This window comes from Dipteris shenzhenensis, chromosome 26 (assembly GCF_047967505.1).
Source record: "Dipteris shenzhenensis isolate YYH24624 ecotype China chromosome 26, Dip_SZ_1.0, whole genome shotgun sequence".
In the NCBI taxonomy this organism is placed as follows: domain Eukaryota; kingdom Viridiplantae; phylum Streptophyta; class Polypodiopsida; order Gleicheniales; family Dipteridaceae; genus Dipteris; species Dipteris shenzhenensis.
Window position 1 is genome coordinate 37,639,686 of NC_141621.1, and position 72,089 is coordinate 37,711,774.

General features: G+C 41.9%; 2 protein-coding genes across 3 annotated transcripts in view; both read right to left on the minus strand.

The window, feature by feature from the left end:
- The window catches only part of LOC147885031 (uncharacterized), a 3,844-nt gene extending 3,254 nt beyond the window's left edge, over positions 1–590 (minus strand). The window contains exons 1-2 of one of the 2 annotated variants that reach the window (XM_087398035.1): positions 395–590; positions 1–253 (exon numbers count right to left, since the gene is read on the minus strand). The exon at positions 1–253 is cut by the window's left edge and continues 149 nt beyond it. In XM_087398035.1, the coding sequence (XP_087254161.1) occupies positions 1–228 (228 nt within the window). In that variant the 5' untranslated portion in view covers positions 229–253; positions 395–590. The other variant, XM_087398036.1, reaches the window with a different exon arrangement.
- A 16,775-nt stretch (positions 591–17,365) lies between these two features.
- On the minus strand, positions 17,366–21,288 carry LOC147885032 (pentatricopeptide repeat-containing protein At2g39620-like). Its single transcript, XM_087397831.1, has one exon. The coding sequence runs from the start codon at positions 21,009–21,011 to the stop codon at positions 17,730–17,732; it is 3,282 nt and encodes a 1,093-aa protein (XP_087253957.1). The 5' UTR covers positions 21,012–21,288; the 3' UTR covers positions 17,366–17,729.
- Between the last annotated feature and the right edge of the window lie 50,801 nt (positions 21,289–72,089).

Genomic DNA, 72,089 nt, shown 5'->3' on the forward strand with positions numbered 1-72,089 from the left:
TCCCAACAGATGCGAAGCCCAAGCCCATGTGCCAAAGAAATTGCGGTGCGTGCAGGAATTCCCAGCTTGCAAGATCAAAGCAGAATCAGTCCTATTCTTGTTGAGCTTCGGGAGATTGTTCGATGCTACGGGCAAAGCTTCCGTTCTGCTATCATGTATGTGCAAGCGAGTCGGGGCTGCTGAGAAAGAAGGCGATCCCCAAAGGGCTTTAGCTATGGCGACAGCCATGATCTACACCTCGATTCTGAGACAGCTGAAAATCAAATTCTGCAAAATGGGTCATCACTGGAAGCCCAAAATCTGTACGTTTCACGTTTGCTGCTTCATTGCTTTAGAACAAACGATGGTTTACCACACCACCTTTGACCACGAGGTCAAAGTCCAGCCATTTTACCTCGGGTCAACAGGTTGACCTCAGCAGGTTTCTCGCCGCACCCCCGTGTCAGCTAGTGGTGCTTGGGGAGCCCAGATCCTTTTGCAGCCCCACGCTTGTAAAATGCTGAGTGATGCCACTTTCCTAGCTGGTTGCCTAGATTTTCCAGATTCCAGCCCAGCATCCCACTGTGGACTGGTTGAATTGTTAAAATGAAGTATCATTCTGTGAAACTGCCAAGAACGGCCTTCATTCCCTGCATAACAAGTTTCAAGAGGTGTGGCCGGTTCACTCCTATCTGGAGCTCATCAACGCACACGGGGAGACGTTCTTCCCTTGAAACGAGCATATCCTGAATGGGCAGCCTCCCCAGCCTCAGCGAGACGCGGGGAGGCCCTCTTAGAGCAGCTCCCCTCGTGCACTAGCAAGGCTATCCCACCCACACTCGCAGCTTGCTTTCACGTCCCCATGAGGCTAGACTTCATTTGCCGGCCATGCCAGCAACATTGCCAAAATCCCCATCTTGAATTGCTCGACTAGAAAAATCAATGTGAAGGCACCGCCTTCAATGCAGTTTTAGCTTTAGAAGAAAACTCGATATACCAATTTCTTGCACAGTTCAGAGTGTGCAGCTAGTGGAGGTCCGAATACCAGGGGGGATGCTGCTGAGTGGGCAAAACTCCCTAGCGCCAGGGGCTAGAAGGCCCTCTTAGGAGATTGTCTTAAAAGAGCCTCTTCACGTGGAAGGGCCGATTGGAAATTTGGAACTCAAGAAAAAAACCAAATTGCAATTTTTGTTTCTTTCACACTCGCGCATTTTTGAAGCAATTTTTTACAATGTGCAAGCAGATGTCCAAACTCTGTGCAATCCGAACAGATGACGTGTTTGCACATTAAGATTCTAGCACAACCATTATTGCTCCGATCTTCTCCCGAGCCCATCTCATCGAGATACTAGTTTCAAACCAAGATATCATCATTACAAACAAAAATCTATGTGCGTGAAGGTTTTGATTTGCAACCAACTCGTCTACAATTGCACACCTCCCTCTCTGCTCTAACCAATTGACACCTTGAGCTGGATAGGGTGGATAGCATCCTCACAAAAAGGCATTTCCACATGCCCATTCCACAAAGAACATGTTCGGTGGAAGGCTCCTGCCTCTAGTAAACCCTCCCCAAGCACCGCTCAAAAATTGGCTAACCAGTTAAAAATTTTGGCACGCTAGAATAGCCAATAACCTTCCAAGTAAAGCTATGAGCAATAAATGATGGGGCGGATGTCCGCCATATGTGAACATCATACAACTGTGACGGTCCTCCCAAAAGGTGGGTTTAGCTACTGTCCTTGCCCCTCAAATGATGTGTTTGATGGAGACGACATTTACCATGGCATTTTCTGTCAACCTGAGCCTTTGATGTGGAGAAGGGAATGACGACGACAATGCTCTTGCAATGGAATGTAGGGGGTAGGGAACCAAGTTTTGTGGGTTTGCTCACATTGAATCCTAGCCCTCCCATCATTCAAGATTTGTGCTCAAAATCTAGACGCACTATCATTTTTCCCATGCAATGTATGATTACACAATGTATGATTACACACTGGTGGGATGTAACCTAAGGTGGTAAGACACTAATCATGCCTCCCCAAGTGTTTGTCCCACTTTACCTCTAAAGAGGACTCACACATTTGCTCACATGAAAATGGTCTTGCACCCATTTCCCCAATCCGTCGAGGTCTCTAGGTGGGTTATAATGAATTCTTGATGCTTTGAATCCACGTCACTCACCCCTTTTCCTCATAGCAAGTGGTGTTGTATTCATTGTCCTGGAAAATGTTTTCTCTCACAAGCTCAAAGTGGGTCAATTACATTGGAATGCTGACATGGCGAATAAAAAAACATGCCCTCCCTAGGATCCTTGGCATTATGAAGGGCCCTAAGTCAGGCTTTCAAGCGCAAAAAATGGCAAAATGGTCCCCATGCAAGTTTAGTCGTGACATGGTTGAAGGTGGTGGTTGAAATGCATCAATAGAGGTTTTGCACAAGCGAAAGTCTCTCATTGCCAAGCAGTATACCACATGAGAAAGTCTCAATGACATTTCGCTTGGGTGAAGAGTGAGTGTGTGGTGTGTGACAACGAATAGTACAAGCAATTGTTTGAGTGTCGACAATCATTTGGAACACAAATGGTACATTTTGCTTGTGCCTCAATGCATGAACATCTTTGATGAATGATGTCTAATAAATAGTATTAAGTTGCAACAACGATTACTTTTTGCTTGTGTGTTGTCAATATGATGCAATATTGCAGCACACTAGTTACCCTTGAATCAAGCTTAACTAGTGTGCAACTCATGGCAAGCCGCGGGGTACTTTGTCACACTATAACATTAATGATAAGATCATGTATTGTCGAAACCTTACAACGTCAAATGAAGCGGCCATGTTCACATTTCTCACAATGATCCTTGATGTTTTGAGTCAACTCTCTAACTCCATAAGATATTTTTTACGCCTTTTACATTGCATGTTTCACTTTCAATACCCAGGTCTACAAAATCGCCAGAGATCAAAGGCAGAATCTACTTGTCCAAGTCTTAGGATTGATTTTCTCAAAATTGGAATATGCATTTTTATGCGACACTCGTGCAAGACGAAATTGTGCTACCTTACCAATCGTTTGTCTGGCCAACCGGGGTAGTCAACTTCTAGCAAGATATACCATTCGATTTTCAAAACAATTTGGAAAGTGAACGATGCACCAATTGTTGTCGAAATGCAATATCTTTGTAGGAGTATTTCCCTATTTCAAAGACCAACATGTGTTTAGGGTTAGATGTATATTTGGGCAAGTACATTTCCCTCAGTACCTTCTTCATGAGACTGAGTTCCCTAGCTTCATCATTGTTTATGTCAAGATAAGGAGGATTTGCATGGAGTACGCAAGTTATTTGAGCAACCTTCTTGTTGTTGATCTTTGAATGAAGTAAGCCGGTTTTCTCAGCTTCTTATTTGAGATTGCTAATGTCAATGGTATTCTCTCACCAAAGCATCCTATAACCTAGACAAAGCCCGCAACCCAAAGATTATCAAGACTAAACATGGCTTACAACACAGATAGTATAGCAGTTGAGGTTGAATTGTGTCAGTAGAACTCATCCAGATACACTTGGCAAGGCGTAAACAAGTTGTTTCCCAAAGGACAGATTCCAACATGGGTACTTTGTTTGACAGGTTTCTGAAATTCATTAGAAACAATAGTCACTTGTTGGTAGCTTTCTTATTAGAAATTAAGACCAGGTTTGGATGCATCTTACGATGAATCCTGCATTGCAATTTGACATAGTGCCCTTTCGAAGAACCTTAGAGCTGCTGATGATGTGTTTGACATAACTTGGTCTCTGCTAGTATTTCATCAAGCCTTATTGATAGCAATTGCAAGATCAAATTTCTACCCATGTATTCACATACTCTCTTGAAGACTATCTTCACGAGCTCTACTGACCACATGCATGATCCTATTGACTATGGTATCATAGGCAGGATCTGGTAGATATAGGCTCACTTCCCTAGAACCTAACTTTCCTGTAACTCAACCAATGGTAAGCAAAACCTATGAAATTCATTTCTTGGTTGGTTGTTGAAATTTCATAGTTATGCTCGAGTCTCTTTTGCTCTCTCTCTCTCTCTCTCTCTCTCTCTCTCTCTCTCTCTCTCTCTCACACACACACACACACACACACACACACGCATGCATGCACACACACACACATGCACATGCAAGCATGCACACACCCATGCACACACACACACACACACAAACCCCCTTCCCTTCCCCTTGGAAAAAAAACGGGGGTGATAAAGCATGGGACTCGACTCCTAGGTAATAGACAGGGAGATCTAACCTTATAATTGGATAACATTTGATTTGATGTATATTGGGACAAGGATAGCCCTGGCTAAGCCAATACATGGCATTAAAAAGTATAGAATAACCTATGGGACCAAATGAAGGTACTACAATGACTGCATGAGCTAGAAATAGCCAAGTAACCTATAATGACCAAGGAGTAGACCTACTATTGGACATGGGTTAGAATATGGACTGGTATATGAGGAGTCCAAGCGGAAAGAGGTTATAAAACATGAGACTTAGATACTATATAATGGACATGGATATATAACTTTATACTTAGGAAATGTTTGACATAATAGGTATCGAGACAAAAAGGGCTTTGATTAGATCGGTGTCGGATGGTTAGAGAGAGAGGGGTAGCCCATTTGATCGAAAAAAGATACAAAACATACCTTAGAGTACGAGTTCTTTAGTAATGATCTAGAATGATTTTTTTAGAAAAGATGGTGTATACTATGGCACTATAACCTAAGAGAAACAATTGGGTTGCCTAAGCAAGGAGTAGCCAGTTATCGCGTAGTGTCCATAAAACTGACCTCCTACTTTGGCCATTGAAATGGCTAGGGGGCATGTGGGCTAACAAAGGTTCAAAAGGAGGGAATACTCCTATTAAGGTGAAGTCTCAAGATTAAGACAACCGATTGCTCTAACTATGTGTACCATAGGGATACATGAAATTTGCCTTAGGGTAGGATGGAGATGACATGTTTTTAGGGAACAAAAAACCACTAACAATGGCTAAAGTAACATTACAATTTGTGTTATAGATGTCGATGGACAAACAAAGTAACATTACAATTGGGATGGCCATACTAAGGGTTATGGGACTAAAGGCCAATGTGGCCAGCATCTGAGTGTGTAAGAATTATACTGGTTTATAGGAGGGTTATCACCCTTGGGGAAATGGTTGTTAGAGAAATAATTTTGAGGGTGCATAAGACGTTTGACAAAAAGGGATTTATTGGTTAACCATACCTTGGGCACTATGAGATGACCCCGTTGTACTAGAGGTCGAGGTTAGAATCCATGAACCAAAGTAGTCATCGAGAGTTGTTGTGACAAATGGATTGGCGCACAATAGCATAGCTAGCAAACCGCCCTTAGAAGTGGTATTCACGTTGGAGTAATGGGAGGAAAAAATCTGCATATCTGGTTGTACAGCTAGTACTAACTGGAGTGCACCCAATATAAGGAGAACGTTATGGAAATTTGGGCAGGAGATCTGAGTTGTGAGAAATACTCCACCACATTTTCCGAGGTGCTTTGGATTCGGATGGCTCTTCATGAGCATTGGGAAAGCCAGAGCCCTTGGCGAAGAAATTGATGAAGCCCTGCAGAGATTGACAAGGGAGCCTTGAAGAACGTGACGCGATTGGACAACAATGGAGCATAGGGTATTAGTTATGGAGGAGGAACACGTCAGCAGTCTGAAGAACTCCTACCATATAGAAACCCCGCTACTAGGGACAACAAGTCTTTTACCTCTATGGCTGCCTGCTTGGGAGATCCCCTTACTTCTACTCATACTCGAGTGTCCTGTAGAGACAGAGATTTTCCAGAGCCAGCTTCGTATGTGAATGAACTATGTTGCATGGCATAGCGTTGGTTGGTCACAATGACCTGGTTATGATACTGCTCAAACAATGCTCGCCAAATGTGTGTGTGTCACATGACCTCACGAGAGATATTAAGAGCTATTGAAGGGCTTTTTATGCTTGCTTGTTTGTCAATGGACAAATATTTTTGTGTAATTCTTGTTTGGCTGGCTTGATCGAAGTTTTTGTGCTCGATTCATCAGCCTTGCATGACGGGGGAGGTTCTAAACTGGTAGCCCATCTATATGGGAGACTTGGTTTGCCTATCTGCCAGCCCATTCGACAACATAGCATTTATGTAATGGAAGCTTGCAATATTCCCTATGCGCCCTTAGGTTTGTGCTCATAATGAGAGATTTTATAGCCATTTCCGAACGTGCACCTCTATGGGCTTTACGTTGGGAGATAGGGCTTCGTGATATTCTTGCATCACAGTGTGGATTGGTAGTCTCTTGCGAGCAACCTGCATAGGTTGGTGGCTAGTGCCTTGACCACCTTCTTTGTTGAGTGCATGCATCGCACACGGACGCTACCCAACCCCGAGAATACTTATGTTAGTAAGGTTCTGGTGGAGGGTTGAAACTCCCCCAATGGAGTACAACGTCAATATGATGCATGTTGTGAGAAGCACTGCTGGCCAAACAGAGTTCTCTTCGTGGTTTTCTTTACATGGACTAGTTTGGAAGCCATTATGGAGAAGCCAAAGATGTAGACACTGGACACGCAATCATGTATTGTGATAAGTGCTAACTTAGTTACTTGTGCTGTAAAGAGTTTGGAAAAGTCGTGGGGAGATCTTCATATAGAGATCCAGTTAACTCCTTGGCCCATGCTTAGAATGTGCTCCTATACAATTTATGTATGCAAACCCTTCGCAACGACTGACATTATATGACTATGAGCAAGAAAATTTATGGTGTATGGACTTAGTAGTTTGTGTTTGGTCCTCAAGCAGTCCTATTTCGGGTAGATTCTATGCTCAGTGGTAGTGGGATATCGGCCAAGGACCTGAGTAGATATACAGGGGACCAAGGACCTAAGTAGTCATAAGGATACATATATTACTTGATATGAAGGCAACTTGCAGTCGAGTTTGAAACATAATGCTGCTTGAGCTGGTGGATTAAGACTGCCCGATCATGGAGTTGAAGAAATGCTTCACTCTAATACATATGAGCATAGAGAGGCTTCTTTACCCACTTTCTTATTGTAGATGATTATTTGTTTCTTGTTCACTTGTTATGGATTGGATCTCGTCATGCAGAGTCAGGCTTACACACGCATTTCCACATAGTGTTTATATCCCCTTACATATCAATGCTTAGTAAATATTTTGTGAAACATTTGCTATACTTTGGCCTATATAATATATTTTTACTTCAAAGTTCTACAAACATTGGGGAATGAGGGATCTGCTGGGAATTGTTAACATGAGTAGCTATGGATAGGAGCTAAATATTGGATAGTCCCCTTATGAGATTAATTCAAAAGGGTGGTTGAGGATGGATTATTATTGAACCAAGGTGGGTTAGCAAGGTTCAGCAGAAAAGTAACACTTGATTTTGAAATAGGATCTTGAAACATGATTTATGTGCAAGAAATGGAGAGCTACTAGGAGGGTTGTAAGAATCATGTAGATTGACATGGAAATAAAAGAAGGGGGATGTGAGGGTACTGTGTGTAACTAGTAATAAGCATTGATATACCCTCTGTCAGATTGTAAAAATTCCTTAATAAAAAGGAAGTTTGTTTACATAGGCCTAAAACTGAAAAATGGTGGACTTACTTGAAGATATACAGGCAGTAGAACTCAAAAGCAGTTCTATACAAGATAAGTGCCGGTATGGTCTAAGGGATCAGTTATAAGAGGTTAATGCTAACAAATTATTGCTATGCTTTTGAGAAAATTGGCTGTTTATCCTGTTAGTTGGCTTACTAATTGTATAAATTGGCAAATCACTTCTATGTTTACAATATGGAATGGGATAAGGGGAGGAAATCTCATTATTGCTATGTATATATGGCTTATTGTCTGAGACAAGGTATTGGTGACATTACTTATAAGGTTCTATGAATTACCAGGATAGAAAGTAAGTATTTAAGAGCTCCTAGGACATGGATGATTTTTTGTGGAGTGAGAGCTCTTAAGTGTTCATGAATTTGATTATGAGATGCTCGTTTACCCTTTTAATGGTGGCACTTTATCTTCCTTAATTATGTAGTATTTTTTTTATAATTGGTGTCCACCCCCCCCCCCAACAACACCCCTTTCCCCCGCTTCTTATGAATTATTTAAAAAAATCCCTCCTTATATTAATGGAAATTATCCCCCCTTATGGGTAATAATTAATAATAATGTGGGTCTCCACTTCATTGGTTGCCTCCTTAGTTCACGTCATATGGAATTTCTTCACACCTAGGCTACGATACAACCTTAGCATTATCTCCCTGTGAACATATTTTGTGCCTCCTCTTGTCTTCGGGTCTCCTTCCTAACCCCTCACCTTTGTTTTGCTAGTTGAGAAGACATGACCTTTGATTTCTTACTTATCCCATCATCCGAGACCCCTGCTTCACCTCTTCCTAGTATACTTTGGACCACTATTCTTTTGTGATTTTTGTGCTATTATTTTGCTTAGAAGCTATTTCCACAAATGCCCTCAAAGGTATTTTGTTCACTTGGTTGAATTTTTATGTTTCTTTCTCATAGGATTATAGGACCTACGCAATATATTATTAAGGCTTTACTTAGAAAATAATCACCTAAGCTTAACCTAAGCTACTAAACCCCAAAACCACTTTTAACCTAATTTACTATATCCCCAAAACCACTGTTTTCTTCATTGCCCATGACCATGCCTCTTGGTTGCTTCTCCTTTCAATTTTTACATATAGCTCCTTGGTTGCCTCCGTTTCCTTCCAAGGTTATTGTATGCTTTGGGTTGTGCTCATCACCTTGATAACCTTCTTCATCTAAGATTTTTCCTTTTGATTTTGATCAATTTGTACCCAGCGGCTTATGCATGGCTTCTCAGTACCTGCTTCACATAATTTACTCCTTTGCATAGCTGTTAGTCTCTACACTCTATGTCTTGCCAATCCTTACCACTGACTGGCTAGCTACCTACTTCTCTGGAAATTTACATTGGTGTTGCATTTTTTAAGAGAAATAATTTTTAAAGGTCTTTTGTCTTCATATTGGCTTAGTTCTAGGTTCCCAAAAGTTTTTTTGTTATTGATCCATTACTTCCCATAAATTTAATGCATTTTTATTTTTATGCTTATTCAAGGGTGTGGAATACCCCCCCTGTTTTTGGGATGTGGAGTACCCTCCTTGGTTTTGGTTCTTACTCATGGGTTGTTAATTACCCTCCCTATTTTCTAGTTTGGTTCCTTGTCCTCCTTTTTTGATTAAGTTATCTCTTCTCTTTTTACATTGAAGTTATTTTTTCATTATTTTTAACATTTTTAATTCAATAAATATATACATATTAAGTAAATCATTTTTTTATTCCCTTGAATCCCACACACACTCTTATATTATTCCCACACACAACCACACACAATGTTGGTAGACCACCCCCCTGATTTTTGTGATAATTGAATTGGATAGGATACTTTGGTGATGAGCACTTGCAAGTTTCATAGGTTTGCCAGAATGTCGGTAATCATAGACCCGGCCAAACTGGCCATCATTTGTCGAAAGATGGAGGAAGCACGGATGGAATTTTAAACAAATGGACCAAAAACTAGAACTAGACCATTTCTTCCTCGAAAAACAAAAAGCAATAAATACTTATGGCATGTGGTTCTTTTTCAATGTATATTTTTAGAATCCATCTATAGCCTCATTTGTTCTCTTTTTCTCTTAATGCTCCTTTAAATTATTTTTTCTTAAAGCTTAATTTTCCTTTACATGCTCCCAAGGGGGTATATTAACCCCCTTTAAAGTTTTATTTAAAATATTTCCTTAAGGATTTCTTCAAAGTTTTCTTCAAAGCATTTTAATAAAATGGGTTTGTTTAAGGATGTGGATTACCAATTCATTTCATTTCTTCCTAATTTATTTCTTGGGTGCGGACTACCCCCCTTGGTAAATAATTAAATTCATTAACTTATGGTATGTTTACTCGGGTGTGGATTACCCCCCTTGTGTTATTGATTCATCTTTTATTTTCACTTGGGTGTGGACTACCCCCTTATTTTTTCATAAAATTTAGAATTTGGAGGTTCCTAGGTAAAGCTATAACAAGCCAAGGAGCACAGGCATTACCTGTCTTCCCAAATTAAGCTATATTTTGCTAACATATGGTTCATTTGGATGGTGGCAGCAGGTAAGTGGACCCTGACCTTGGAACCTAAATTACCTGATGGATTCAACACATTGTTCCACCCTTGTGTTCCTTTAACAAACTCAATTTTAATATAATTTCTCAACTCTCAATCTGTCGCAACTTTCAACTTAGGAATTTCAAATATCACCACTCAATTGATTTATCAGTAGCGGCTATTCTTGCAGATGGATGGGGAGCTATTGGTACAACCATCGTCTTGAGCTAAAGAGATAGTAGAATTTGGCAACCCAGCTCGAGGTGCGTACAAGCTGAATGCTTGCAAAAATGTTCAAGTTCGTGATATTTATCAATGGGTTTTTTGTTTGTTTGCAAGCAAAGACCTATACGATTACTCCCAGCTCTCGTGGGATGATCATGGTAGCAGAGCAACAATCAGTGCCTTGGGCACGAGTTTTGGAGAGAAGCCACACAGAGGCAAAGAGGGTGGCAATGGTAGTAGAGAAGAAACAAGCTATGAATTCAAAGATTGGGTAGATTTTGGAGATTCTGTTTCCCTTATAGCTTGACTCTACTAGTCCTCAAAGGAATACGGCACTAGTTTTGACCCTTGAGCCAGAAGGACCTCTGCAGGATGTGGCTGAAGGCTTGTTTGGTCGAGAGTCTAAGAAGCAGAGGTGTCAAGTTCCTCAAATCACGCAGGAAGTGCTTCCTCCTATTGCTCCCCCTACTCCCTCCCATGTAGTCACGGCATCAACAGGGGTGCCTGAGAGTTTGTTTCACAGTGGGTTGTCATCAACGCAGCTCAGTGTGATGCCCCCACCTCCCCCATCGGTAATTTTTGAGCGGGAAACCATTTCGGGGTATTTCATCAAGAAGTCCGGTGGTTGGCAGTTCTATTACTCAACGATGGTGGCTGGAGTAGCTCCAGCACACAACAGTAACCACAGTGGCAACATCCACTGTGGTGGTAGTAGTGACGGAGGCAGTGTAGATTATAGCAGCAGAGGAGGTCATTGTGGTCTTCGAGCCTGGGGTGGTGTTTCTGACACCCTCAGCTGGATTGTCACTACGAATGCAACCGATGCATATACAACTTCAATTGTGTGCACAATTGCTAGCTTGGCTTGCGATGCACTGTTTTGCAGGGACCGATCCCTCCAAAGTTACTGCCGTAGAGACTGAAGTTTTTCAATTGCGCAGTGAGAATGAGGCCCTGCAAAGTCAGAATGCAAGGATGCTGCAACTAGAAGAGTGGGTTGAGGTCCTAGAAGCACAAGGCAATTCCTAACAAAATACATGAGTGCATTGTGCATATTTACAAAATTAAGGAGGAGGGTGCAAAATGTGACTCTGGCATTCTGAAGTTAAGGTTGAATTTTTTTTCTTTTGAGAGGTTGCGAGATGACCTCCTCTAGCGATGGTACAGGAGATAGGGTTGCTACCACCTCCAAAGCTGCTTAGCCTGAAGCCGCCAAAGAAGGTGACTCCACTAACAGAGATCTAGGGACAAGACCCAATCATGAGATAGCCAATACTAGAGACCTAGATGTGGACATGCAAGAAATGACAAGAGAAAAGATGGCGGATCTAACCAGTCTACCGATCTTCACCCTACACTTGGAGGATAAAGATATGCAAGAACTAAAGAAAGGGTCAGTCACCGCTGACAAAGGACACAAGAGGCTACTGGTAGACTTCACGTCCGCAACAAACAACTTCTCACATTTCCAAAATGACACGAAAGATTACAAAATGTGAAAGATTTCTTTTGCTACTCAATATCAGAAGCATCCTTCTAGGATGCGGTTGAAGCCTGTTTAAAGCCCCCGCAACCCCAAAGCAGTTGGTGGTGTGGGAGTAGCTCTCACCAAAAGCAAGGAGGATCTTCTGCGATCCCTCTACCACCACCTTCGCAGAAGTAGATATTGAAAAAACTCGACTAGATCCTAGCTCTATCAAAGGTAAGCTTCCTATGGTGAAAGTCCACAATCGAATGCTGAATGAAACTATGAAATGGCTCTGTTCATGCATGGTGGTAGGATATCTCCATGGTCCCCAACCCCTTGCTTTGTTCCTCGAAGGATGGGTGAGGAATTTTTGGTCTTGAAAAGGTTTGAATGTCACTAGCGTTCGCTTTCTAAGGAGTGGATACATTGTTTTCCTTTTTTAAAAGCCCAAAATGGCATTCGAAGTAGTGCAGAAGGGCTCGTGGACCATTAGGAGTCAACCACTATCTATCCAGATGTGGGAACCTACCTTCAACCCCAACTCACCTCCATCCTCCAAAGTGCCAATTTGGGTAGAATTCCCTGACCTCCTGCTTTCCCTCTTCCCACAAGTTGAGACGTTGTGCACTCCCCTAGGTCATTTCTTAGCCCTCGAAATGGAAAGGTTCATCAGTTTGAGAGGATACCCCCAAGCTTGCGTCTTGATGGACCTAGCTACAGACCCGCCGAATGCCATCCAAGTTCTAGATGGGAATGGAGCAGAACTGATCCAAAAATTCTTCTATAAAAACGTCCCCAACTCATGTTTCCTCTGTGGCTTAGGAGGAAACTTCATTAAGGACTGCCCGGCTAGAAAAAACCATAGGAAAGAAACCCCAAAGACACCCACGCCTCGCCCGCAGGATGAGCAGGGAGAAAAAGAAGCCCCCACAGTTGACTCCAAAACTAAGAACAATGGGTAAGATAAGGGTCAGTGGAGGGAAGTTAGGAAAGAACAACAAGTAGAGCAAGTAGATTCAAGAGAGACAAATGATGAAAAACATACAGAAAGCTTAGAGGATGAAGTCGAAGCCCAACTTGAACGAGCAGAAAATGAAGCTCTGGATAGAGATGACTTCCCCTTTACTCTAGTGAAAGGTAGGAAAACTCTTCAGGCTAAAAGGCGAAGTCTTCATTTAGCCCCTCTAAATGAGAAGCCCAAGGAGCCAAGAGCCACAGAGAGAGAGAGAGAGAGAGAGAGAGAGAGAGAGAGAAGAGAAGGCTATCAAGAGGCTTCAACCTTGTGCTGCAGGTAAATTTTAAGAAGAAAAGAAACAAAAGCAATACCCAATTATGAAAAAACAAGATCTTTTCACTTTCCTTGCTATCAATGTCCAAGGATTATCAAATGATCTTAGACAAGCATTTCTCAAAAGATGGATTAGAATCAGAGGTCTCATCCCTGAATTTATAGCACTTTAGGAAGTAAAGGTCAGGGGATCAAAGCTAAGATGGCAACTCAAACAAATTCATGACAAAAGAGAGTAGTATTACACTGATCATGAAGAATGCAGAGGGGGGGTAGAGCTGGGAGTTGCCAAGCACCTTTCCCTAGCAGTAGAAGATGTCCTAACTACCTTCAGCCAAAACGAAATAGGGGTTGACTTCACACATCCCAATCTAGAGTGTTAACTATTCTTGATTTACACACCCAACTCTGCTAGAGAGAGGGTACTTATATGGGAAGGTAAATCCTTGAAGGATAATACTATCAGGCTAATGGGGGACTTCAATATGGTAAAAAGCAAAAGAGATGGGAATTCTCTCAAAGATCAAGCCCTCTTGATCGATTCTTCATAGGACACAACCTTCACCTGGACCAATAATCAGATAGGATAGAATCTTAGCATTAGGGGAGAAATGGGGTCTCAAAAGAGCCTTCAATTAGTGTTTCCTAATTTCAAGGGATTAGAGAGAGATTTGAGGTGTACCAATGATAGTGCTCCTTTGTGTGGGGAAATGGTATGTTGAGGTGTACAAAAGGCCATGTTGAGCATTTATGGGTGGTTTAGATCCAAGGTCCTCACTCCTAGCCATTGATTTGATCTCTAATCCAATGGTCACATTCAAATTTGTGGTACACACAATATTAGCCATTGATTTGTAGGAGATCCAAGGGAGGACATGAAAGCAAAAGGTGCATCAATCCGAGCCATTGATTTGAAAGAGATCCAAGGGAGGACCAAAAAGGCGCTTTAATCCGGGCATCCAGCCATCCAATTGCATAAATGCATCTCCACCCTCCAAAATGTGCATCCATCTCCACCCATCAATTGTATAACCCATATCCACAATGGATCTACCCAAGATCCAATGGTCCACTACTAAAGGCGCTTTCTCCCTCTTCAATAACCCTCCTATTTGTCAAAGTTTGCTAGTTTGGAGCCCACCAAAGGCGCCTCCCTTAAGTCTACCACCATTTTGAGCATCCTAGGCCTTTGATCCCCGTCCACCATCCACCTCCATCCAAAGGCCAAGGTTTCCCAAATTCAAAATAAAGGTAACCATGTCAGTTGAGTCAATGCTATGGGGCCCTTAGACCGTGGGTGACCATAGTGGGTTCAATTCCAATTAACTTAATCCATTCCTTATGATGCCCTCTTGAGACCCCCAATCTCCCCTAATGAAAAGCTCGACTAGACAGAGCCTACGTTTCTAGAAGACTTCTAGATGATGCTCTTTGTCACAAGGCTAGTGCTTTCCTATCCCTTCCTTTCTTTAACCATAAGCCGGTACTTTATCATTAGAAAAGGGAGAAGGGAGGAGGTTCCGCTCCTGGTTCAAAGCCAACCCTTTTTTCTTTCAGCTACCATACATTCAGACCAAGATTGCAAGAATTTGGCAAATGGCATTTGGAGGAACAGCTAGCACTACAGACAAATGGGTGAGAGCCACTGAATGTAGAGGGCGCTTCTTTAAAGCGATCAAACAAAGATCAAACAAAGCCAGGCGCGTGAGGCGACAAGTTCTAGAAGACAGGATCAAGAGACTGGAGGATGACTGCTCACCCCAAGGGCAAGATTAACTAAGAAGGGCAAGAAACAAGCTAAAGACTGAGGCAAAAATCGAAGCAAGAAAAGTGAGGATATACACAAGAGATTGGCGGGCAGGAAAAAGTGAGGCCAATGAAGCAATGTACAAAAGTCTTCGAAAGAAACACGCTAAGGAATCCTTAGATGCACTATAGAAATATGGGAGACTAGTGCAGGATCCTAGGGAGATTATGGAACTTGTCAACTCCCACTTCCAAGCTATTTTGGGAGAGATTGAGATCCTTTCAACCGAAAAACTTAGAGTCAGAGAGCGCTGTAGACAAATGAGAAGCAAGCATATCTCCCCTTTTGACCACCAATACTTAAATAGAGACATTACCCTTGAGGAGCTAAAAGAAGCAACTGAATTCATGGCTAAAGGAAAGACTCCTAGAGAGGATGGACTCCCGGTGGAGTTTTACCAAGTCTTCTGGGACATAGTGGGTCCACGCATTCTACAGCTTTGGCAAGATTCAAAGAAAAAGGCTCATTGAATCCGAGAATCAATAGAGGTATGATTAAACTAATACCTTAAGGAGGCTCCAAAGAAGAGATAAAAAACTGAAGGCCACTAATCATGTTAAACACCAGCTACAAGATTTTTGCCAAAGCTCTAGCTAACATGCTAAAAATCAAGATGTGGTGATGGATAAGGAAAGAATAGAAGGGATTCATCCAAGGACGCCACATCCTAGACTCGGGGGTGCACTACTAAGAAACCCTATGTATCACGTGCGTTCAAAGGGTATTAAAAAGACCCCTCAACTTAAATTTCTTCCACAATAAAAACACTCCTCTTTACTTATGAACTAAGTGAATCTAAAAGAAAATTGAATTAAAAAACCCCTCTTGTTATTGTAATTATTTTAAAAATTTTCAAAAATTTGGATTAAAATACCCCTCCTTTTGAATGCACGTGGTATACTAAATTTTTTAAGGTAAAGGTCTCCTTCCTTCGTGTTAAGGAGGTCTATCAGACAAGGTTGCCCTCTAGCCCCTTCTCTTCACTATTGCAGTGCACTCATTGGGATGGCTCATCCAAGACAAGGTTAATAGTGGATCCCTGGAAAGGAATTCAAGTCGAAGAAGGGAGGCAGATCATCTGTCAACAATTTGCGAATGATACCAACCTGACTTTATACAACGACGACCTTTTAGTTAAGGAAGCCTTCAAACGCCTAAAAATTTTCTGCCTAGTTTCAGGTTCCAGAACTAGCCACGAATCCCGATGGGCTTCAGATGCTTGATAAATAATCGGTGGAATTGGGTAATATATAAAGTCAAGGATAAACTCAACAAGTGGCAAGGACTACAGCCACCTTTGGCAAGAAGGAAGTTTGTGCTTAATCATTACATCTATCCCTCGATCCTATACTTTATCTCCTGCTAGAGTCCAACTAAGAAGAGTCAGGAAAAATTAACAGTCTTATCTTATCCATAGCAGATAGGTACCTTTTACACAATTCTCACTTGCCCGGTTTGTTACACCTTTAGTCAATGGGCAATTCTTTTTAGCATGTTTTTTTCCCCTTGCACCTACTAAGTGATTTATGATGTGTGGAATAAAAATTGCACCCACCAAGCAATTTCATCTTCAACACCTACATCTCATTATGAATCACGAACAAGTATATCCTTAAACTTGTTATTGCTCAAAAAAGGATCTTTCTCCCTTCACTAGGGGGAGTTTAGAAAAGCACACCACTGTGTGGTCCCCCATAAAATCAATGATCATATTTTTTTAAAAAGAAGTCCGAAGAGATCCCAAATAAGGGGGAAATATATTTGCATCATGTGCATGATAAGAAGCCGTCAAAACTCATGTTAGCCCACCAATATAGGCCCTAATCTAGGTTAGTGTACATGGAAATATATTTGAAAAGCATCATGGAGCCGCAGGACTTACTTTTGGTACCAATACCAGCTCAGGATTCCAGGCCTACTTCACCTGCAGGGTCAGCCTGGGAGGTGATTTCTAGTATTACCCTATGGCGGATATGGTGTTCACGATGTTCTTTTGTCCTTAGGGGCCATTTATGCACGGAGGTTGACACTCTTGCTTCCATTTGGGCGGAGATTATCTTCACTCTCAGGAGTCAGTGGGAGCGGTGTACAAGCATCTCTTTGGCAGCTCGTGGGAGACTTTTATCCTTCATGAGGACATGGGACTGCTCATTATTTTTTTCATTTGACCCCTTTTGGGATGTCGTGGCATTTTAGACCACCATCATGGCTTTTTTGCCACAATGAATTTAGAAAAATAGAGCACCAATTATGAAAAAACTACAGAAACTTTCAGATTTGGATTTTGGTACTCCTAGACCTAGATGGGCAACTTAATGTCAAGTACCCCCCCCCCCCCCCCCACACACACACACTAGTGAAATGAATGGTGTGGTCCTCTTAAATAAATCAAGTATTAGTGTGGCTAGGATTCAGCTTGGGCATTCCGGCTTTTCCCAAAGCCATGAGATCTCAATTCATGTGTCACTCCCACATGTATCATGGCAATCACATATCCAGAATTTTTAGACAAGCATTCAGGGGGCATATGATGGCCAGCTTGTCAATGTGCCCTCACAACCAATCTTTCTTTGCATCATCAGACTGGGAATACCTTGGAGAGAAAGACTTCTGTCTCTGGGAACATATTGTATTGACCACAAATTCATGTATAAACCTCACCAACATTAGTTCGATTCTTTCCTGGCTTCTTATGTGCTTGTTTTCTCCATTGCCTCGACCTTCCTTTAATCTTCCTGCATATTAGCATCTGCATAGATGTTAAACATTGAGACATAAGCTGCAGCGTCCTTTTCATCCAAACGCACTGCATGTTCAAAGGCCTGCCTTCCAAGCTCCACATCACCCCATTTTCTACAAGCACCCAACACAGAATGCCATACCACAAGACTAGGTTGGAAAGGCATCCTTTCCACCATCATTACTGCTGCGTCTAACTGGCCTGCACGGCCAAGGAGATCAACCATGCAAATGTAGTGCTCAATAGTTGGAATGATGCCATGGCTTTTACTCATGGCCTCAAAGTACATCTGGCCTTTATCTACCATACCTGTATGACTGGACACAGTAAGAAGACTAAGGAATGTTATCCCGTTTGGCTGTATGCCTTCCACTCTCATTGTCTCAAGCATATGGAAAACAATTTCACTTTTTCCTAGCCTGGCATATCCTGTGATAAGTGCATTCCATGAGACCACATCTCGAACTGGAAGCGTGTCAAACACTTCCCCTGCTTCTGCAACTAAGCCACATTTGGCATACATATCAATCAATGTGTTACCAACAAAGGGATGTCTTTCCAACTCTTTTCTAGCAATCTCAGAGTGTATCTCTTGGCCCTTGTCTGTAGCTCCTACACTGCCACAAGCTTTCAAGCTCCAAACAAATGTAGAAGCATTTGGAGAAATGCCTTCCACTTGCATATCTTTGAAACAGTCCAACGCTTCCTCACCAAGCCCTTGCTCCACATACCCTGCGATTAATGCATTCCAACAGACTAAATCTCGAACTGCAAGCTTATCAAAGATTTCCTGTGCTTTTGCAAGCCAACCACATTTGGAATACATCTCAACCAAGGTGTTGATAACAGAAGGATGCCTGTCCAATTGCTTTCTGCCAATCTCAGCATGTATTTCTTGGCCCTTGTCTATGGCTCCTATGTTGACGCAAGCTTTCAAGCTGCAAACAAATGTGACAACGTTCGGAGTAATACCCTCCAGTTGCAGCTGTTCGAAACATTTCAGCACTTCCTCATCAAGCCCATGTTCGGCATATCCTGTGATTAATGCATTCCATGAGACTATATCTCGCATTGGAACCTTGTCAAACACTTCCCGTACTTTTGCAAGTGAGGCACATTTGGCATACCCTGCGACTAGTGCATTCCACGAGATTGCATCTTGAACTGGAAGCCTGTCAAACAATTCCTGTGCTTTTACAAGCGAGCCACATTTGGCATACATATCAACCAAGGTGTTGCCAACACAGGAATCCCTTTCCAACCCCTTTCTGATGACTTCAGTATGTATTTCTCCACCCTTGTCTAAGGCTCCTATATTACCACAAGCTTTTAAGCTGCAAACAAGAGTGATAACATTTGGAAACATGCCCTCCAGTTTCATCTGCTCAAAACAGTTCACTGCTTCCTCACCAGGCCCATATTCTGCATATCCTGCGATTAGTGCATTCCATGAGACAACGTCTTGATTTGGAAGCATATCAAACACTTCCTGTGCTTTTGCAAGGGAGCCACATTTGGCATACACATCTACCAAGGTGTTGCCAATGCAAGGATCTCTTTCAAGCCCCTTTCTAGCAACCTCTGCATGTATTTCTTGTGCCTTGTCTATGGCTCCTATGCTGCCACACGCTTTCAAGCTGCAAACAAACGTGATGGCATTTGGAGGCACACCCTCCAGGTGCATCTCTTCAAAGCAGTACATCGCTTCCTCACCGAGCCCATGTTCTGCATACCCTGCAATTAGTGTATTCCATGAGACTACATCTGGAGCTGGAAGCCTGTCAAACACTTCACGAGCTTTCGTGAGCGAATTACATTTAGCATACACATCAACCAAGGTGCTGCCAACACAAGGATCTCTTTCCACTCCCCTTCTGGCAATCTCAACGTGTATCTCTTGGCCCCTGTCTATTGCTCGTATGCTGCCACAAGCTTTCAAGCTGCAAACAAAGGTGACAGCGTCTGGAGAGACAGCCTCTAGTTGCATCTGTGCAAAACAGTTCAGTGCTTCCTCAAGAAATCCATGATCAGTATATCCTGCAATTAGTGCATTCCATGAGACTAAATCTGCAACCAGAAGTTGGTCAAACACTTCCTGTGCTCTTGGAAGTGAGCCACATTTGGCATACATATCGACCAAACTATTGCCAATATAAGGATGTCTTTCTAATTCCCTTCTGGCAATCTCAGCATGTATTTCTCGGCCCTTGTCTATGGCTCCTATGCTGCCACAAGCTCTCAAACTGCAAAAAAACGTGACAGCATTTGGAGACACCCCCTCCAATTGCATGTGCTTGAAACAGTTCAGAGCTTCCATACCAAGCCCATGTTCAACATGTCCTGCAATTAGTGTCGTCCACGATACTACATCTTGAATTGGAAGCCTATCAAACACTTCCAGTGCTTGTGCAAGCAAGCCACACTTGGCATATATATCAACCAAGGTGTTGCCAACAGAGAGATCTCTTTCCAGCCCGTTTCTGGCAATCTCAGCATGTATTTCTTGCACCTTGTCTATGGCTCCTAAGCTGCCACAAGCTTTCAAGCCGCAAACAAATGTGACAACATTTGGAGACACACCCTCTACTTGCATCCGTTCAAAACACTTCAGCGCTTCTTCATCAAGCCTGTGCTCAGCAAATCCTGACATCAGTGCAGTCCATGAGACTACATCTTGGACTGGAAGTTTGTCAAACACTTCTTGTGCTTCTGCAAGCAAGCCACACTTGGCATACATATCTATCAATGTGTTGCCAACATAGGGATCTCTGTCCAACCCCTTTTTGGCAATCTCAACGTATATTTCTCGGCCCCTTTCCATGTCTCTCAGCCTAGCACAAGCCTTCAATAGGGCCACAGATGTATACTTGTTAAGCTGTACACAATCATCTTGCATTTTTTGGTGCAGGTTGAGGGCATGTTGCGATTGCCCACATTTAGTATAGCCCGTGATGAGACACGCCCAAGAATAAACCGTCGTATCAACCAACCTGTTAAAAGCCTGCTGCGCATCGCACATTCTTCCACATTCCACCAACATGGGGACGATATAGTTTCCTAAGGATCCATGAGCTTCCAGCCCACATTTACACATGTAGGCATGCAAGCGCTTGGCATAAGCTGGAATTTTCTTTTGTCTGCACTTTTGCAAAATGCATATGAAGTTCTCGACCGAAGGCAGCTGGGGCATCCGCTCCAAAGTAGTGAGTGCATCTTCTAAGCTCAGCATGTCCCAGCCACTGTTCTCTAGTCTGTGCCTTGGATGCATTCACCTTTACTCCAGATCTGCGGCCACACTCCGCTAGCTCCTCCACCACCCCATTGTTTTCAGCGCTTGAGTGAGCCTGACCACTGGATGCTTTGGCACCATGCATTCCCTTGCTTCCGGGCTCGTTTTCCTCGCAAATATCTTTATCCCAATCTGGATGATACGAGGCGTCTATCCATTGCCACTCCTCGGTAATTTTATGCTCAAAATCTGGAGACCTTTGATGTTTTCTGTTGAAACTCACAACAAACTCGTCAGGCTAGCCAATAGGACCAAGTAAGATAACTGTGCAAAATCACAAGGTCCAGACTGGTTAGACTTACGTTGCTCTTTGGGTGGCAGAATTGGGAAGCATGTGAGAGTTTGAGGATGAAGTTTTGGGAGCCTGTAACCAGCCGAGGAACCCAGAAACCTGGCGTCCTGGCGGACTGTTCCAAAGGGAAACCATGGGAGATTCGCTCTGCATTCACAAGTTCTTATAATTGGCAAATGGAATGATGGATGTTGTCTTGAGCTACTTAGACACCCTCGAGGGAGCACTATTGGGTACGTTCCTAGGAAGGTCGTCTCTCGGCTCTGGCCTCGTCTCTCGATTAGCATGAGACCATTGAAGCTCTCCTATTTCATCTGGTCGTTTCCCCATGGGGATTGCCTATCAGCCTCTTTCCCATGGGGATTGCCTATCCGCAGAGCATTGTTCACAGAAAACATTTTTCTCAACAAATCACAAAAGTTAGGGTCTCAAATATTGAAGGTTTTTCTTGAGAATTTGCTGATTCTTTAGCTAAAATTTAACTAAATTGCCTAAAATTTTGCAGATTTTACAAAATTGAGAAAATATTTTTTACAGGCGAAGATGAAAACGTTGCAGGTTCATTGCATATGGTTTGCAGGTTTTCTGTGAACACTGAGTAGGGGTAAAGGGGCTAGTAATGAGGCCGGTGCCTTTAAAATTTCATCAGCATCCTCCCTATTTTCTCCATGGACAGACCCGAGGCATGAAACAAGGTGAATGATATTTAATCATTCATAAGGCCTGCCCAAGATCAAAACAATAAACTAGAGAGAGAGGAAGGAGAAAGAAAGGAGAGAGACAATATGAATTACATTCAAAAGGCCTGCCCTTGATTAAGATCTATGTTGATGTATAGAAGAGAGTGGTCAGACCAATATATGTAGTTTGTTCCGAATTCGAAATCTTGGTTGCAATTGTTTGTCCAAATGTGGTCAATTATGGAACCATGACTATTTGTGGAATTTTTAATGAGTTGTTTAAAAATTGTTTTTTGTCATGAATGAGTATAGGTGTCTTGTTGCTAGGCTGGAGGTGTTGTAGTGAGTATGTAGTGAAATAATTTTTTGAACAAGTGTGGAATGTTGTGATGATGGTGAGTTGTATACATTAATGATAGCAAAATGTTGGAGATTTTTGGTAGAGAAAATTGTTAACAAGCATTCGGTTTTTTTTTTCAATAATGTATTCTGCCTTTCCAAGGATACCAAGTTTTTGAAACATGTTGGAATTCCTACTCCTGTGTTGTGGACTAAGCATGTGAATTGTGGTAATGAAAGGGATTTGTTGTTTTTTAAATGTAGTTCTTGGAGGCAAATTATGGAGGCATTTTGGAGACTCTCGTCGTTGAGAATGTCTTTGTAATGTGAAATCAAAGATCTTGTGTTTAGAGATTGCAAGTTCAATAGAGCGCTATCGTTTTTGGAGAAGTGTTTTTGTTGGAGAATCCATTGTTTTTCAGTTCTTAGTCTCTCACTTTCGCATTTAACACTTTTGTCGACTTTTATGTGGTTTTGTTGGATTCGCTTCAGAAGAAAAAGGTTTTCGGGATTTCATATTCGTGAGAGTACTGTGTATGTTCAACCATGTGCTTTGATGAAGGAAGGATCAAAAGCAAGGGAGTCCACGGATAGATCTTGGGATCGATGGATTGCTCTTGCAGCTGCGGGTCGTATTGGAAATTGTTTTCTTGACGTTGAGTTTAGGTAGTTTTTACCTATTTGAAATTCTCTTGTGATTGGAAATATTGGAGTCCAAGTGGTAGGAATGTTCTCTTGGTAGAGGATTGAGTTGTTGTACCATGCTCTTTTGCCGATGTTGTTGGTAAACAATAGTCAAAGTACATGTGGTTCATTGGTTATCGATGATTGTTGAAATATTGCATCTGCACCATTGACCAAACCATCAAGAATGCCTAAGTTGCCCGAGCATATTTCTACTATCATTCCTGGTTTTAGGTAAAGTGTATGGTGTAATCCTGCTGTGCTTTCGGGGCATTTAGGAATTGATATTGTTTTGCTACATGTCTTATGTCTTTTGTCAATTGCTTTTAAGATATGTGGATTGTCCTCGAGCAATGCAAAAACGTCTTCATTGTGAGTGTCTTTTGATGCATTTGTGTAGAATAAACGAGGAATGTTTTTCTTGTCTATTAGTTGACGAGATATTGGTTGTTAAAATGTGAGATGTCTTGTAAAGTGTGCTTGCCTGTCCTTATTCAATTGAGTATACCTATGTATTCAATGTTTGTTTGTCTCATTGGTTTTGTTAGTTCATATAGGTAAACATTTTTCTTTCCAAAATGATGGCATGGATGTTGAGTTTTGTGATTGTTTCATGAAAATCCATGAATCCTTGGTTGTGGACTTGGGGGGGTCACTTATCATATGTAACCCTATCACGTGAGTTCAACAGAAGGATTTTTTTTATTTCTAAAATTTACAGAAATAAATATACATAAGGGACTAATTAAAATAGTTTTGGAAAAAATTTACAGATTTGTATAGAAAAGGGGTACATTTTATTCATGAAATTTTTTACAGATAAGGGACTTTAAATATAGGCCTTGAACGCACGTGATATAGAGGGTTTATACATAGTGACCCCCCCGAGGTTGTGGACTTGCTTGGTACAGGTCCCTGCAGAGGATAACGTCTAGTCCTCCTAATGGTTTTTGATGATTGTGTTTAATCTCCCTGAGGCGCATGTCAGCTGCAACCAAGGTGTTATATCCTATTAATGAAACCTCGTCAAATACAACTAATTGTAGGTCTTTATATAGTTGTGATAGCTCTTGTAATTTTTCAGATGACAGGCTTGTGTAATGGGAAGTCATTAGTGGCAAATGTAGTGTTGAATGTATTGTTGTGCCTCCGATGTTGAATGCTGCATTTCGTGTGTGGGCTAGTAGCAATATTTTAGGAAGGTCAACATTGTTCTTTGTTTGTGTGAATAATGTCTCATAAGTGCTTGTACAATGAGAAGTAGTACAAATGTTTTTTCTGTACCGACATTGCCAGTCAAAAATAGATGATGTGGTTTTGTTGGTGCGCATCTTTTTTTAGCATAATGTATTCTAAAATTAGTTGTTGTTCTTTCTTTAGTTTTATTAAAGTGGAATAGTACTGTTCGTTAAGGATTGTGTTGTACTTTAGCAAGGACTTATCTTGATGTTGAGTTACCTCTTGCATGTCAATACCAAGATTGTATTTGTCAATGTTTGAAAATGTAGAGTTATTAGTTGATGACAATGTTGTGGATGTAGTACTTGAGTTTGTGGGGAACTTAGAAATTAGTCTATTGAATTTTTTAAATTTAAATCAATGACATATTTGTTTTTACAATACATGTCATGCCATGTATGGTTATTTTCTGTTAGACATAGTTCTGTTTGGTGGTATGGGAGGAAGAGAATGCACAACTCTCTATAATAGTTTTCTTTATTGTGAACTTCACGGATAGAGCCAAGTATACTGCTTGTTGTGAGCTAATGTGTTGAGTGTTCAAAATTGCATTTCCAACCTTGTGGATGCATTCGTTTGCTGGAAGGCCATGGAAATGCTTTGCTTCATAGCATTTTTGACTACTTCCATTGTGTCTTTGTCTGCTTTTGTTATGTAGGATGTGCAATATGCAGCAGCTCCATGTGGATTTAAAATGAATTGGATATCTATATTTGCTTCCCATAGTTTGGACATTGTTGGATTGAAATTGTTTGTGTAAATGTCTTTCGGTTGTCTCGTCAAGAATAACATGGGTTGTGAAATTGATGATTGGATAGTGCAAATGTAATCTTCTTCCGTCATTTTTAATGCATCTAGAAAGGAGTCATAATTTAGCAACAATGTTTTGTCGTCCAATAAATGGTTATTGATGTGTTTCATTTGTTTTTTGAGGATTTTGTTATTCAAATAATCTTTGAAGGGCAACAAAATTGTTGTGGTTCGCATGGGTAATAGTGGAAACCCAAATCTACATTTTGTTTTTCTCTTGAAGCAGGTTTTTCGATGTTTATGTGTTTGTATTTTGTGTTTGTGAAGGGAAAATTCATTGATGTCAGTACATATGTATTTGTCGACAAATTTTTGAATGTCTTTGTTAGGAGACATACCAAATGTTGGGGCATTGTGTACCGAAAGAAGGCCGTGGTCATGTTGGCTTTCTCAATTTTGAAATTCTATGATGAAGAAAAATTCGTGGACCTTTGCCTAATATGGATTTGTCTTTTTTCAACAAAGTTTTCAATGCTTGGAATTTGTGTGCATAGTATTGTGATGTTGTAATTGGATCTGAGTGAATTAAATTTCGAAGGAAAATGTTTGAGCTCAAATCTTCATTTACATTGTGGTGATTTAGTTTTCTTAGACAATCAATTAGTGGTTGCCATAGTTTCTCAGCTGCAAATAGCATTATGAGGAAGCATGGAGGTCCTAGTTGTCTCAACATTACAAAGAGGTTTTTTTTCAATTGAGTTTGTAGTAAATAGAGCTTCTTAGGTGCATAAAGTCATGAAATCCAATATTTGATTGGAGTAGATTCTCAATGTTTGTATCCAAAACAACATCTTTTACTTGCAATGTTTTTCCCTTGGTTTGTGCCTTTCTCATTCGAACCCAACATGAGAAAAGTACTTGATGCACTAAGATTTTCATTGTTTTGAAGAATAAATTGTCTATTTAGAAAGCAAAGTGTCTATCAACATTTAGAACACATTTCACATTAAACTTCAAATAATATCATTGATCTTATTGTAGAAGTTCTTTTCGAAGAACTATAAACAATAGTACGATTGAATAAGTGTGTATATGATCATATTAAAGAAAATTGGATACCATTCAAAGAAAGATGTACATCAAAACATGAAGTACTTGTAAAGGAAATGTCTCCTTTGAGAGCACTCAAATTGCAAACCAACTTTGGAGATCATCAATAAATGACAATAACATTGTTCATGCCAATTTTGGGCGAAGGTTTCTTGGGTTTTTTATGAGTGGAAATTTCAGTGTAACTACTACGTTGCACACGTGAGGTTATGGTAGACTTAACTAACATATTTTGGATTCTCTCGGAGAAGCTTCTTCACTGAGACAAAAACAAAAAAATATAGTCAAACAACTTATTGTAGAACACAAAAATTAAAGGAAGAAGGGTTGTGAATTCACCTTGGGCATACACTTCCTGATCCACTTCTTGAAATGAATGCCTCAAAGACCGGGGAGGTGTTTTTTTTAATGCAGAAAATTTCAAAAGATTTTCTTTTGGAGGTCTACTTGGGCTTCCAAGTACCATTGGGGTTGACTTTGCACTATGAGGAGAAGCACTCTTCTCAACGTAAGAACAAGCCAACGAAGAAGGCACGCCTAACAAAATAAATTTACATCAACCAATGGGTCTCAAATACCCACACAAAAGAAAAGAAAAGCTAACCACATCTACAAAATATAAGCAGAATGGGGAAAATAATCGCATTGGACTAGAATCATCCTATTTCTACAACATCTAAAACTTATTCAATCATATTGAATTCAATCCTTCACAAACTCGTGAACAAAAAACCATAAACTAAATGTTCAAAAAAGTTAACACTAACTACGTTTTTAGAGACAATTTATAGTAAACCTACTGAGCGAACGGCCTTCGTCAAAACATGAAACATACATTCTTCTACCTTATATAACACTCAGACCTATGTTTGAGACATGCATAACAATTGGACAAAGAACCATGCAAAATATAATGTAATGGAAAGAAGCATGCTCTCCTCTTACTAGTACGACCTTGGACAATTGTGCTACTGCAAATAGAACGCACACGATGAAGTGACTTCAAGGTAATATATCAAACTATTGCTGTAAAAATGTGCAACAAAATATATCAAACTGCTACTACAGAAACACGTAGTCTATCTTCTATTGATGTAGAGATGATTAAGACAAGAACCGGGTACTGGAAACAGCATTCCAACGACTAATGAAAGGGAAGTTGCATGCTGTTGCAGACATGATTGAGCCAACAACCGGGCACAAGAAAAAGCGTTGGAATGACCGTAAAATAAATTCGTGTACTGTGATGCCAAAAATTGATATTTTCAATTCGGCATTGGTATTGTTTTTCTCTATGTTTGATAAGAGTTTGAGTATCAAGTGATAGCCTAGTGGCTCTCACTTATTTCTATTTTCTATGATATTGTATGGGATGGAGAGGATGAGTGGAATGGCTCATTGTAAATACCATAGGTATGAATTATAAATACCTTGGTATGGGGTGAGAGTTATTTGTGTATGGGATATTATGGAGTTTTTTAGAAAATAGGAAGAGTGAGTCATATAAAGAGGTGGGCTCATGTCCATGTGTTCCAATAATATAAGAGAGGTCACATGCCAAGCGTGTGGAAGGCATGTGGAGGAGTGTGAAGTCAAGAGGAATCCTTCTAGAACTCCTATGTGGAATAAGGAGGATGTGGACATGTGAAAAAGAGAGGGTCCCTATGGACTTTATGTGGGGAGACTCTTGACTTTCTCAATATTTTAAGAGTCTTGAGCATCTTTTGATGGGACACATTGCAAGAGTAGCCAAAAAGGACATGGATGGTGACATACGTGCTTATGTGATTGATGGGGAAAGGAATCTACAGGTAGCAATTGTAAATGGGTGAAGGAGGGTAACAAAATCTCTATAAAAGGAGCCCTCCTCTCCCTTGTTCATCAATCTCTTCCACATTAGGCCTCATGTTGTTGTAGCTCTAGTCTCCCCAAGCCCCTTCCATGAGCCTTCTCTCCCTCTTGTAGATATTCTCTTATGTAGACTCTTGAGTCCATCTCTCTCTAGTTTATTCTCTCTCTATGAGTAGTCTTGGAGCTTCCGCTCCCTCTTGTATGTATAAAAAATCTTCTTCTCCCTTGTGTTTATAGTGTTGGAGTGGATTCTCACTCTATTTGTAATGAAGGTCACTTCAACTTCTCTCTCTCTTGAGTGTCTCTTCCCTTTTCTTTCTTTCAAAGCCTTACAAGTTCTTTCCATTCAGTTGCTCACTGTGCACACATGGTCCATCTGTTTCTCGAGCCACCATGCAAACTTCTTCCCCTCTTCTAGGCGAAATCTATGAGGGGTGGATCGTTGATGAAGGTGGAGTCTTGAGGGAGCATCCTGCTCAGGCGAAATTAGCATGGGTGGAGGGCATTTTTCATGACAGTTTGACCCCCTGTTAGTATTTTGTTCATAACTTTCTGCTCGATAGTCGGATTTTAATGAAATTTATATCAACACAAAGCTCTCTTTAAGACGCATGTTTACATGTGATCAGATCTTAAATCAGATACTGCTACAAAAAGTTATGATTCTCTGTGTCTGACAATCTATTTTCATGATAGTTTTTACCCCCGTCTAGTAAACTGTCCATAACTTTTTGGCCGCTTCTCTGTTTCTTATGAAACATATATCAACACGAAGCTGTCTTTAAGGTGCATGTCTATAGATGCTTAGATCTTGAATCAGATATTGCTACAAAATGTTATGAGTCCCTGTGTCTGACAGCCTATTTTCATGATAGTTTTTACCCCCTTCCAGTAAACTGTCCATATCTCTTCAACTGTCTGTCTGTTTTCAATGAAACTTATATCAGCATGAAGCCCATATTAAGCCATATCCTTTGTGTGCTTGAATCTCTGATATCATGTCTCTACTGAAAGTTATAGGCCTCTAGGTCTAATGACAATTTGTAGAGTGTTTTGAGTTGTGTAAATGTGTCTATGAAGGAGGTGCAATGTTTCCTCGGAATCTACCCATCCGACCTAATCAGCCCCTTCAAACTCCTTGATATCTATAAGTTCATGTCGTGTTGAGCCGCAAGATCTTCTTTTAACAACGTATCGCTCTTCTCTTTGGCACAGACCGGCTCGTTGAGATTATGGCCTCTGCTGATCCTTTCCTTCCCCCTATGCTTGATTACAACATCACTTGGGATGTTACCATCTTCATTCTCATCTGAGGGAGGAAAGTATGGTGTGGTATCTTGGCATAAAAGCTTCTTTCTAATGTCCCATTCTCAATGATAAATATCTTTGTCAGTCAGTTCGAAAGCAGCAAGAAGTGAAGAGGTGCGTGAAGTTTATTACCCCCAACTTCATGTCAGATCTTTTGGTGGAGATGCTGGGTACGTTTGGTATTGGATCCATCCCACCTTACTAAACGGTCTTGGGTGTACTTGATTGCATGTTATGCCTAGAAGAGGCATGTGTTTTGATGAGATAAAGAAGATGCCTGGAAGAACTCCGTTAGAAGAGATTGCAACTCGTTTAAGAGAACTTGAAGATTGTGAAGGTGATGCTCAAGCTATTCGCACAGTCACCATGATCATATCCTTTATGTTTGCACTGTTGAATATGTTGGTGAATTGACAATGCCGACAGTAGGCACAATGATAGATTGGGGGGATTGTTCCATGCACTGGTAGCTTGGTGTGAAGAAGAGTTGAGTCTTTGGGTAGTTTTCGACTATAACAGTGGAGTGGTGATTCTTAATGCTTTCAACTTCTTTTGCTATGCAAATGATGAAGAGTACAATATCTTGAAGCTTTTATGTGCACTTCCTATTGTGAGAAGGGTGATTCTAGAATGCATGTATACACAATGTTTTCATGGTGCTGGTTGGTCACTTATTTTTGAAGATTTTGTTGAGGATCACATTGTGGAGGGATTTCAACAAGTGGTCATGCATAATAAGTTGGTCTTGGTATACTAAGGCTCTGTGGGATCTTGTTCGGATCTTGTTTGTGATATTATTTGGATCTTGGTGTTTCCTTTTTGTGTTTCATCATGGTGAAGATTCCAGTGTTTCGAGGGACCCAAGGGGAAGACTTAGAGTCTTATCTTTGGGATTTTGTTCGAGGATGCCGGCTTTCTGGATGGTCCATGAAGGATCAGGCGGAGATTTTGCCAGATTTTCTTGAAGATGTAACCTTGAGTTGGCATGAGACCTTGCTGTACTCTCCCAAGGAGGACTGGGACCAAGTGGTGGCAGCAATGAAGCAGAGATTTGGGGCAGTGGAGTCGCCAAATGCTTTGATGTTGCAGTTGGACCGGTTTATCAAGGAGAGGGTGAGTTGGTCTCTGCGTTGGCAATCCAATATGAAACTTTATGGACAAAGTATGAAAGGGTAGCTTTGCGAGCTGTGGCATCTGCATCATCGGCCCCTCAAAGTCTCTCAGGGATGGAGCACTTAAAGATGAGCAAATTTGTTATGGCTTTGGAGCCTCGTCTTCGCTCAAAAGTAATGAGTAAAGATCCAACAACATACGTGGAGGCACTTCGCATTGTAACCAAGAAAGAAGCTTCTCTAAAGATCGAATCCTCTTTTGTGTCTTCAACAGCTTCAACTTCTAAGGTGGAGGTAATGGGCACTCCTCAGGTACCAAAGTCCTCTGAGTTAGATCATAATATCTCCCAATTGATAGCAGAGTTTGCTGATTTGAAATTGCATTTGGTTAATGCACGACAACCTAGAGCACCAAAGAGTGAAGATAGGCCTCAAGATAGGAGTGGGGTCACTTGTTATGAATGTAATGAAAAAGGTCACTATCGCCCCGAGTGTCCTAGATTGAGAAAGAAAGAAGAAAAACAAGTATCCTTGTTAGAAGCTTCTTCAGGATATGAGGAAGAGAGGTAATGATGGCTAAACGGGGGCGTGGTAAAGCAAAAGAAGAAGAAGAAAGAAAGGAAGAAGTAGATGAGGAACATCAGGAAGAGGAACACCGTAGTAAGAAAAGGAAGGCATCTACAAGGAGAATTAGCTAGTCAGACTTTCCTTTAGGACAAGGAATTGGAAGCTATGACTTGTCCGACCTTAAAGAAAAGGAAGCTCATATCACCTTTGGTCAATTACTTGCTTTGTCTCCAAAACTACGAAAGGAATGGGAAAAACTAGCAAGCACAAGAGTGTCAAAGAAGAAAAAGAAGAAAAGTGCCATTCCTATTGTTAAAAAGGTAGATATAGATGTTGGTGATGATGTACCTGTGGTTGATATGATCATTGATGGTCAAGTGATTTCTAATGTGTACATTGATGGAGGTGCATCGATCATGAGTGAGAAGACCATGATAGATGCTGATTTAAAATACTCTAGTACTACCTCTCCTTATCACATCAAATTGGCTGACAACACTAGGTTAAGACCTTGGGAGTTGTGAAGAATCTAGAAGTGGATGTATGTGGAATTTCTATGCCAACTACTTTTCAAGTGATCCCTACCAAGCCAGATGCACGTGCCTATCCATTGATTTTGGGAAGGCCTTGGCTACGCAAGGTGAAGGTTGTTCAAAAGTGGGATACTGGAGAATTGATTTTGCAGGAAATGATAAGAAGGTGCGCTACAACATCAGAAGCCGCAAAAAGGAAGTTGTCAAGGAGGAGTCTTCAACATCAGAGAGTTCAAGCTCTGACTTAACCGATGAAGAAGAAGAGACAGGGTGTAGCTCCGAGGAGTCCAACTCAGAGGGTGAGGTGGAAGGAGTTGTGAAGATAGTGGGAGAGAGGGAAGGAGTCTCACTTGCGGCTTTATCACATGCAGAAATGGGGGAATACACACAAAGGTGGAGGCTGAAAACAGTTTTCCTCTTCTTAGTTGTGTAAGCCAAAAGAACTCTAGTACAAAGAAATAGAAGAACCCTATATGTGGGTCTCAAACCAAACTCAACTAACTAAGGTGGCATACTAACTGAGCCACAACTAGAGTAGATAAGGATAGCTGTCATCCAGCTATTATTCGTGGGCGGTGTACCAACCGCATCTCCAGCTAACAAGTCGGTGACATAAATGCACAACAGTCACCCTGGCATATCGCGAGTGGAGCTCGATATCTCAACACTCCCCCTCGAGCTCAATCCCAAATCCTGCACACCAAGTAGGTCTCTGAACTTGCGCAGCTTCTCTGCGCCCAATGCTTTCGTGAATATGTCAGCTACCTGATCCTCTGTGCTGACATAAACTAGATCAATAAGACCTAGTAAAACCTTCTCCCGCACATAGTGATAATGCACCTCAATGTGCTTTGTTCTAGCATGAAAGACTGGGTTCTTTGCCAAATGTATACTGCTCATGTTGTCACAATAAATGACAACCGGCCCATCTGTAGACTGATGCATATCATAAAGTAGCTTATGCAACCAAGCTACCTCACATGTAGCCATTGCTGCACCCCTGTACTCAGCCTCTGTGCTCGACAAGGCAACTGTAGGCTGTTTCTTGCTGCTCCAAGTGACTGCAGCACTCCCAAAGAGAACACATATCCACTGGTAGATCATCTATCTGAAATGCTACCAGCCCAATCAGCATCAGTGTATCCATGCAACTGTATCTGAACCCCAGCCTCATAAAATAGTCCATACTGCAATGTGGACTTCACATACCTGAGTATGCGTCTAGCCGCATCCAAATGCGGTTTCCTTGGAGCCTGCATAAACTGACTTACCAACCCAACAGCATAGCTCAAATCTGGCCTGGTAATAGTCATGTAAATCAAACTTCCTACTATGCGTCTGTACATAGTAGGGTCTTCTAGAAGCTCACCTGCATCTGCGCTCAGCTTCACATTCTGCTCCAAAGGAACTGAAATAGGCTTACAGCCTGTCATCCCATATTTGGATAGCATGTCCAATCCATACTGCCTCTGCATCCCACTTGGTGATCTAATCACCTCAATGCCCAAGAAATAACGCAGCTCTCCCAAATCCTTCATCTCAAACTTCTGCCTCAATAGCATTTTCACATGAAGGATATCTTCATCACTATCACCTGTGATGATCAAATCATCAACATAAATGACCAGCAGCATAATCCCTTTCTCTGTTTTTCTCACATAGAGTGAGAAATCTGCCTTGGAAATCTGAAAGCCAATAGTGACAAGATACTGTCCTATCTTGTCAGACCATGCTCTAGGTGCTTGCTTCAAGCCATACAAGGCTTTCTTCAACCTACAAACAAACTCAGGATGTATAGCATGAACATAACCTGCTGGCTGCTCCATAAAGACCTCTTCTTGCAAATCACCATGCAAGAAGGCATTCTTTACATCCATCTGATGTAAAGACCATCCCTTTGATGCAGCCATAGCAATGGCTGCTCTTACGGTTGCCATCCTTGCAACCAGGCTGAAAGTTTCTTCATAATCAATGCCATATGTCTGTGCATACCCCTTGACAACTAATCTTGCCTTATATCTATTCACAGAACCATCTGCATTGTGCTTGATCTCATAAACCCATTTACAGCCAATTGCATTCTTGGCTTTAGGCAAAGGCACCAATTCCCATGTAGCATTAGCATCCAAGGCATCCATTTCTTCATCCATGGCTTTCTCCCATTTTTCATTTCCCATGGCTTGCTCAAAAGAAGTGGGTTCTGGTTCCTGTATCACTTTGACCATATAGGCATAGTGAATGGCTGTAAATCCATCATATTTCAGCCTATCCACAGGATACCTGACCCTGGTAGACCTGCGCAAAATAGGCTCACTTCCAGGTGCTCTCAAAACATCCCTGGTCTTCCTTACTCCAGGTGTAACAACAGAAGGAATACCCAACTCATCATCAATGCTCTGTTCTGAGCCACTGGATTCACCATCCACACAAGAGTGACCTGCATTCACATCAAACATGGGCTAATCTACCTTCTCTTTTCCTTTTTGTGATACCTACGTACCACTCTCTGCATTGCTTTGAGGGGATTCTCCTGATCTCAATCTGCCTGTCCATGGCGAAGTATGTGAACCACTGGTAGAGGACACTCCAGGTCCACTGATATTTTGTGATTGCTGCTGTGCATTCTGTGCAGCATTACCATTTTGTGCATCTACATCAATCATCACATTTACTGGTTTATACCAGCTGCTCATCTCATCAAAAACAACATCTCTGCTCACTGTGAACTTACGTGTAGAAGGGTTATAGCATCTATACCCTTTCTGCTGCAGAGAATAACCAATAAAGATGCACTTCTCAGCTTTTGGATCCAAGTTGGACCTCAACTCATCTGGCACATGGACATAGGCAATGCAACCAAAAATCTTCAAATGAGAAATATCTGGTTTCCTACCAGTATACATCTCCTCTGGCGTCATGCCATGTATTGCTGCAGTGGGAGTCCTATTCATTATATAGACTGCTGTAGCAAGTGCTTCAGCCCAATAATAATCTGGTAGATCTTTTTCATTTAGCATAGCCCGAGATACCTCTCCAATATGCCTGTTTTTTCTTTCTGCAATTCCATTTTGCTGTGGGGTATGACTGCATGAATATTGCTGCTTTATACCATGCTCCTGCAAGAACCTTGCAAACTCATTTGAGAGGTACTCTCCCCCTCCATCTGACCTTAGGCATTTTATTTGCAGGCCTGTTTCTTTTTCAACCATAGCTTTGAAAGCTTTGAAGTGCCCAAACACTTCACTTTTCTTTTTCATAAAATACACCCACAGTTTTCTGCTGAAGTCATCAATAAATGTGACAAAATAGTGACAGTCTCCAATAGATGTAGCTTTTGTAGTCCACACATCAGAGTGGATTAATTCCAATGGCTTTTTACTCTCTTGAACATGCCTAGGAAAAGGTTTCCTTGCCTGTTTCCCAAATTGACAGGCTTCACAAACCTTGTGCATTTCTGCAACCTTGAATTTAGGCAATCCTGCAACAATATTTTGGGCTTGCATTGATTTAAGTCGCTGTATATTAACATGATCAATGCGTTTGTGCCAGATATCAATATCTGCAACTACACCGGTCCCATGTGCAAACATTGCTGCACTCAATTTAGGCATGTCCGCATCCAACGTAAACATCCTGCCCTTCTTCTTTCCTTTTGCTATCAAGCGACCATTATTTTTCATATCCTCAACAAAGCATCCATGAGGATTAAATCTGACCTGCAAGCCCTGCTCAACCATCTGACCAACAGAAACCAGGTTCTTGGTGATGTTCGGGACATGAAATACATCAGACAAGTATTTCTTTTTCCCATCCTGCATAGACAAAGGAATTTTGCCAATCTGCACAATAGGATGTGCAGTATCATCACCAGTCTCCACAAATCCTGGTTTTTCCATTTTCCTTGCATCTTGCATCCATTCTGCATGACCTGTCATGTGGTTTGACGCACCTGAGTCAACATACCACACATCATTTTGTTCTTCTGCACTTGTTACAGAATTGGTCATATGCTGCACCATAAATAGATGCTCATTTCTGTCATCACCTTGCCTGCTAGAAGATGCATAATTGCCTTGCTGCAATTTTCCATTCATAATGTCATTCTGCTTTTTGTAGCAGTCCTTAGCCATATGACCCATTTTGCCACAACAGTAGCTTTCAACATTGCTGTTTGCATTTTGGCTTCTCTGCCATCCACCACGGCCTCTTTGGCTCCCCCTGCCTCTAGAGTTACCACATCCTCCTGCATAGGACTGGTTTTCTTGCGTTTGTTGCATATTCTGATTTCTACCATGGCTTGCAGATCGGCCTCCTCTACCTCTACCTCTACCTCTGCCAGCATTTGAGTAGAAGACAGTTTCTTTTGAAGTTCCTGCTGAAGAAGATGCACCACCATTTCTCTGCTCTTCAGAAATTAGAAGAGCAATCAGCTCCTCAAAATCAAGAAATTTCTCACGGACGGCAATGGATGTTCGGAACTGCGCATAATCCTTTCCTAGACCATTCAAGGTCACAGAAACCAAATCATCATCATCCACTGGTGACCCAATGGAAGCAAGTGCATCTGCAATTTTCTTCACTTTCATGTGGTAGTCATTTATGCTCAAATTTTCTCTCTGCACATTGTGCAACTTTGTTTGAGTTGCATTTTCCTGGCTTGCATATTTGTGCTATACATTTTTGCCAAAGTATCCCATGCCTCCTTTGGCGTATTTGCATCTTGAATATGCACAATCATGGAGTCCGAAATACTGATAGACAGCCAGTACATAACTTTCTTGGCTCTCTCATGCCATCCTTTGAATGCCTGCATTTCCTGTTGACTGGGAACATTAGGAAGAACAGGTTCTTCTTCATTTCCTGTAATGAACTCCCAATTGCCTTTTCCCATCAAGAAATTCGTCATTCTAAACTTCCATGCCTGGAAGTTGTTCTTGTCAAGCTTTTCAGTGACAATCTGTGAAAGAGAATCAGATGCCATTACAAAACACTGCAAAATATTCTGTCACTGCAAAAAAACACAGCTTTTGCCTCACACAGGCAGAACTGCAAAACTGACGAAAGTGGTATTTCACCACACAGTCACTTCCTAGTGATGATTTTGCATCAACAGGCAACAAGCATGAAATTGCAACTCCTAATATCTCTGCACAAAGGCATACGATGCAATTTCTGCGGCACCTTTCCACCGACCAGCCGTGCAGTGGTCGCACAGCAAAAACAAGGCCTTTTTTTGAGTGCCTGTGAAGAACTTCCGCCGTCAAAACGGGCCCCGAAATGGCCTCAAATCAGAAAAATAAAGTCACTGAAGGCTTCGCCCTCACCCGCAGCATATACTGCACTCTCGCCACACCGCGAAGGGCGTCTCAATCTGAAACAGTGCACTCCTGCACTTCTGGCTGTGCTACCTGCAGAGATTTGCTCCCAAACTCGAAATAGGAAAGCAACATTGGTCCTCTTACCAGGACACCACGAACTTGGCTTGCTTTCTTGAGCTCCTTACCACGAACAAGGCTCTGATACCATGTGAAGATAGTGGGAGAGAGGGAAGGAGTCTCACTTGCGGCTTTCTCACATGCACAAATGGGGGAATACACACAAAGGTGGAGGCTGAAAACAGTTTTCCTCTTCTTAGTTTTGTAAGCCAAAAGAACTCTAGTACAAAGAAATAGAAGAACCCTATATGTGGGTCTCAAACCAAACTCAACTAACTAAGGTGGCATACTAACTGAGCCACAACTAGAGTAGATAAGGATAGCTATCATCCAGCTATTATTCGTGGGCGGTGTACCAACCGCATCTCCAGCTTCTAACAAGTCGGTGACATAAATGCACAACAGTCACCCTGGCATATCGCGAGTGGGAGCTCGATATCTCAACAGGAGTGGCATTTGGTCTTTGTCTTGGTGCTGATCGAGATGAGTCAGGAAGGAACAAGGTGGTGGTGGAAGAAGATCCTGTAGAGACACTTCATGTGGAGGATGTGGAGCACACTAAACGATGCCAATGCAATGAAGAGCTTCTTGGTGATTCTCTATCAAGTAGTGAGAAGCTCCAGTACCTGGATATGCTAGATTATTTTCTGTGTCTCTTTGCAACAAGCTATTCACAGGTTCGACCAGTCTCTCTTGTGGAGCACAAGATCGAGTTGAAGCCAGAAAGCAAGGTAGTTGTGCAATGCTTAAGGCGATTGGGGGTGATCCAAGCTGAGGCACTAAAGAAAGAGGTAACACAACTACTTGAGGCGGGATTCATCTTTCCTGTTGATGATTTAGAATGGATATCTCCTGTAGTTGTCACACCAAAGAAAGGAAATAAGTGGCGAGTTTGTGTGGACTTTCGTCCTTTGAATGCATGCACTAAGACTGATCATTTTCCTTTGCCATTCCAAGATGAAATACTACACCAGGTAGTAGGGCATGAGATGTATTCTATATGTGATGGGTATTCTGGGTACTTTCAAATTCGTATTCGAGAGGAAGATCAAAAGAAAACATCATTTGTCACACCTTGGGGAGTTTTTGCTTACAGAGTGATGCCTTTTGGGTTAACCAATGCACCAGCTACATTTCAAAGGTTCATGAGTCAAGTTCTTGAGCCTTACTTGGGAAAGTTCATAAGGGTGTTTTTGGATGATTTTTGCATTTATTCTCAGTGCATAGATCACATGGAGAAGTTAAAGATGGCCTTAGCTAGGATTGATGTCATTTGGCTCAAACAAAAGTAGTCTTGTTGGGGCATATTATGTTTGAAGAAGGCTTGCAAATGGATCTTGACAAGGTTCAAGCAATCATGGCATTGCCAAGTCCTGAGAGTGTCACTGGTGTTCATAGAATTCTAGGAAAGAGCAAGTATTATCAACGCTTTTGTGATGATTTCACAGAGCTAGTGCATCCCATGAACTTGTTGACAAGAAAAGGAGTTTCTTTCCAATGGGGTGTGGAGCAACAAGAGTCTTTCCAGCTACTTAAGGAGGCCATGAGTAAGGGCCCAATATTGAAGCCCCCTGATTGGTCTCAAGACTTTTATGTAAATCCAAGTGTATCTTTGCATTCAGTTGGTGCTGTATTGCTACAAAAAGGAGAGGTAGGTAGAATGCAACCCATCTATTATGCCAGCCGACAGCTTAAGATGTGGAAACAAGGTATGAAGAAATGGAGCAGCAAGGTCTCTCTTTGGTGTTTTCCATCAGAAAGTTTCGCTCCTATTTATTACCTCGACCATTTTTCTTCCTTACCTCTCAGTCTGTATTAGCATATCTAGTTTGCAAGCCTAATCTTCGGGGGAGATTTGCAAAATGGTTGTCAGAGCTTCAAGAGTTCTCTTTCTCTTTTGTCACTGAAAATACCACTAGGTCCACTATGGCAGATTTGCTCACAGGACAGGAGGATCTAGGAGAAGAAAAGAAATGTAAGGAGTACATTAAAGATGAAAGGGATACACCATCAATAGCTTTTGTTTTGTATTTTGATGGGGCTTTTAGTCCTTCATGCCAACAAGGAGCCAGGGGGATAGTCTTGATGAATCCTGAAGGTCGATGTATGGGAAAGAGGACGAGCTTCCAAGTATCACAACTAACAATGCACCTGAGTATAATGCTTTGATTCTTGGTTTGGAGGGTTGTCTTCCAAGTCAAGTTAAAGAATTGGAAGTAAGAGAAGATTCTCAGCTTATTATAAAGCAAATGCAAGGGCATTACAAGACAAGAAGTCCTCATTTGAAGGAGCTTAATCAAAAGGCTATGGCACTATGTAGTCAGTTTGATTTTTGCAAGTTTGTTCATATAAACAGAAAAGAAAATCAAAGGGTAGATGAGTTAGCTACTCAAGCCATTGTAGTACAAGACCAAGGGGTGGTTTCTTGAGAAGATAGTGGATGGCCAAAACTACAAGATGTTCAAAAATATGTGGAAGAAGGCATGTTTCCTCGAGGGCTAACTCCACAACAGAAGTAGACATTGGTTACTTTTGGCCACGCCTCCATAAGGATTTATATGAATGTCACCAATGGAACCTATCAGTTTGAGGATGTTGATGGCATGGTGATACCCGGATGCTCCAATGAGTATCGCCTTAAATTCTTCTATGCTCGACCACCCTGAGGGCTAGCAGAACCTCTCTATTACAAGAGAGGATCTGCTGGGGGGGGAAACATGTGACGCCAAAAATTGATATTTTTAATTTGGCATTGGTATTGTTTTTCTCTATGTTTGATAAGAGTTTGAGTATCAAGTGATAGCCTAGCGGCTCTCACTTATTTCTATTTTCTATGATATTGTATGGGATGGAGAGGATGAGTGGAATGGCTATTGTAAATACCATAGGTATGAATTATAAATACCTTGGTATAGGGTGAGAGTTATTTGTGTATGGAATATTATGGAGTTTTTTAGAAAATAGGAAGAGTGAGTCATATAAAGAGGTGGGCTCATGTCCATGTGTTCCAATAATATAAGAGAGGCCACATGCCAAGCGTGTGGAAGGCATGTGGAGGAGTGTGAAGTCAAGAGGAATCCTTCTAGAACTCCTATGTGGAATAAGGAGGATGTGGACATGTGGAAAATAGAGAGTCCCTATGGGCTCCATGTGGGGAGACTCTTGACTTTCTCAATATTTTAAGAGTCTTGAGCATCTTTTGATGGGACACATTGCAAGAGTAGCCAAAAAGGACATGGATGGTGACATACGTGCTTATGTGATTGATGGGGAAAGGAATCTACAGGCAGCAATTGTAAATGGGTGAAGGAGGGTAACAAAATCTCTATAAAAGGAGCCCTCCTCTCCCTTGTTCATCAATCTCTTCCACATTAGGCCTCATGTTGCTGTAGCTCTAGTCTCCCCAAGCCTCTTCCATGAGCCTTCTCTCCCTCTTGTAGATATTCTCTTATGTAAACTCTTGAGTCCATCTCTCTCTAGTTTATTCTCTCTCGATGAGTAGTCTTGGAGCTTTCGCTCACTCTTGTATGTATGAAACCTCTTCTTCTCCCTTGTGTTTATAGTGTTGGAGTGGATTCTCACTCCATTTGTAATGAAGGTCACTTCAAGTTCTCTCTCTCTTGAGTGTCTCTTCCCTTTTCTTTCTTTCAAAGCCTTAAAAGTTCTTTCCATTCGGCTGCTCACTGTGCACACATGGTCCATTTGTTTCTCGAGCCACCATGCAAACTTCTTCCCCTCTTCTAGGCAAAATCTATGAGGGGTGGATCGTTGATGAAGGTGGAGTCTTGAGGGAGCATCCTACTCAGGCGAAATTAGCATGGGTGGAGGGCATTTTTCATGATAGTTTGACTCCCTATTAGTATTTTGTTCATAACTTTTTGCTCAATAGTCCGATTTTAATGAAATTTATATCAACACAAAGCTCTCTTTAAGACGCATGTTTACATGTGATCAGATCTTAAATCAGATACTGCTACAAAAAGTTATGATTCTCTGTGTCTAACAATCTATTTTCATGATAGTTTTTACCCCCGTCTAGTAAACTGTCCATAACTTTTTGGCCGCTTCTCTGTTTCTTATGAAACATATATCAACACGAAGCTGTCTTTAAGGTGCATGTCTATAGATGCTTAGATCTTGAATCAGATATTGCTACAAAATGTTATGAGTCCCTGTGTCTGACAGCCTATTTTCATGATAGTTTTTACCCCCTTCCAGTAAACTGTCCATATCTCTTCAACTGTCTGTCTGTTTTCAATGAAACTTATATCAGCATGAAGGCCATATTAAGCCGTATCCTTTGTGTGCTTGAATCTTTGATATCATGTCTCTACGTAAAGTTATAGGCCTCTGGGTCTAATGATAGTTTGTAGAGTGTTTTGAGTTGTGTAAAGGTGTCTATGAAGGAGGTGTAATGTTTCCTCGGAATCTACCCATCCGACCTAATCAGCCCCTTCAAACTCCTCGATATCTATCAGTTCATGTCATGTTGAGCCGCAAGATCTTCTTTTAACAACGTATCGCTCTTCTCTTTGGCACAGACCGGCTCGCTAAGATTATGGCCTCTGCTGATCCTTTCCTTCCCCCTATGCTTGATTACAACATCACTTGGGATGTTACCATCTTCATTCTCATCTGAGAGGAAAGTATGGTGTGGTATCTTGGCATAAAAGCTTCTTTCTAATGTCCCATTCTCAATGATAAATATCTTTGTCAGTTAGTTCGAAAGCGGCAGGAAGTGAAGAGGTGCGTGAAGTTTATTACCCCCAACTTCATGTCACAGTACTGAGAGAGGGAACAAATTATTCCATAGAGAACAAGACAAACCGACACGGATATGTTGGAGTATGCAAACAGAAGTGCTATTTCAATCAATTGCATGCACAAAATGTGGAGTCCACTAGGGGCCATTGCAACTTCATGAACGTCTCCAGCAACATAATGTTTGGCGCACAAAGGAGTCACAAGACACTTGATTGCATCATGACAAATTTTTAGTAGTCTTGCAACACAAACAAGGTACATGATTAGAACAAAGGTGCAACGACAGGAAGCTATTCAAATGACAAGAAAAGTGAATTACAATGAAGGTCAGAAGGAGCACATCATGAAGGTTAGGTTGGCGCATCAAAGTAGCATATTGATCAATGAAGAGGCGATAGTATCCTGCTAGATTGACAAATGAGCATACTTGACATTTGGTTGTTGGCAAGGAGAGCTTGAGGATAGCTTCTACCTTCTCGGGGTCTAGGCTTGATGCCCTTGGATGAGACAATATGTCCCAATATCCTCCCTTGAGTGGCTCCAATGGTGCATTTTTTAGGGTTGAGGCTGCCATTTGCGTACGCTGTTAAAAGATGGGGTTGATTTCTCTTAGGATGAGGATTGTGATCATGGGTTTGTACAAATCAGGAGTGCTTTGGCTTTAGAGCCCATTATATGCAATCCTGATTGGTCAAAGACTTTCTATATCAATCCTGGGTTTGGTGAGCACACTCTGGCGGGTATTCTTCTCTAGCAAGGGGAGGATCGGTTCATGTATCCTATTTGATTTGCTTCTCGACAATTGCTCAAAACTGAACGACGCTACTCTGAGGCTGACAAGCATGCCTTGTCTTTGGTGTTCTGCATTGAGAAATTTAAACATTATGTGGCTGGAAAGTCCTTCATTATAATCTCTAGCAGTGGTTTTACAAAGCAGGTTCTTCAATCACCAAATCCCATAGGCCGGTTGGCCAAATGGTTGGCAGTTTTACAAGAATATGATTTTTCTTTCAAAATTGTAAAAGGGGTTTGTTCCAACTTGAAGAATGCTTTGATTGATTTAGAGGAGTGCCTTGATGTAACCCTTGTAGCGGCCATAGAAGTTGGGAATCCATGGTATGATGGTATCTACAAATTTCTGACCACTTTCTCCTTTCCTCCAGAAAGTACTAGCTACGAGAGAAAGAAAATCCATAGGGATAGTAAGCACTACACTCTCTTTGATGGGGTGTTGTACCGTTAAGGCATGGATGGGGTACTAAGATGGGCCATTGATGCAGATGAAGTACCTAAGGTATTGAAGCATTATCATGATGGATTTTGTGGAGGCCACTATGCTGGTGACTATACAGCTAAGCAGATTTTACATGCTGGGTACTATTGGCTGACCTTATTCAAGGATGTCACTATGTATTGCAAAACTTGTGAATTATGCTAATTCTTTGGCAGGAAGGATTTGCGTCTTGGGCAACATCATCCAGTAATGTCCATCCATCCATTTCAGAAGTGGGGAATAGATTTTGTCGGACCCCTTCCCATGACTTTCCACAAAAAGAAGTATCTTTTGGTAGCCACTCAGTATGTCACTAAGTGGGCTGAATCTATCGCCCTCCTCGCTGCAAATGGTAAGGCAATTTCAAATTTCATATTTGAATGTATCTACACAAGGTTTGGGACACCCATGGAAATAGTATCTGACCATGGGAGTCCATTCTTAAATGAAGTAGTGGAGTTGCTCATGGATTGCATGGGTATTGATCATTACACTTCTAGCATCTATTATCTAGCATTCATGGGACAAATGGATCAAACCAATGGCCTCCTTTGTAAATCCATGGGAAAAGGCTATTGGGAGTTTATTATAGGAAATGAAGAAGAACCAGTTCTTCCTAATGTTCCCAATCAACAAGAAATGCAGGCATTTAAAGGATGGCATGAGAGAGCTAGAAAAGTTATGTACTGGCTGTCTATTAGTATTTCGAATTCTATGATTGTGCACATTCAGGATGCAAGTATGCCAAAGGAGGCATGGGATACTTTGGCAAAAAAGTACAGCACAAATACGCAAGCCAAGAAAATGCAGCTCAAACAGGAGTTGCACAATGTGCAGAGAGAAAATTTGAGCATAAATGACTACCACATGAAGGTGAAGAAAATTGCAGATGCACTTGCTTCCATTGTGGAAGATGATGATCTAGTTTCTGTGACCTTGAATGGTCTAGGAAAGGATTATGCACAGTTCCGGACATCCATTGCCGTCCGTAAAAAATTTCCTGATTTTGAAGAGTCGTTTGCTCTTCTAATTTCTGAAGAGCAGAGAAATGGGTGTGCATCTTCTTCAGGAGGAACTTCAAAAGAAACTGTCTTCTACTCAAATGCTGGAAGAGGTAGAGGCAGAGGTAGAGGAGGCCGATCTGCAGGCCATGGTAGAAATCAAAATATGCAACAAACTCAAGAAAACCAGTCCTATGGAGGAGGACGTGGTAACTCTAGAGGCAGGGGGAGCCAAAGACGCCGTGGTGGATGGCAGAGAGGCCAAAATGCAAACAACAATGTTGAATGCTACTACTGTAGTAAAATGGGTCATATGGCTAAGGACTGCTACAAAAAGCAGAATGACATTATGAATGGAAAATTGCAGCAAGGCAATCATGCATCTTCTAGTAGACAGGGTGATGACAGAAATGAGCATCTATTTATGGTGCAGCATATGATAAATTCTGTGACAAGTGCAGAAGAACAAAATGATGTGTGGTATGTTGACTCAAGTGCATCAAACCACATGATAGGTCATGCAGAATGGATGCAGGATGCAAGGAAAATGGAAAAACCATGATTTGTGGAGATTGGTGATGATACTGTACATCCTATTGTGCAGATTGGTAAAATTCCTTTGTCTATGTAGGATGGGAAAAAGAAATACCTGTCTGATGTATTTCATGTCCTGAACATCACCAAGAACCTGGTTTCTATTGGTCAAATGGTTGAGCAGGGCTTGCAGGTCAAATTTAATCCTCATGGATGCTTTGTTGAGGATATGAAAAATAACGGTCGCTTGATAGTAAAAGGAAAGAAGAAGGGCAGGATGTTTACGTTGGATGCGGACATGCCTGAATTGATTGCAGCAATGTTTGCACATGGACCGGTGTAGTTGCAGATATTGATATCTGGCATAAACGCATTGGGCATGTTAATATACAGTGACTTAAATCAATGCAAGCCCAAAATATTATTGCAGGATTGCCTAAATTCAAGGTTGCAGAAATGCATAAGGTTTGTGAAGCCTGTCAATTTGGAAAACAGGTAAGGAAATCATTTCCTAGGCATGTTCAAGAGAGTAAAAAGCCATTGGAATTAATCCACTCTGATGTGTGGACTACTACAGCTGCATCTATTGGAGGCTGTCACTATTTTGTCACTTTTATTAATGACTTCAGCAGAAAAGTTTGGGTGTATTTTTTGAAAAAGAAAAGTGAAGTGTTTGGGCACCTCAAAGCTTTTAAAGCTATGGTTGAAAAAGAAATAGGCCTGCAAATAAAATGCCTAAGGTCAGATGGAGGGGGAGAGTACCTCTCAAATGAGTTTGCAAGGTTCCTGCAGGAGCATGGCATAAAGCAGCAATATTCATGCAGTCATACCCCACAACAAAATGGACTTGCAGAAAGAAAAAACAGGCATATTGGAGAGGTATCTCAAGCCATGCTAAATGAGAAAGATCTACCAGATTATTATTGGGCTGAAGCACTTGCTACAGCAGTTTACATAATGAACAGGACTCCCACTGCAGCAATACATGGCATGACGCCAGAGGAGATGTATACTGGTAGGAAACCAGACATTTCTCATTTGAAAATTTTTGGTTGCATTTCCTATGTTCATGTGCCAGATGAGTTGAGGTCCAAGTTGGATCCAAAAGCTAAGAAGTGCATCTTTATTGTTTATTCTCTGCAGCAGAAAGGGTATAGATGCTATAACCCTTCTACTCGTAAGTTTACAGTGAGCAAAGATGTTATTTTTGATGAGATGAGTAGCTGGTATAAACCAATAAATGTGATGATTGATGTAGATGCACAAAATGGTAATGCTACATAGAATTCAATGCAGCAGTCACAAAATATCAGTGGACTTGCAGTGTCCTCTAGCAGTGGTTCACATACTTCGCCATGGACAGGCAGATGGAGATCAGGAGAATCTCCTCAAAGCAATGTAGATAGTGGTATGCAGGTATCACGAAAAGGAAAAGAGAAGGTAGATCAGCCCATGTTTGATGTGAATGCAGGTCACTCTTATGTGGATGGTGAATCCAGTGGCTCAGAACAGAGCATTGATGATGAGTTGGGTATTCCTTCTGTTGTTACACCTGGAGTAAGGAAGACCAAGGATGTTTTGAGAGCACCCAGAAGTGAGCCTATTTTGTGCAGGTCTACCAGAGCTAGGTATCCTGTGGATAGGCTGAAATATGATGGATTTACAGCCATTCACTATGCCTGTATGGTCGAAGTGATACAAGAACCAGAACCCACTTCTTTTGAACAAGCCATGGGAAATGAAAAATGGGAGAAAGCCATGGATGAAGAAATGGATGCCTTGGAAGCAAATGCTACATGGGAATTGGTGCCTTTGCCTAAAGACAAGAATGCAATTGGCTGTAAGTGGGTTTATAAGATCAAGCACAATGCAGATGGTTCTGATACAAGGCAAGATTAGTTGTCAAGGGGTATGCATAGACATACGGCATTGATTATGAAGAAACATTCAGTCCGATTGCAAGGATGGCAACTGTAAGAGCAGTCATTGCTATGGTTGCATCAAAGGGATGGTCTTTACATCAGATGGATGTAACGAATGCCTTCCTGCATGGTGATTTGCAAGAAGAGGTCTTTATGGAGCAGTCAGTAGGTTATGTTCATGCTATTCATCCTGAGTTTGTTTGCAGGTTGAAGAAAGCCTTGTATGGCTTGAAGCAAGCACCTAGAGCATGGTCTGACAAGATAGGACAGTATCTTCTCACTATTGGCTTTTAGATTTCCAAGGCAGATTTCTCACTCTATGTGAGAAAAACAGAGAAAGGGATTATGCTGCTTGTCATTTATGTTGATGATTTGATCATCACAGGTGATAGTGATGAAGATATCCTTCATGTGAAAATGCTATTGAAGCAGAAGTTTGAGATGAAGGATTTGGGAGAGCTACGTTATTTCTTGGGCATTGAGGTGATTAGATCACCAAGTGGGATACAGCTCTTGCAGAGGTAGTATGGATTGGACATGCTATCCAAATATGGGATGACAGGCTGTAAGCCTATTTCAGTTCCTTTGGAGCAGAATGTGAAGTTGAGCACAGATGCAGGTGAGCTTCTAGAAGACCCTACTATGTATAGACGCATAGTAGGAAGTTTGATTTATATGACTATTACCAAGCCAGATTTAAGCTATGCTGTTGGATTGGTAAGTCAGTGTATGCAGGCTCCAAGGAAGCCGCATTTGGATGCGGCTAGATGCATACTCAGGTATGTGAAGTCCACATTGTAGTATGGACTATTTTATGAGGCTAGGGTTTAGATACATTTGCATGGATACACTAATGCTGATTGGGCTAGTAGTACTTCTGATAGACGATCTACCAGTGGATATGTGTTCTCTTTTGGGAGTGCTGCAGTCACCTAGAGCAGCAAGAAACAGCCTATAGTTGCCTTGTCGAGCACAAAGGCTGAGTACAGGGGTGCAGCAATGGCTGTCTGTGAGGTAGCTTTGTTGCATAAGCTACTTTATGATATGCATCAGTCTACAGATGGGCCAGTTGTCATTTATTGTGATAACATGAGTAGTATACACTTAGCAAATAACCCAGTCTATCATGCTAGAACAAAGCACATTGAGGTGCATTATCACTATGTGCGGGAGAAGGTTTTACTAGGTCTTATTGATCTAGTTTATGTCAGCACAGAAGATCAGGTAGCTGACATATTCACAAAGGCATTGGGCGCAGAGAAGCTGCACAAGTTCAGAGACCTGCTTGGTGTGCAAGAATTGGGATCGAGCTCGAGGGGGAGTGTTGAGATATCAAGCTCCACTCGTGATATGCCAGGGTGACTGTTGTGAATTTATGTCACCGACTTGTTAGCTGCAGATGCGGTTGGTACACCGCCCATGAATAACAGCTGGATGATAGCTATTCTTATCTACTCTAGTTCGTGGCTCAGTTAGTATGCCACCTTAGTTAGTTGACATTGGTTTGAGACCCACATATAGGGTTCTTCTATTTCTTTGTACTTGAGTTCTTTTGGCTTACACAACTAAGAAGAGGAAAACTGTTTTCAGCCTCCACCTATGTGTGTATTCCCCCATTGTGCATGTGAGAAAGCTGCAAGTGAGACTCCTTCCCTCTCTCCCACTATCTTCACAAACTTTTCATAAAAGCTTGACACCTAAGCATATTTTCCTTTTTGGCCTGCCTTTTGGAAGGGTATAGGGAAGGTTGGCCGCTTCCCAAAGGTAAAATGGGTATTTTTTTAGAAATTTCTTTTTTAAAAAGGTGATTGGTCCAAGTATCCTCTTTGTAAGCTCTTTGTAAGAGGATTTAATGCATGCATTTAGTGACTTCATCCTCTTTGGCTTGCCCCCCCCCCCTCTCTCTCTCTCTCTCTCTCTCTCTCTCTCTCGTTCTTCTTATATCTCCCCTCTTCCCTTTTTGTTCTCCTTTTTGGCCTGCCCTTGGGGATAGCCTAAGCGATGGCTTCAATGGAGCAAAGCTAAAATTTGTTAATTTTAAAAAAATTAATGCAAGAAATTGGTTGGTCCACACGTCAAAGTGGTAGTTATCTACCAGTGACATGTGCTACATGTTAGTTGGAATTAATTTGCATGGTTGGTTGGCTTAATTAAAGCTTTCTTGCATGGTTGTGCCTTCTTCTCCCATCTCACATGATCTCTTCTATTTTCATGCATATTTTTTGCCGTTTTTTGCATTTCTTTGATGAAGACAACTGCCACCTTCTATTTTCCATGAGCCCGCATTGAATGATGGGATGTTTTAATTCCTGTCCTTCAATGGAAGAAGGAAATTTGGCGGCTCCCATTCGGCATTTTGTCCCTATGCATTTAATTTGGGTATCAAATCGTGCAAACGTTTTTCTTCAATTGTTATCACAGATACCTTCCTTTGCGGAATTTATATTGGACCCTATACATAAGCATCCAGAGTTGGCCAAAGAGACAGGTACTACTTTGCTTTTTCTAATCGTCATGAGAGCTGGTACTATGGAAGGTTCCACTGAGTTTATGGGGATACAGACAATGGAGCATTTGTAAAAGGTTTGCAAGTGGACGTCGTATTGCTCTTCTTCTTCGTCTCGATGTTGTCTTTCTTTACTTCTAATGGAATACTATGACTACCTAGCAAGGTCATACAAAACGATGAAAGGAATTTCACCAGATGTGGCAGTACACACGATACCTATAAGGGAAGGTGCTCACCCTTAGGTATGTGGACCTTATCACACAAATCCTAAGTATGGCATCATGGTTTATGAACGAGCTGGAAAAACTCCTAGATGCCAGATTCATCTATGAGATAGAGCACACTGATTGGGTTTCACCCATCATCATTGTGTCTAAACGCAACAAGAAGCTCAAATATGCGTAAACTTAAAGAATGTGAATGCTGCCACAATTAGGGATCACTATCCCCTACCCTTAACAGAAATAGTGTTGGAAAAGGTGGCAAACTCCAAAATATATAGCTTCTTGGATGGGTTCAATGGCTACAACCAAGTGCAAATTGCTCCTAAAGACCTATCAAAAACAACATTTGCTTTAGAATGGGGTATTTTTGCATATAGAGTCATGCCATTCAGCCTTTGTAATGCCTCGGCCACATTCCAACGAGTCATGTTCACAGCTTTCAAGTCATTTTTGAATAAGTTTTTACAGGTGTTCTTGGATGGTTTTTGCATCATTCGGACCAAAAAGACCACATCAAATGTCTTGAGGCAGTACTAATCAAATGCAAGGAGTATGGTATCTCCCTAAATCCAACAAAATGGTAGTTCATGGTCACCTACGGAGTTGTTTTGGGACACATCGTTTCTCAACATGGGATTACTGACATGGACAAAATCAAAGTCATCATGGAATTGCCTCCTCTACAAATTCCAAAGGTGTACAAGTCTTTATGGGATATGTCAGTTATTATAGAAGATTTATATTGTGGTATGCCATGATAGCTAGACCACTTTACAAATTATCAGTGGAATTCTTATGGACGGAAGAGTAGCTCCTGTTTCTTCAAGAATTCAACTTCCAAATAGTGGTCCGTAGAGGTGCCCAACACTACATTGCTGATCACATGTTTCATGTCAAGTCAGGAGAAGAAGCCACTAGAGTTGAAGATGACTTACCAAATGCCACACTATTTCAAATAGATGCTATTCCAGAGTGGTGTGGAGATATCATTGGGTACTTAATGGCAGGAAGACCACCCCCTGAAATGAAAGCAGTAGATGCTAGAAAACTGATTCTAAAGGCTGCACCCTATCAACTCATTGCAGAACAACTGTACAAGATGGGCAAGGACTAGGTATTAAGAAGATGTGTAATGCCTCATTAGATCATGCCAATCTTGAGTGAAGTCCATGAAGGCATTGTAGGAGGGCACTTCCAAGGGGATACCACAGCAAGAAAAGTCCTCCTCGTAGGCTACTGGTGGCCAACACTATGGGGAGATGCCTATGAATATGTAAAAGGCTATGATGTATGCCAACGGACTACTAAACCACAACATAAAGACTTTGCACATATAGGTATCATCAATTGATTTTAACCTAGGGCTCAAAAGTGATGCCTAAGTTCTAGGTGCCCTATGAAATCCCAGCAAAAAAAAAAGCATATAGCTAGTCCCTACCTAGCTACTAGGTCATGTGCACTCACATGCTTTTGCTTAGACACATAGATGATTGCATGAATAATTGTGCCACACACTTTCATTCCACGCTCTCAAAGCATGTATAAAAATAAGATCTCTCACAAACATGCAGAAAGGTCATACCTGCATGCTAACTAATATAATGATCAATGGTACACCATATGCACATGGACGCAGGTTTAGAAAAGATGTCGCCACTAAAGGGGATGTGTAGAAAGAGCCCACCGCCTCAACCACCCCCTCAGAATTTGCAACCATCTACATCCTCTCAACCACGATGACCACAGGCATTTGTGGTCTAAAGTGATAGCTTTGAAGAGGATTCAGTGCATGACCACGGAGAATAAATGCCACCCCAGTCACCACCGCCCTACACAACCATTGATGGGGCCCAGTCATTGGAACTTGTTTGGCCAACCACATTGACTTATGCTCTTTCCTAGGAAGCAACATCTTACTTAGAGCAAAGGGGTCTAGGCAGTTTGCATGAGAGCCTAAAGTCCTTGGAGGACAGTCCTACAATGACCACATACATCAGGGACTTTCTCCATTCTTACCACTCCAGTAATGCACAGGTTGGCAAGTACCATACAATCACTGTACATCAAAGCCCACTCAGCATTATCCTCGATAGTATAGCCATTCAAAGGGCTTTCTCACTCCTAACACATGGTGCCAAATACCCTACATGGCCTACCAATGCAAAGTTTCTCGAAGTATAGCCTCTCCTTGCCAAGGGCACACTGTTCCATAGGGACAACATATTACTTTGCACCATCCTTAACCATCACCTCAGGGAAGCAGCACAATTCCTATTCACAATCTTGGGGGTTAAGTGTAGCAAGAATCGATCACTTCCACTCCACACATTCGTTTGTTTTGCTGAGTAGGAAGCTAAAGCAAGACTGGATCTAGCACTTAGTCATCTTCTTTACAAAAAAACTAGATGGTTCATTAGGCCAAAAATGTAAAATTCCACACTTATTGGCTATAATTATTAAAAAAGGGCTACAAGAAAGAGAAATGACTCTGCCCCAGTCACCAAAACTAATTGACGAGTTGGACATACCCTTCTCACCAGTATGGGAGCCGTCACCAACTTCTCCTACTATCACATTGACAAGTGTAGATGCCTTAGAAGAAATACCTATTATAGAGGTCAGGATTGAGGAATCACCCCACGAGATGCTATAGCTTGGTGCACAACTGCAACCAATATATCCAACAATAGCCACAACTAGAGCCTGAGGCAATATTGACACCAGAGCCTGAGGAAAGATCAGCACCAGAGCCTAAGGAAAGATCGGCACTAGAGACTAAGGCTACATCATCACAAGAACCACCCATCGATGCCATGCCAGTCAATGAGCCACAAGGGGAGCTAGTGCCAGAGATCAACAATATGACTATTATACACAAGTGACTGAAATACCATTGGAATAACCTCCCACAAGTACTATAGAATCATCAGGATGGCTACATGGGCACCACTTGTATGTGCAGTATCACTAGTCCTCATCACCGTTTGTCATTCTCCAACATCAAGCTAGCCAAATGATCCAAATGTCAGAACTATTCACTAGCTTAGCCAAGGAAGAATGTGCAAGAGAATTGGACAGACAGACAACAACAGAAATTGAATACCAATTCTAGGCAATCGCCATAAAGGTCAAGGCACTTTAGGTGTAGATAGATGAGAAGGAGATAGAAGAAGTGCGCATGAACCAAGCTCTCCAAGATCAAGAGAAGGTAGTGAGGGACGTGACCTCCAACCTCCACCAAAGTCAAACACAACTGATAGTAGCAGTACAAGCAACCACAATCCTAAACTACTGTAACTCCTTGACCTCCACACATGCTCAGTAGATGGAGGTAGTGGCACAAGCTCGAGTCACTCTAATTCACAAAGAAGAAGAGCTCTAGGATTGCAAAGAAAAGCTTGAAGACATGAAACAATCTTTGGTACATGCATTCAAAATTGACGAGCTTACAAGGGAATGCAGAATCTTAAAGGACCAACTTGCTTCCGCTAAAGAGGCCACCACTTCACAAGCACAAGTCTTGGACCAATGGTCCAATACCACTGAAGACATTCCTCAATAGGAAAAGGTCACCTTGCAAATGAGAAAGCTTTAAGAGAAATATACAACCATCTACCAGAAATACAAAGAAAAAATAGTGATGATAGCGGAAGTGAGAGAGGGAGAGAGAGAGGAGTGCACATGATATAGCTACCTGTACACTAAGTGTATTAACAATGAACATGAAGATATACATGTGAACCCCTTAGGGTTAGGGTTAGGGTTAGGGTTAGGGTTTTCCCCTATGCCCTATGTGGATAGTGCAATTTACACTATCTTTAACACCCCCTCTTAAATTGCACTGGGTAAGTAGAGGGTGCATGTACAAGACCTTTTTGTGGATTTCTTTTGGTGCATATGCTAGCATCCAAAACTGAAAAGAGATCAGAGTAGTATATGCGTATGTGAGCATAGTGACTACGAAGTGGAAGCATGTACAATGAGTACAACTCACGATCCTGTATATATCGTGGATTTCCCCCTCTTAAGTTGTGGGTCATCCTTCACCTTTGGGAATAAAACCTAGAAGATACGCCGAAAGGAAGGTGAAGGAAATATGGAGAAAGTCAAGTCCACTTGGATCAAAGACTGGTCGATCAAAAGATGACTGCGGGAATGTCTGCATGTATGGTTGCATACTGAACATGTCAAAGCTGAACATGTCATGAGTCATCATGGATTGTGCAGGTGCTCTGAAGAAGAGGCATCCGGATGTGAGGCTAGTCGATGTAGCTATGGAGAAACAATCCAGTAGGTTGTGACATATGAGGTTGTCACCAACCCAAAAGAACTGACAGCAATGTGTGAGGTATGCTAGAGTAGAAGTATAATCTCTGTCAAATGATGCGGGGGGTCGAAGAAGACTGCATAGTCGATGTGGATAGAGTGCTCTAGGGGGCTGAAAATTTGGAGCCGAAGGTGCAGGTATGATACACTACTCTACTGAATAAGAGGCCCGCACAAATGACAAGGTATAGGAACTTGTCCAACCAGTATGCTCAACTGTCATGAGCTGGAGTCGTCTGCTATTGGATGGCTAAACATCCATCGGCATGGGATGTAGCATCTGTCATAGGCTTGTTGAGAAGGAGCTAATAGTGTAAAGGCCTAGGAGCCTGGAATACAACTGAATGTGCATAAAATGTCCCTGAGGCGAATGAGGTGCCAAATGCTGATGAAGGGATTGATCTATAATCTTGGATCCATCGACCACTGATCTGCATCAAGTATGGACTATATACGATGGCCATAAGTGCATGATAAAACACTGAGTCTCCCCAGGTTACACTATGGCTGAACCTGATGATGTCTACTACACTAGAGCAGGACTGTACTGATGCATAAGCATCCTCATACTGAGGAATGATCTGTTGATCAAAAGAGGTTGTGATCGTTGGATCCAAGGGTGTAATGCGGCATGAATGAGCCGATGCTGAAATGTCCTGAAGACTGATCAACTGATCTGAACTGCTAAAGGGAACTGAGCCCAAGGTATGCTCTATGTCAGAGGTGAAAGCATCAGTGATGGATGGTGGAATGGAATCACCTAAAGAGCTGAATGCGCTAGGGCATATATCTCTACATGCGACAGAAGATGTGAGTGCCTCATACTAAGGACTTACTTGCTGAATAACTGCATGATCATAGGTGAACTCCTACTGAGTATCTATATTTGTGGCAAAGGATGGAGTCGAATCCATGCATGAATGTGATGGCTGTACATCACTAGAATCAGCCTGTGTTGATGTAGATGGGACTGCCTCGTATTGAGGACTTACCTTCAAATATGCCTCGTGCTGAGGGCTTACTATCGAATGTGCCTTATGCTGAGGGCTTACCAAGAAGTGTGCCTCATGCTGAGGGCTTACCGAGGAATGTGCATGATCAGAAACTGCGGGCTGATCCGTGCTAACATCTGAGGCATCTGCAACTGCATCTGATCTGTCAAGGCCAATGTGGCTAGAGTCTGCATCATATACTAGTACATACCGTGTGGTAATGAATGGTCGAAGTAGGTTCTCTTTCCACTCATGGATCTCGTCCAGAGTCATGACTGGTGCATCATCAACTGTGTGATGTGGATAACTCCATGATCGAGGTGGTTTGGTGCTCTATGTAAGAGGCTTACTCGTGTATCGGCGAGAGTGTCTACCCATGAGAACACTATAAAGGAGCTGCCACTAGGGGGCTTACACTAAACTGTCAGAACCAAGTCATGATGGAAGAACAGCAATGTACCAAGAATCAAGCCTGTAATCAAATGATGACATCTGTGTGTCAGGAGTAGCCAAGAGGTTGTACAAGGCTGATATGTGTGGAAACCAATGCCAAAAATAGTCAACAAATGTGACTGTACATGGGTGGCATGTGTGCATGCAAAGGTACAACAATCTTGAATCTGAGGAGGAAGATCACTCTGCCAAGTGTCACACTGAGTGATGAAGTGCCAAATGCCAAGAGGACTGAACTGGTGTCAGATGTGTGAAAGTGAATACCGATGATAGATCCGATGGGACTAACATCGCTAGGAACTAATCGGGTAATGTGGCAATGGTTGACTTGGCTTGGTGGAGTTGGATCTCCTCTATGGTAGTACTAGTCTATAGCTATAGCTAAACTACATGTCGATGCAATAAATGCAGCAAATGAATTTTATATTGATTCATTTTAAGTGCTGGGTGCACTGCAAAGGATCAAGAGGTGGTTCCAATGATGAGGAATCAATGATGCTAGCATGTGGAAATCTTGAATGGCATATCTAAGGTGCTTAGCGTGTAGAGCATGATCTGGTGAGCATTTTTTCTTTTTACAATTCTGCGAAATTCCTCCTGGATCAAAAGATACAACCCTCGGAAGGATAGGCCAAACTTTGATCCCAAGAAGGCCAAAAATGATGATGTGGCCTATAGGGTGATGTGGCAGACTGGTTATCACATGTAGAATACAATTGTGCCTATGAAGAGGCAATTGTGCCTATCTGGCACTCTATGTGCTGAGGTGGCACATGGGTGACTACTGCTGAGGTGTCCCTTGTTGATGTGGTAGGCTGACATGTCACTGCTAATTGGGCAGCTGAGGACTGTGCATGATGACATGGCACCTGTGGATAAGGATACCATGTGGCATAAAAGTAACTTCCCCTCCTCACTCATGGTTAATTGAACCAAACCATGGTTAACTCTGACCATGGCTCAACCTTGGGTCAAAGGAAGTAACCATGGTAAGACTTTATCTTCCACGTGGCCTTTTCTAGGGTTATGGAGAAGGAAGCGGCAGATAGACGATAGAATGTGATGGATTTGTGAGCTGAGGATCAGAAGTCGTGTCAAGGTGCCTCTTTGGAGCTTGAAGAAGCCATCAAAGAGCTTGAAGAAGCCATTGATGTGTGGAAGGAGCTTTGCAGAGCTATTTGAAGCTCACTGTAGGTGTGCTGCTTGCTGGTCATTTGCTTCGTGAGGTGGCTTCTGGGCTGCCTATTGTATCGCTTTTGGCCATTTTGCTGGTTTGTCAGTTGTTGAAGGAGCCGGTGCTATGGGTAGTCACCTCTGCAATCCAAGCTATGATGGAGTAGCCTATCATCGAGAAGCCCATCTTCTACAGAGTTGGCATGGAAAAGTGGTCGTAGCACCTCGTTGTGATGTAGCTCATAGGTCGCTTGGTAGGCAAGTCGAGGTTGGCACATGTAGTCACCTCTGCTGTCATGTGTTTCGTTCAGCATCGGGCTTTGAAGAGTGGCCGCTTGGAGGTTGATGTTAGAGCCTTGATGGAGGCTATTCTGCAGAGCGTCGGCTGTAGGTTGATTTTGCCTTTGTTGGGGCTGGCATAGGAAGCTGTCGATCGTAGAAGATGGGCTTCTCGATGATAGGCTACTCCATCATAGCTTGGATTGCAAAGGCGACTACCCATAGCACCGACTCCTTCAACAACTGACAAGCTCGACTCTAGCAAAATGGCCAAAAGTGATACAACAGGCAGCCCAAAAGCCACCTCACGGAGCCAGATGACTAGTGAACAGCACACCTACAGCCAACGTCAAACGACTCTAGCGTCGCCATGCACCTCTACAAAGCTCCTTCCACATAGCAACAACTTCTTCAAGCTCTTTGATGGCTTCTTCAAGCTCCAAAGAAGCACCTTGACACGACTTTTGATCCTCAGCTCCCAGATCCGTCACATTCTGTCGTCTGTCTGTCGCTTCCTTCTCCATAACCTTAGAAAAGGCGACGTGGAAGATAAAGTCTTACCATGGTTACTTCCTTTGACCCAAGGTTGAGCCATGGTCAGAGTTAACCATGGTTTGGTTCAATTGACCATGAGTGAGGAGGGGCAGTTACTTTTATGCCACATGGCAGCCTTATCCACAGGTGCCATGTCATCGTGCACAGTCTTCAGCTACCCAATCAGCAGTGACATGTCAGCTTGCCACATCAGTAGGGGACACCTCAGCAACAGTCACCCATGTGCCACCTCAGCACACAGAGTGCTAGATAGGCACAGCTGTATTCTGCATGTGATCACCAGTCTGCCACATCACCCTCTAGGCCACATCATCATTTTTAGCCTTCTTGGGATCAAAGTTTGGCCTATCCTTCCGAGGGCTGTATCTTTTGATCTAGGAGGAATTTCACAGAGCTATAAAAAGAAAAAATGCTTGCCAAATCATGCTCTACGCGCTGAGCAAGGATAGACCCAAAAATTAAGAGGGGGAAATCCACGATATGTACAGGATCGTAAGTTTTGAGTTGGGCTGTGTGATAGTAGTGGTTGCCCTTCCTAGTCGTCGCAACCCTCGAGCCTAGAACATCTATGAGAAACCAGGCGGAACAAAATATCTCTCACAAACTAAAATGAAGTCTCTATCAAGAAATCCAAAATGAAGAGTAACACTAAAACAAAGGTATCTCACTCTCCATATCTTGAAATGATAAGCTTTTTGAAGTAGATTTAAGAGGAGAAGATGCTCTACAAGATGAGCTTGAGAAGCGATGAAGGTGCCTCAAAGAGAGGGCTTGTGCCTTGATAGAGCAAGGGCTTGCATGCCTTGATAAAACAAGGGCTTTCACTCTCTCTGACGGAAATCTCTCTCAATGGAAGATGCCTCATGCAAGGAGGGCTTGACACTCATGAAGGGAGTGGAGCACCATTGGCTCTGATGCCATGATAGCGGAAGTGAGAGAGGGAGAGAGAGAGGAGTGCACATGATATAGCTACATGTACACTAAGTGTATTAACAATGAACATGAAGATATACATGTGAACCCCTTAGAGTTAGGGTTAGGGTTTGCCCCTATGCCCTATGTGGATAGTGCAATTTACACTATCTTTAATAAGTGATAGGGACATTTTGAGCCACTTGCTCAACCCGGAGATCCTCAGGGCCTTTTGAGCCCTCTCCTGTATGGATTGTTTGGTTTGGTGCTGGACAAGGGGAAGAGACCTCTAGCAGCTTCAAAACTCTGAAGCTATGTACATATTCAGAGTCAAAACTATGCTCTTTCATTTGCAATTTTTAAAAAAAATGTTTTCGGCATTGAATTTTGAAGTTCTTAAATAGTATGCAATAAAAGTACTTACAAATTCAGGCTGTATCTCTAAAAAAGTATGTGTCCATCATGTAATTTGCACTTATTAGATCCCTCCATCCACAAGAGAAAGGATCCTCATGTTGTGGTGTTTTTTTTATCAAAATAGAAAGCTAAGATCTATATTGGACTATGAAGAGTGCAAAAATAAGAGGGAGATAAAGATAAGTGACAATGATTACTGTACCTGCAATTGCATTGGTTGAGTTGAATTTAACATATTTAAATTTGGATCACGAAGGTCTAGTGCATCCATTAGTATTTTGAGATAGGTGCAATGGGCATCAAGGGCAACAAAATATAAAATTTGTACTTCTGCATGTAAAAGCAATATGATTGACTCTTTTAAAAGAGAAAACTTGAAAATTGTGTTTTAAAGCAAAAGTATGGGGAATCACCGACTTACAATTCTAAATCCTGGTGGGTGCCCTTTAAGGAGTTGAAGGTATAGCATAACTTTTGTTTTACATCTATATGCACCAAACTCTAGTGAGTGATTGCTACAAGAGAAACAAATAACATGAGGGGATTAGACCAAGAGGGTGTAAACAAAATTTAAACATATCACGATTTTTTCAATATAGGGTAGTAGTGGAAAAGGTCAGGGAACATACTCTGAACAATATGGGAGGAGAATCATATCAACAACATTTAAATTGCAAAAATGAAATCACTTGGAAATGATTTTGGTTGATGTCTTGTTATCCTTCAACTTGAAAGATATAGCTAGATCAGCTATATACACAGAGTGATGAAGGCTTTGGTGGATTTGACTCTTCAAAAAACTACAAAAAAACACTTCACTTAGCCTATGAAAAAGTAAATGCTACAAAGACATAAATGCAATTGACCTAGAAAGATATACCTACTACAGAGTTGCAAGCATGATTGTGCAAGTGACATGTTTTTCTTTCTCTGCTAAAGCCATGATGCAATCTTTTGTCAAATCCCAGGTTAGGTCATCATTCACAGTTTGGATAGATACATTGATCCTTGGTCCAAAATGTAGGAGCTTCTGTTAAATTTGCACCATACTCACTAATGTCTAGGACTCAAAGACAAACACTGTTTCTTTGACTCTCTCGCTGAGGGACTCTTCATAGGCAACCTTGCCTCTGGTCTTATGTTAGTGAGTGACCTCTATGATCTTGACTGCATCTACTTGAGCTTTCCTGGCTAGAGGTATCAATAGGATATCTCTCATTCTTAGATCATCAGAATCCTCTACATTAAGGATCTTCTCACATCTACACCTGACCCTTACAAGTGTTTGGAAGTATTTTTTCATGATAGTGACCTTGTGTGCATGTGCTGCTACCATCATGGTGTCCATGAAAAACTCTAGAAGACACTCTTTAGTAGCTTCTTGGAGAGCAAGAAGTGCAGTCCTTTGCCATCTAAAGTCCACATGCTAGTTGATGCATATTGCCCTCACAATCCTCTGGAATTGTGCCATGGGTATTGCATACCCTATGACTTTCTGAGACTTCCTAATCTCCCTCAAGACATATTTTCTTTTGCTCACTCTCTTCTTCCTGTTCCTTGCTAGCATGTGCACAAGCTTTTCCTTCTTTGAGGATTTTGATCTGAATGGAGCTATGGTAGCCCTTGCAATGTTAGTGTCTTTGAGAGAAAGCTATGGAATGGCCATTTCAACTTAGCAATAGGAAAAAACCAATTACTAGTGACAGATTGCTTACCTCGGCTTATGTGTCTTGATGACAAATAGGTCAAGGTGGTGGTTTAGAATAGAGCTGGGAGCTAGTGAGGTTGAAGCTGAAGTTTGGGAGGTGTGAGAGGGAGCTGGGGAGGTTGGTGTTGGAGCTGCAGTGGGTGGTGGAGCTGGTGAGGTTGGAGGAAACTGAAACTAGAGATAGGGATGAAAAGAGGGGTAACTCTACTTAGTGGCACTTTTGTCTCAAAATTTGTGCAAGCAATGATGATAAAATAAATGTGCACATACCTGGAAGACCATTTTATGCACGTGTGGCTAACAAGACCGATGTGGCATGCATTGAAAACTATGCCCTTTCCTATCATCTACACTTTTCTCCATCCCTCTAGCAGTTTTGATCTACACTTTTCTCCATCCCTACTCCACATCCTTATTTGCATCACTACCATCATCCCCCCCTTTACTCCCATCATCCTCCCCCCTCTTACTACACTTATGCAAGAGCTAAAGACAAGTCACCAGGGCTAGCCACGGACAGAAAAAATCCAAGTATTCATATATCCCACTTTGGAATCTGATATATTTGTGGGCAATAGCGTTTTATTGATCTGTGATTCTCTAGACCTCACCTTTCCTTAGATGCAAGTCCTTGCTCCATAGAGGACATGAGTATCATTAGGAAAAAAGGGAGCTCATTTTGGGGCCTTTTAGAAGAGAGAGAAAATAGGCTCTCAACCAATCAGGAGTGGGCCAACGTAACGTTGAAAATTCAACAAAAGAAGATGAAAATAAGAAAAAGAAATAGTACTATATGTTCGTAGAAGCATGTCACATTAATGCCGTTTTTGGGGTTTTGGGCCGTTCCGGACGCGTCTGCGGTGTCAGAATCACCAAATTCTGCACAGAATAGTGTTGCTCTTATATGAACATTGAATGTAAAGCATGTGAAAGAATATATTTATTCCTTTTCACACTGACATTTCTCACGCAAGTATCCATATTTTCTTGCTTTTGTAGAGAGAGAAAAGAGAAAATAGTGAATTTCTTACAGGGCCCCAAAATGAGCTCCCTTTTTTCTAATGTTCCCAGAAAACATGATTTGAGGCCATCTTTGCATAAAAACACCCTATATCGTGTTTATCCACAGAACATGCTATGAGTGCTAGTATTTGATAAAAAATGCGATTTGGAGCAATTTTCTTGAAACCATATATCGTGTTTATCCAAAAAACATGCTATGTGTGCTAGTATTTGATAAAAAACGCGATTTGGAGTAATTTTCTTGAACAAATTAGAATATTACATTTTTGAGAAAATTGTTATGCAAGTCTGTAGAATGCATTGAGAAAGACCAATTTACAAAAGGTACTAACCTTATTAGTATGTAGATAACAAGAGCTTCATGGGTGACTGCTTGATGGGATCTTGAGCTGTAGTGGGTCAGTGTGATGGTGAGGTTGTGGGTGACAGTTTAATGGGTGTTAGCTTGATGGGTTAAACTAGAGCTATAGTGGGTCTGGGTGATGGAGCTTGAGCTATAGTGGGTCTGGGTGATAGAGCTATTGAGGACTTGGGTGACAATTTGATGGGTGTCATCTTGATGGGTTGAGATAGAGCTGTTGTGGGTCTGGGTGATGGAGTTAGAGCTGTATTGGGTCAGTGTGATAGAGTTGTTGAGGTTGGATAGCACAAGCCTCTAGGGAGAAAGATGAAACTTGATATGGAGATGACAAGGGGGATGATTAAGTTTGGCGGCTTGGTCTAAAAATACTAGGTGCATGCAATCACTAGATACTTAACTCACTAGTACCTTGAAGACCATTTTTGGCATGTGTGGCTAACAAGTGTGACTTGCATAGATATATCGCCATATCCTCTTATCTTCACTTTTCTCCATCAATTGAACAGTTTTGAATCTTCATCCTCTTCCTCATCTTCATCTGGACAACAGTTTGGACCTTGTCTTGTCTCCCACCATCATCCTCACCTACCTACACTTGTGCAAAAGCCATGGAGAGAAAGGATACAGGTGCTTAAATACACCACCGTCTTGATCTACCTTTCCAAGCATTTTCTTGATCTATCTGATTCTACTGCATCAGTTATTAGGCATTTGCCTCATCTTTTGAATGATCAAGACAATTATCTTGAAGATTTACATGAATTCGTCTGGACTTGATGTTTTATATGGAGCCTGGAGATTAATATTGTGTGGCCAAGGAGTTTTCCTAAAAACATGATTTGAGCCTTCTTTAGCCATATCGTGTTTATGAGAAAATTTCTTACTATTGCTAGAAGTTTATTTGCATCAATAGAATGTTTTGCTAGAAAACGTGATTTCAATGTATTTAACTAGAAAGACAATCATATTGCGTTTTTTTGCAAACTTTCAAAGAGGAGGAGCTAACCATCCAGGTGATGCAGGTGATGTAGCAAGACCTATCAGGAAGACCATTGACCTCTTAGCTTATGCTATAAGGGAGGAGGAATCTCCTGGTAAGAATTTCTTTATGAGTGCTTCTGTTTCTTTTTAGCTATATGTGCAAGACTCAATTTTAATTCTGTATGATGCAGTCAAGAGAAGAAATCCCAATGACAAGGGTTCAGACAAAGGTGGACAATAAGTTCCTAAGGAAAAGGAGGAGGAAAAGAATGTTGAGATATCAAGCTCTACCCCCGATATATCTCCTGGATGACTATCATTTATGTCACCGCCTATGTTAGTTGTACTCGTGGTGTAGTTAGACTACCACGTATGTTTTTGGTTTGGGTTCACATATGAACCACGTATTCTAGGGTTTGACATATAGGGTATTTCCCTCTTCTATTGTATTGTTGTTGTGTGCAAAAGTGAAGAAAGGCTTCACCCTTCAACCTTGTGTCCTCTCTCTTTTGTGTGTTGTGAAGAAAGCTGAACTTGAGTCTCCTATCTCTCTCCCTTATTATTTACATGGTATCAGAGCCTTGTTCGTGGTAAGGAGCTCAAGAAAGCAAGCCAAGTTTGTGGTGTCCTAGTAAGAGGACCAGTGTTGCTTTCCTATTTCGAGTTTGGGAGCAAATCTCTGCAGGTAGCACAACCAGAAGTGCAGGAGTGCACTGTTTCAGATTGAGAGGCCCTTCGCGGTGTGGCGAGAGCGCAGTATATGCTGCGGGAAAAGGGCATGGCCCTTACTAACTTTATTTTTTTGATTTGAGGCCGTTTCGGGGCCCGTTTTGAAGGCAGATGTTCTTCGCAGGCACTCAAAAAAAGGCCCTGTTTTTCGCTGTGCGACCACTGCACGGCTAGTCGGTGGAAAGGTGCCACAGAAATTGCATCGTATGCCTGTGTGCAGAGATATTGGGAGTTGCAGATTCATGCCTGTTGCCTGTTGATGCAAAATCGTCACTAGGAAGTGACTGTGTGGTGAAATACCACTTTCGTCAGTGTTGCAGATCTGCCCCTGTGAGGTTTTTTGCAGAAGTTTTGCTATTTGCCCTTGTGAGGCATTTGCTGTGTTTACAGTTGCTGTTGCAATTCGTGATTTGTAAAATGTCTGAGAATCTGTCTACCATTGTCAGTGAGAAGCTTGACAAGAGCAACTTCCAAGCATGGAAGTTCAGGATGACAAACTTCCTTATGGGAAAGGGAGTTTGGGAGTACATCAGTGGTGAAACTGCAGAACCAGTTTTGGGTGCTGCTCCCACTCCTGCTGAATTGAAGGCCTTTAAAGAATGGCATGAAAAAGCCAGAAAATGCCTGTATTGGCTGTCTGTTAGCATTTCAGATTCTATGATTGTGCATATACAGGATGTAGAGACGCCTAAGGAGGCATGGGATACATTGGTGAAGCTGTATAGCACAAATACCAAAGCACGAAAGATGCAGCTAAAGCAGGAGTTGCACAATGTTCAAAGGAAAAATCTGAATATAAATGAGTATTCCTTGAAGGTGAAAGGCCTTGCAGATTCTCTTGCCTCCATTGGAGCACCTGTTGATGATGAGGACTTAGTGTCCGTGACCTTGAATGGTCTTGGGAAAGATTATGCACAGTTTCGGGCATCCATTGGAGTCCGTGAAACATTTCCTGATTTTCAGGAACTTATTGCTCTCTTGCTGAGTGAAGAGCAAAGGAATGGTGGTTCAGCCACCTCAACTTCTCAAGAGACTGCTTTCTACTCGAATACAGGTAGAGGCAGGGGTAGAGGAAGAGGCCGTTTTGGTGGCCGTGCAGGAAATCAGAACCAACAGCAACAACAGGAAAACCAGTCCTATGGAGGAGGATGTGGTAGTTCTAGAGGCAGGGGGAGCCAAAGAGGCCGTGGTTCATGGCAAAGGAACCAGCAAGTAAATAGCAGCATAGAATGCTATTATTGTGGAAAGCCTGGACACAAGGAGAATACATGCTATAAAAAGCAGAATGACATCAAAAGTGGGAAGTTGCAGCAAAGTAACTATGCATCATCAAGTGGGCATGGTGACGACAGAAATGAGCACCTTTTTGTGATGCAGCATATGGTTAACTCCATGTCAGGAGATGCTGCAGCTTGCAATGATGTTTGGTATGTTGATTCAGGTGCCTCTAACCACATGACCAGTCATGGTGAGTGGTTTCATGATGTTAGAAATTTGGATAAGCCAGGTTATGTTGAAACAGGTGATGATACTGCGCACCCAATTACGCAGGTTGGTAAAGTGCCATTGGCTATGCAGGATGGCAAAACGAAGTACTTGGCAGATGTACTTCATGTTCCAAAAATCACTAAGAACCTGGTTTCAGTTGGCCAGATGGTTGAGCAAGGTCTGCAGGTTAGATTTAATCCTGATGGATGCTTTGTTGAGGACTTGAAAAATAAGTGCCACTTGGTTGCGAAAGGCAACAAAAATGGCAGAATGTTCACCTTGGATGTTGATATGCCTGAGGTGAAAGCTGCTATGTTTGCGCATGGGAGAGGTGTCATTGCAGATATTGAGATATGGCACAAGCGCATTGGGCACGTGAATATACAAAGGCTGAAATCTATGCAAATGAAAAACATTGTTGCAGGTTTGCCTAAATTCAGAGTTGAAGGAATGCAAAAGGTATGTGAAGCATGCCAAATGGGTAAGCAGGCCAGACATGCATTTCCCAAAAATGCTAAGGTGAGTAGAAGACCTTTGGAAGTGATCCATTCAGATGTTTGGACAACCAAAGCTGCTTCTATTGGTGGATGCCATTATTATGTGACGTTTATTGATGACTACACTAGGAAGGTGTGGATTTATTTTATGAAGCACAAAAGTGAAGTGTTCAGCCATTTCAAGGCTTTTAAGGCCATGGTTGAAAAAGAGAAAGGTGTGCATATTAAAGTGCTAAGATCTGATGGAGGGGGAGAGTACTTTTCAGAAGAATTTTGTGAATATCTGAAAGAACAAGGAATTCAAAGGAAGTACTCATGCAGGTCTACCCCTCAGCAAAATGGGGTTGCAGAAAGGAAGAACAGGCATATTGCAGAAGTAGGACGGGCGATCCTAAATGAGAAAAACATGCCTGATTATTTTTGGGCTGAAGCAATAGCAACTGCTGTTTATATTATGAACAGAACCCCCACTGCAGCTGTCCATGGCATGACGCCTGAAGAAATGTATACAGGCCAAAAACCAGATATTTCTCACTTGAAGGTATTTGGTTGCATAGCTTATGTTCATGTTCCTGATGAGAAGAGAACAAAGCTGGATCCAAAGGCAGAAAAATGCATCTTTATTGGATATGCTCTGCACCAGAAAGGGTATCGCTGTTATAACCCTTCCACCTGCAAAATGCAAGTGAGCAGAGATGTTGTTTTTGATGAAATGAGCAGCTGGTATGCACCAACTGTTATGGTAGGAGATGCAGATGCAGGAAATGGGAATGCTGCAATAAGTGCAGAGCAGCAATCTCTGGACCCAGAGAGCCCTCTACTAGTGGATCTAATGCATGGACAGGGAGATTGAGATCTAGTGAATCGTCACATGGCAGCCCTGATAGTGTTGTGCAGGTATCACATAAGGGAAAAGAAAAAGTAGACCATGCTCCAGTGTTTGATGTGTCTGCTGGTAGCTCTCATGTTGATGGAGAGTCAAGCGGCTCTGAAATGAGCCTTGATGAGGAACTTGGGATTCCTTCTGTTGTTACACCTGGTGCAAGGAAAAGCAGGCATGATTTAAAGACTCCTGCAACTGATCTAGTTGTACGGAGGTCCACTCGTATTAAGTATCCAGTTGACAGGCTGAGATATGATGGGTATACAGCACATCACTATGCTTATATGGTCAAGGTTCTAGAGGAGCCAGAGCCCACATGTTTTGAGGATGCAGCAGGGCATAAAAATTGGGAAGCAGCTATGGATGAAGAGATGGCTGCCTTGGACGCAAACCACACTTAGGATTTGATGCCTTTGCCTCATGATAAGAAGGCTATTGGCTGCAAGTGGGTTTACAAAGTAAAGCACAATGCTGATGGGTCTGTTAGCAGGTACAAGGCAAGATTGGTTGCCAAAGGTTTTGCGCAGACATATGGAATTGACTATGAGGAAACTTTCAGCCCAGTTGCAAGGATGGCAACCGTGAGAGCAGTAATTGCTATGGCTGCTGCAAAGGGATGGTCTTTGCATCAGATGGATGTGAAAAATGCCTTCTTGCATGGTGATTTGCAGGAAGAGGTTTATATGATGCAGCCAGAAGGTTATGAGGATAATTCACACCCCGATTTTGTATGCAGGTTGCGCAAAGCCTTGTATGGCTTAAAATAGGCGCCGAGGGCATGGTCAGACAAGATAGGGCAATATCTTGTCACTATTGGATTTCAGATTTCCAATTCAGATTTTTCACTTTATGTGAAAAGGACAAACAGAGGGATTGTGCTTGTAGTCATCTATGTTGATGACTTGATTATTACAGGTGATAGTGATGCAGACATTAATGAAGTGAAGCTGCTGTTGAAGCAGAAATTTGAGATGAAGGATTTGGGAGAGCTGCGTTACTTCTTGGGCATTGAGGTTATTAGATCCCCGAGTGGGATATGGCAGTTGCAAAGGAAATACGGTTTGGACATGCTGTCCAAATATGGGATGACAGGCTGTAAGCCTATCTCTGTTCCATTGGAGCAGAATGTGAAGCTCAATGCAGAGACAGGTGAGCTTCTTGAAGATATTACTATGTACAAGCACATAGTAGGTAGCTTGATTTACATGACTATAACCAGACCAGATTTGAGCTATGCTGTGGGGCTGGTGAGTCAGTTTATGCAGGCACCGAGGAAGCCACATTTGGATGCGGCTAGGCGCATACTGTGGTATGTGAAGTCCACATTGCATTATGGACTGTTTTATGAAGCTAGGTGTGCATTACAGGTACATGGATACACAGATGCTGACTGGGCTGGTAGTGTCTCAGACAGGAGATCTACTAGTGGTTTTATGTTTTCCCTTGGGAGTGGTGCCATCAGTTGGTGCAGCAAGAAGCAGCCAACAGTTGCCTTGTCGAGCACAGAGGCTGAGTACAGGGGTGCAGCAATGGCTGCATGTGAGGTAGCTTGGTTACGGAAGCTACTTGCAGATATGGGACAGTCAATTCATGCAGCAGTTGTCATTCATTGTGACAACATTAGCAGCATCATGCTTGCTAATAACCCAGTTTATCATGCTAGAACGAAGCACATTGAGGTGCATTATCACTTTGTGAGAGAGAAGGTTCTAGCTGGTGAGATTGATCTTGTCTATGTCAGCACTGAGGAGTAGGTGGCTGATATTTTTACGAAGGCATTGGGTACCAAGAAGCTTCGCAGATTTAGGAGCTTTCTTGGTGTACGTGAGATGGATTTGAGCTTGAGGGGGAGTGTTGAGATATCAAGCTCTACCCCCGATATATCTCTTGGATGACTATCATTTATGTCACCGCCTATGTTAGTTGTACTCGTGGTGTAGTTAGACTACCACGTATGTTTTTGGTTTGGGTTCACATATGAACCACGTATTCTAGGGTTTGACATATAGGGTATTTCCTTCTTCTATTGTATTGTTGTTGTGTGCAAAAGTGAAGAAAGGCTTCACCATCCAACCTTGTGTCCTCTCTCTTTTGTGTGTTGTGAAGAAAGCTAAACTTGAGTCTCCTATCTCTCTCCCTTATTCTTTACAAAGAAGTCACCCCAACTATAGCTCTTTGTATTTTTACAAAAGTCAAAATGCCAAATGCACTCTCACAAATACCATGAGATGTTCAATAAGGAGATGGATTTGTAGTCTCTTCTGACACAGCACAAGGATTTTCTTAGAGAGGTGTATGAATCCTTTCACAAGCTGACAGGTGAAGGATAAAAAGTTGTCAACAATAAGACTTTTGTACATATCAAGGACATTGCTGCAAATGACAGGATGAGGTATCAAATGCACAAGCTGTTTGATAGTTTTGAAGACTACCGCAAGGGAATCTGTAGTGTACACAAGGGCAATTGTAGGATACTCGAAGAGTTACTTGCATTTGCCATGTATGTACGCTATGTTGATCGATCACTTGAGGACATAAAGGATAGCAATGAGGAAGAGGAAACAGGAGATAAGTTAGACCTACTAGAACCAGAAGAGAATATCAACCCAAAAGAGGAGGAGCTTGTAGTTGCAGCATTGGACCTAGTGGCCTTAAAAGGTGAGGCTCTAAGAAATGTGAACATTTCATAATGGGATCTTAGGAATTGCTTTGAGATTTTTATCTACTTTATCTCTATTGGGTGCTCTTTTCCACCATTTAGAATCTAAGACATACGCTGGTTTGTTGTAGTACAAGCAAGGAGACTTTGAGCTAAAACCTTTACTTATATTGAACATACACTTTAGTGTCTTCCAGTCACTTGCCATATGCCATTTAGTTTTAAAATCACCCTTTCATGGAACATGAAGATGGCATCCTTGGACTTGACTCTTTATAATTGATGGTATATCTATTTGATGAAATACTGTGACATTGATATTTTCTATTTGGCATTGGTATTGTCTTATTCCATGTTTGAGTATCAAGTGATAGCCTAGCAGCTCTGTTGGTTCTTTCCTACAGCTTTTGTAGGAAGAGTTAGGTATTCTATGTATGCAGGGTTCCGAGGCTTTTTGTCACCTACAAATATATTGGGATTGTCAGTTGTAGTATCTATGTAGCTTAGGACCTCAAGTTGTGTTTCAGTGAGAGACATAGGATTAAGTGTGGTAAGAAAACATAGTGCATGCATGTGTAAAAGAAATGTGTATCATCATGGTTTCGCCTTCATTGGAGGTTGCAGGGTTTAGGAGGAGTTTAAGGGTTAGAAGGGGGTTCTAGGGTTAGAAGGAGGTTATAGGGTTAGAAGGAGATGCCAGGGTTAAAAGGAGGTGTCAGGGTTAGAAGGAGTTTAAGAGTTTAGAAGGAGGTTCTAGGGTTAGAAGGAGGTGCCAGGGTTAGAAGGAGGTTCCAGGATTTAGAAGGGGTTCCAGGGTTTAGAAGGGGTTCCAAGGTTTAGAAGGAGGTTCCAGGGTTTAGAAGGAGGTTCCAAAGTTTAGAAGGAGGATCCAAGGTTCAAGGTAGAGTACATGGTGGAGAACTCGTCTCCCTCATAGATCATGGAGGTTAAGGGTTGAGGAACTAAGGGTTTAGGGGGAGCATAGGAGTGGGAGAGGAAGAAGGTGTAAGAGCATGGGAGAAAGAAGAGAGAGGAGGAGGGAGGAGGAGGAAGGAGGAGGAGGAGGAGGAGGAGGGAGGAGGAGAAGGGAGGAGGAGGAAGGAGGAGGAGGAGGAGGGAGGAGGAGAGGGAGAGGATGGGTTTCAAGGTTGGAGGAGAAGGAAGGAGGAGTTGTAATGTTAGGACATGCTTTTGGACGTGGAGTGCAAGGAAGCATGGACACTTGAGACAATTGCTTGGAATACCAAAGTAGAACTCAACACAATACCCCAAAGAGTCTGGGCTTCATTCCATTATGGGGTATTTATACAAGTTGCAGAGCTTCTCTCTCTACATGTAGGAGTTGTAACACATTCTCTTTTTACATGTAGAAGTTGTATGTAGAAGTTGTAACACATTCTCTTTCTACATGTAGAAGTTGTAACACATTCTCTTTCTACATATAGAACTCACATATAGAAGTTGTAACACATTCTCTTTCTACATGTAGAACTCGCATATAGAAGTTGTAACACATTCTCTTTCTACATGTAAAACTCGCATATAGAATTTGCATGTAGAAGTCATATGTAGAACTTGCATGTAGAACTCACATGTACAAGTCATATGTAGCGGAGCTTTGTCGCTACTCTACACACACATTCTGTTCTACCTAAGTCCACGTTGGCACAGAGTCAACATACTCCCGGATCCATTTTATTACCCATCCTCAGGTTATGGCTGATTGCGAGCACGTACCTGGGCTGCCATGCTTTTAGTCCAGTGGCTGTGGAACTTGTATCGTGCCAGTCGATCCTGTTGTAAAGTCTTAGCACCATACAATTTTTGTGCAATTTCCAGGTAGCCTGTATCCACCATTTGCTTGAATAGAGATATGTGGTGTGCTTCTAAGAAGATCACTCTTTGATAGAGTCGGCTTGTAATTTGAGCATCGACCCTTTCATTGGGATTAAAGCCGAGTGGAGGCAAATGGGAATCAAGGTAACATGGGACCTCCAGAATGAATTCCAATGTTTTATAGAATATAGCACTTTGGCAAAGGAAGCAATCAATGTTGCCGCGCATTATTTGCTCATGCTGCTGAAGTGCTTGGGCCATTGTGCCTTGGATATTCCATTCTACACCAAAGTATGGTTCGATCATTGGCCAATTAATGGTTCGATCTTCAGCCAAAGTGTGTATGTTGGCTTCCCATTTTTCATGCCGTGGAACTGCATAGAACTTGGGATGGGTTCTGAGACATGGAGGCGCCCGTAAGTACTCCTTTAAGAAGATTACATCAAAGAGCTTGGGACGGTGCCAATCAGGTTGTGGATCCAACATGCTAATCCAACCTTCACTAATTTGATGCTGACAAAGGTTGGTAGGAAAGTGGTCCAGGGTCCATCCACCTCGAGTTTTCATATCAAGATATTTGCTCCAAAATTCCTTGATGGGGTTACTAGGAAGTGGTATCTCATCAAAATCATACCCATCATTGGAACTTGGCATGGGCATACAAATTGGATTATCTGGATCCTGATATTCAAAATCAAATACTGTGTCATTTTCTACTGATGGAAGCACTAGAAGTCTCGGAGGCGATGATGGGGCAGGGAGAGAATCGAGGAACATTGGGGAGAAATATGGCAAAGTGATAGTTGTGGAAGGGGGAACAGAGGGGAGGGGGGGAAGAACTGGGCAAATGGTTTGAGTAGCTTGGTAATCCTCAAGGGTAGGATTAGCAAGGGAGGGGAAAAAGCTAGGTGTGAGGGGCTCGTAAGTTTGCGACTGTTGGGTTAGTTGAAAATGGTGAGAGGCATGAGCAAAGAGACAAAGGGAATAGATGTTAGGATGGAGCTCGAGGAAGGTTAAGAGGGTGGTAGCAACAAGGGTAAGTGAGGTTATGATATTGGCAGAAAGAGTGGTTAGATATGGGAAGTTGGATGTGAGATAGGCCTTGTCATCTTTCGACACTTCTTTTTTTTCCGGTGCGATGGGATGATCAGCTGCATGGGTGGGATGTCCATTACGTCGTGCCTTGCAAATAATAGGGATGGCCTTTGTAGCAATGGCAACAAACCTGCAATAACCCTGAGGGGAGGACTACCCATGAGGCAGACATATGCAATGAAAGCATCTGTCCTGAGTGTTATAAACCCGGCATGTGTAGACAGGCAGAAGATATTTTTCTCATCTTTAGACCAAGTCTTGGCAAATTATGCGCAGGATTTTAGTCCTAATGGAATGTTCCCAGTTGATTTTTGGATGAGCAGATATGATCATGATTTGGAGTTGCTTCCATTGGATAAGAATGCGTGCATTGAGGTGATCTTCCACTTGAAGAGCAGCCACAAGCTCTTGGTACACCACTGTTGTGCATTGTAGTGGGGCGTCATTGGTGTTGTCTTCCAATGCCTCATTGTTGTGCACTAGCAATTGGAGTTCAAGCTTGGAGATAATTATTTTTTGGGAGTGCATCTCATTCATTTTTTCTTTGTATTGATGGTAGATGG

Coding starts and splice junctions, on each gene's coding strand:
- LOC147885032 (XM_087397831.1), bottom strand. CDS start 21,011: ATGCATCCAAGGCACAGACTAGAGAACAGTGGCTGGGACATGCTGAGC.